This window comes from Gossypium hirsutum, chromosome A12 (genome assembly GCF_007990345.1).
Source record: "Gossypium hirsutum isolate 1008001.06 chromosome A12, Gossypium_hirsutum_v2.1, whole genome shotgun sequence".
Classification (NCBI taxonomy): domain Eukaryota; kingdom Viridiplantae; phylum Streptophyta; class Magnoliopsida; order Malvales; family Malvaceae; genus Gossypium; species Gossypium hirsutum.
Window position 1 is genome coordinate 14,150,033 of NC_053435.1, and position 72,089 is coordinate 14,222,121.

Here is a 72,089-nt window from a genome sequence, read left to right on the forward strand (position 1 = left end):
TTCCTAGGGGTATTGTTGAAGACGTACTCGTCAAAATTGATAAATTTATTTTCTCAGTTGATTTTGTTATTCTAGACATGGATAAGGATAGTAACGTACCACTGATTTTAGTACGACCCTTTTTAGCAACTACTAGAACTATCATAGATGTTGGTACAGGTGAGTTAATACTTCATGTCGGTGATGACACGATTAAACTCCAAGCTCGTGATTCTGTTAGGATATCTAGTGACTGAGATGATATTACGAGCTCTGTTAATGTTAATAACCTTGTGGCTCAACATTTTTTGCAGGAAACAACTCGGAAAAACGTGACAGAGCCGCGGTCCAGTTTACATAACAAAAACAGAATAAATCATGAAGAAAGAATATTACAAATCGATGAACTAGATGAATGACGGACACACGTCAAGGAGAAACCTAGAATACACGATGAACCAAAGTGACTCCATCACGAGCTTAAGGATGAGGCGAACCAATTTAAGATTCGCAATCAGATATTGTTGGATAAAATGGACCCTTAAATCGCCACTTCAGAGCATAATGCAAACGGAGCAACTCTTTTTACGGTACTAAATATTTTCCCATACAGTACAGTCGAGGTAAATCATTCTAAATTTGGTACTTTTAAGGTAAATATTACTCGGCTAAAACCTTATGTTGATAATAGAATTGACAGTGAGAAAAAGGAGTTTCGACTCCGTGAACCACCGTAACCGTGCGAATACGAGGTAAGTCGAGCTTAGACTTTAAATAAGTACTTCTTGAGAGACAACCCGAGTGTTAACACTGCTAATTTTCTTAACATTATTTCATGATTTTTTTAAAATTAATTAATTTTCAAAATCGAAAAAAAAAGGTGTTTTTGACCCACATGGCCTGGCCAAACGGGTGTGTGGACACGGCCTGGCCAAACGGGCGTGTGGGATTTCACATGGACGTGGGAGAAGTGAAGGAAAACACACACAGCCTGGCGACATGGCCATGTGACAAGCACGGCCTGGACACACGGGCATGTCCTAGGACGTGTGAAACTTGGAGCTAATTTTTTTTCAAAGTCAGAGAGTTACACAGTCTGGCCACACCGGTGTGTGGAACACACGGCCTGGCCACACGGGCATGTGGGATATCATATAGGCGTGGGAAAAGCGAAGGAAAGCACACACAGCCTGGCGACATGGCCATGTAACCCACACGGCCTGAACACACGGGCATGTTTATGGCCATGTGAAAACTGGGTTAATCACCCTAATTTTATTTTGTTTTATTTATTTTTAATTGTTATATTATTTATTTTATTTTACTAATTAATTGATTTATTATTCTTATACTTATATTTTTTATATTTTAATTTTTTATATACTTTTGTTATTTTTATTTTTATTTTGCTATTTTTATTTTTTTCTTCTTTTTTTTTCTTTCGTATTTTATTATTATTATTATCATTACAATTACCTTTTAAGTTTATTGATATCATTGAGTTTATTATTGTTTTTTATTTTTATTTTTATTTTTTTATCTTTCTTTTTAATTTTGTTTTAGTTGTTTTATTTTTTTTCTCTTCAACTTATTTTCATTATTATCTTTTGAAAGATTTATGGTTGTTTCTAATCGAGTTATAACCCCTTAATTTTCCTTATTATTTGTGTTTATTTTCTTGTTAGTTTGCTTAGAATCATGAGTTACATTTAGTTTTCTCTACAATTCCAGTAGTCACTAATTTAAGGACTTCATCCAAAATTCAGGGCAGTTTCACTTCTCTCCCTCTCTTATGATATTTTACTTATACTGTCATTATATATATTCATACATTGAAGACAATGTATATCTTAAATGTGGGGAGGTTTTTTATATGATTATTAGAAAATCCCTAAATTATGTCTTGTATTTAAGTGATTTTCTCATATTACTGTTAGAATGAATTTTTTTTCGATTTATGATTCTTACTGATATGTTCTAGATTAAATTCATAGGTAATTCTACATTGATTATTTAAACTTTAAGACATTAGAGAATCAAGCATGATAAGTCTATTTTTAGAATTAAAATTTTCTAGGTTGTTTTCCTAAATTGAGGTATTACCTTGAAGTTTGAAATTTGTAAGATTGACATCAAAACCATAATTTTTGTAAGACTTTGAGCCTTTAGAGCATACACTTTTCTTGCTCACTTTGTTATTGGTTATGAGTGTGCCAATATTGATTTGTTATTCTAGAACTTGCTTTGATTATAGATGTCAGGACCACACATTTGATTTGATATACTGAGATGATAAAGGCAACTAGGTTTTAACCCACTTATCTCATAAAAGCCTGCCTTCATAATTAAAGTGAACTCCTTTGAGCCTAACAAACCGTTTCTTGATTCACCCATCAATATTAACCCGTGACTCATTTTTTTTGATTTGTTGTTCCCTTTTTATTGAGTCCCTTTTTGTCAAGATTTGATTTGGTTAGTTGCCTAACTATGTTCTGTTATTTCAGTTGTTTAATTTTATCTTATTACTCATTCAAAAAAATACATATATGTTGATTATTATTGTTTCTTTGTTCTGAGCTTAAGTAGTTAATTTCATATTCTGTGAAGAAGCTGTGTTATTCTTTAATAATTTCGATTGATGTAATTATTCAACATTAGCTTATTTTTCTAGTTAGGTAATTGATCAATTCGATCTCGATTCTAACCTTTTTTTCAGCCTTTATCCACACCTTTAAACCAAGCCCCATTATAACCCTGTAAAAACCTTTTGATTTGTGTATCATCTCATTTTATAGTGGTGGAGATTTGATTTTCATGCAAGCCTATGGTAATAACTTTTCATGTTTTACTTTTGAGTGCTTAATTTTTAAACCTTAAACACTTTGAGTGATTTGAGTGAATCTTTAGTGAGAATGTCAATTGTTGTCAGTTTTGAATTAAAGGTAATTACTTAGATAAGGGGAAAAACCTATGTTTTCATGCTTTAAAAAAAGTTTGACTTGGATTGTTTGAATCTTTAGTAATTTTTTAGTTGAATTATCAATGTGTAATTATTTTTAAATTATGATCAAATATTATTGATGAGAATTATGAATTGAGAAAGTTTAATTTTAATTTTGAGTTGAGAATTTTGCTTGAGGACAAGCAAATGGGGATATTTGATAAACCATAAATGTAACATATTTTAATTCCATGCTTGGCATATTTTTGGATGATTTATGATGATAATTAGTGAATTTGATGCTCCTAATCCCTTAAATTCATGTTTCTACACTTAGGAGAGTATTTAGGAGCAAAATGAGTGAAAAATGGGCCAAAATCGGAGTTTTCAGGATCCAAACGGGTTGGGCACACGCCCATGTGATCAACACGGGCAGGCTACATGCCCATGTGCAAGCCCGTATCGATATCTCTTCTTGTTTCCCAAACATGTGGAAAAATTTAATTTTTAGGGTTTCTAAGCATTCTAAAGTCTATATAAACACACTAGAAGAAGACCTAAAGGGGACACGCAGAGTAGAACATAGGAATTACTCGAAGAATGCCAACGGATAAAGCTCGGAAGCAGGACCTCCTTCAAGACTGAAGATCTCGCTCCAATTTCTCTCGAAGTTTTTGGGTTTCTTTATGTTTTGTTGTTTTCCTATTTTTAAGATGTTTTCCTATTACATTATGAACTAAACTCCCTAAATACCTAGGGAGAATGAAACCTACAATGGATCTTATTATTTAATTATCTGAATTACACGATAAATACTTATTCTTGTTCTTAATTATGTGTTCTTAATTCTTGCCCTAATATTCTCAAGATATTAATCCAAGTTTGGTGTGTTTATTCAATGGAGCAAAAGTCCTTGTTTAAGAGTAGATCTAGTATAATTAAGCAGAGTTACATGCAATCCTAGAGATAGGAAAACATAAATCTATCAGATTAGAGTCAAATCTAATAGGGAAATCCATAAATTGAGTTAATGCGACAATAGGGGTTTTAATTAGAAAGAGATTTCAATTAATCAACTTAGAGTCAGTTGTTTTTAGTCTCGAAAGAGATATTAACATAATTTAGGGATTTCTACGGATCAAGACAAGTGAATAAATGTTTGATTCAGAGTCAGAATAATAAGTGAAGTCTAGTTGGATTCTTTCTTGGGTATTATCGTTATCATTGGTTTATTCGAATATTTTCTTCACTCTCTGTCACGTTCATTAGTTAATTAGTTTAGTTGAATTTAAATTAAAACAAATCCCTTTTATTTTAGGCTAAATAATAGAAAGATAGTTAATACTAGTACTTTTAGTCCTTGTGGATACGATATTCTGTACTCACAATAGCTATACTACCATTCGATAGGTACACTTGCCTTAGTCGTGATCGTAGTCTAGTTTAGTGATTCATAAAACGATCATCAATAAACATGAATTTTTATCTTGTATCTTTAGAGATGCTATGTCAAACACTTTATTCTATTGTACTCTCATATATTATGTTTACTACTTTCTTTTCTATTATATTAATGACTTTCTCCTTCATTATTTTCTATTATTTATAATTTCATACAACTTGAATCATTGTTTATAAGTATAGCTTGAATGCTCCTTTTATTTTATACCATTGGATTGTACCTATGCCTTAGGATATTGGAAACTCAATGGAAAAACCCAACTTAAAGCATCATGAAATGATTTTATAAATTTCACTTCTTCACTTTGAACAACTTTTGTTTGAATCGGGTAATGTGGAATTGGAATTAAGATCGAATGTGCTATTAGGATTGAGAAATTTTAGGTCTATACAAAAATGTTATCTATTTATGAGGAATTTCTACAAAGTTTATTTTAAATCTTAGTTATTAATGAAATGCCAGGATTATGATTAAAATAATAAATACCAAGGTTGAAACTTTAAGGGATGAAGTGCTATAACCAATTAAAAGTCAATAATTGCAACAGTGTATGATTTATTAATTTGTCCATGTTATCTAGACTCCCCCAACTTTTATGTCTAATATAATATATTTGAACATGGCACCATATGAAACATGTTTTCTGGTGTATTTTCCCACACCCAAACAGGCATATCAAACATATAATATGGTTGAATAACTATAAATTTCAGGTCATCTATATATTTATATAATACTATATACCCTCAAAAATGGTATATATTTGAATATTATATTAAAACATAAAAAAACACTTTTAAAATTATATAATTATCTTAGTCATTAACCAATTAAATTGGTGTTTGGTTGACTCGTAATATTTAAAATGTATTATCTATACTTCTATTCAATATATTAAGCTTTTAATTCGGTATCATGAGTCAATTAAGCACCAATTTAGTTGGGAAAAGATTAATATATTATTCTTTACTTGGTAAAATATTAATCATTGATTATAATTTTCTTCCTAAATCTCTGGTTTATCACTCGAAAACCCTTATCCCATTTCCTTCATCAAAAAAGAAATTAAACCAATAGGCTATTTGACTCCACATTGTTTTTAAACAACACAATAAGTTCAAAATAAACCTAGAAAAAGTACAAAAAATTAGAAGAAAAAAAAATTGATGGGGTGTTTAAGTTCAAACTTGGGTATTAAACTAGAGAAGTCAGCAAAGATAAACACAAGAGAGAAGCTATAAGAAAAATGGATAATAATTCATTATTCTTAAATGTTATCATAATCAATCAAAGATAGTAGCAATTGAATTGAAAATGAAAAAAAGAGTTGCAAATTTTCAATGAAAGAAGAGACATATAACAACACCGTTTTAAGAAAATGGACAAAGACTAGTGATGTTTTGAATATATATATATATAATGAAAAAAAATAAATTAGAATGAATACAAAAAACAAAACCTATCAACCACCTCACAGAAAGCTACTTATTTGCAAATAGGAAAGGGGTTCTTTGTTAAAAATAGCAAAAACTTCATAATCAATTAAACAAAGAATGTAGAAAGATCATAAAATTAAGAACGAAAGCTCACCTAATTTAACAAAAAAATTAGAAAAAAAAAGGAAAAAATGAGAAGAGATAATTAGAGGCAGATGAATCGACTACAGATATAGGGAAAATTTTGGTAGATTAGAGATTCAGATGGAGAGGGAGATAACCCTTTTGGCAAAACACAGATTTGCTTTTTCCATTTTCAAGACTTTGAACCAGTCTTGTTCTTAGGGTAACTAAAAGAGGCAAAGAGGAAATTGAAAGGAATAACAAAAGGGATAAAGGTTTATATGAGGGAGGACTGCTAGTGGTCGGAGATGAAGGAAGCAAGGGAGGTCAGGACTGAAAGTGGCTATCAGGCTGAGTGAGAGCTTTTTTTAGGTGAGAAAATAGGTGGGTATTTAGTGAGGATGAAATGGAATAGGAATGCCCCCTATTCCATGCATAAACCCGTAATGGAATAGACCCATAATAGACATTCTACTGAACCAAACAATGGTTTGTGGTGGGCCTACAGAATTGAATTTTAATGGCTATGCCATTACATTCAACCAAACATCCCATTAGAGTCGAATTATTTTTTTCTTAAAATCATGTCAAGGCAGGTTAAGTTAAAAACACAGTCAGGGTCAGGTCAGAGTCAGTTTTACATAAACTCACCCCATCTCAAGATATTTACGAAAATACACCCTAAAACCTAAATAGCTAAGCCCATAAATTTTTAGCTGCCTCTTCTTCTTCTCCATCTCTTACACCCACAACCAAGTAATTTATTTCCTTCTCTCTTTACTTATCTTGCTCTTACTAACTTTATTTATTTCCCATAATTTGTGTTTACATCATTGTATCTCCTATTTGTAATTTGGATGTATTGTTCTCCCTTGTGTTTTCAGATTTTTAGACTCAATTGGTTGAAGCAATTTGTTATGTGAAAATTACTTAAGTATAAAACCAGAAAATTTGTAAGCTTTTACTCTAAAATTAAGTTTAAAATCTTTGTTCTTAAGAAGGAAATGAAAAAACAAATAAAATGAGATACAATTCGGGTCAAGGTCAGATTTTTAATTAAATTTCGTTGCTGGGTTCGGGACGAGTTTTTTAAAAGGGATGGGTGAGTCAGGGTTGGGGCACGATAACTAGGTTTTGTGTTGGGGTCGGTGCAGTAAAAAATTCGACCCGTCTCGTACCATTACCGTTCCTACCCAAATCATATTTCTCAAGTAGTTAGTAATAAGAAAGAGAAATGTTGTCCACATTCAGCAGTAATGAAACTGTTCCTTTCTTCAACTTCTTCAGTATCACTCTACTCTCGTTTTCTCCTGTAAATACTTTCCCAATACTTTGGATCTTTTTTTATCAGTGACAATCTATGTCCAATGGGTTTGGTTTCTTTATTCAGGTATGGGAGTTACGTACAGGATAGTGGAGAGCAATGGCGGAGTGGCCTCGAAAGGAGCGGTGAAGTCGGAGTTGGTTATGAAATTGATCATCCTTGTTTTACGACTAGTGTTTTTGGTATTTATGAGTTGATTATTGCGTTTATTATAAGCACTAGGATTAACCTAAAGGCCAAATCTTTCTACATTTTCCATGGTTCTATTTATCTTTCCTTTAGTCTCGCTTTGTGACCTTATTGGTCTCTCTACCAGTATGGCTATTGACATCATTTGTGATGCTAGTGTCAAGTGGCTATCGACATTGTTGGTGATTCTAGCATCAATTGTTCTTTTGTAGCATTTTCCTTTTAACACTTTTTAGAATTTAAACTTTTTTGCTAGATTTTGTTTAGATTTTTTAATTGATTTAGATTATTAGTGAAAGGAATTAATGATAAGGCATAGTGAAATTCGTAATTTTAGAAATGTAGTTTTTTGTTGGGAATAAACTCGAGTAAACAACAAATAAAGTGAAAAAGAAAATAAGAATCGAAAATATCGAACACGCAAATTTTACTTGGAAAAACTCTTCAATAGAGGATAAAAAACATCCGGCAAAAGGAGATTCACTATAATAAAAAGAAAGTACAAAAGATGGAGGGAATTAAAATAAAAACCTGAAGCCCCACAAGAAAAGCCTTCGAAACAAAGACACAATTCTTTCAATCTAAATACTTTTTGTTGTGTAAAACCTAGAGTAACTAAAGCCTATTTATAACCTGAAATTCGTAGCATATATGACTATAAAAACTCTAGGTTAATCAGAATTTAAGTGGGAAACTAAAAATAGAGTTTAACTAGGAGAAAAAAAGTCAAAATAAGAGGCATTCTCCCACAAATCTCCATCTTGACTCGTATTTGGACCAATTCCCTTGTCGAGCCCTATTACGGGCTTAATTGAATCTTATTCGAATACTTACCAAGTCCAAGCAATGCTCGAGCTTTGAAACTGGAAGGCTCTTTCTCAACATGTCGGTTGAATTGTGTTCTGTGCCAATTTTAAAAATCTGAACATCGCCTTAAATGATCACCTCTCGAACATAATGATAATTAATGTCTATGTGCTTCGTTCTCTCGTGATGCATTTGATCTTTAGTGAGATGTATGGAACTTTGACTATCACAATATACGACAGTTGCCCATTTCTCACTTACCAGTTTGCTAAACTAGCCCCTTAACCAAATTTTTTCTTTTACTGCTTCTGTAATTGCCATGTATTTTGCTTCAGTAGTCGACAAAGCCACTATATCTTGAAGTGTCACTTTCCAACTAATGGCACAATTCCCAAAAGTAAATAGGTGACCTTTGAGTGACCTTTTTTTTATCTAAGTCTCCTACATAATCAAAATCAACATATCTGACTAAACACTTTTGAGTTCTTCCAAATTCTAAACACATGTTAGAAGTAACCCGCAAATATCTAAAAATCCACTTAACTGCACTTACCAGGATTGGCCATGTATCGGCTGACAACACTAACAACATGTGAAATATCAAAATGAGTGCATACCATTGCATATATCAAACTTCCAACTCCGTTTGAATAAGGTACTTTTGACATGTACCTTTCACCTTCTTTATTCTGTGGGGAATCTAAAATTGAGAGTTTAAAGTGTGCAGCTAAAGGAGTACTTGTCAGTTTTGCATCTTGTATCTCAAATCACTCAAGGATTTTCTTAATGTACCTTTGTTATGATAAAAAATAATTTCTCAAAATGTATATTTCTTAAAATTTCCATCCCTAAAATTTTTTTTGCTGCACCTAAATCCTTTATCTCGAACTTAAAGTTAAGCATGATTTTAAGACGATCAATTTCAGATGGATTCTTACTCATAATTAACATATCATCAACATAAAGCAAAAATATATACAATAACCATCATCAAGACATTGTAGATAAACACAACTATCATACTTACTTTGAGAAAATCAATACTCAACATGAATGAGTCAAACTTTTTATACCACTGCTGAAGAGACTGCTTCAAACCGTACAAAGGCTTTTGTAAGAAACAAACATGATTTTCTTTCCCTTCAACTTTAAAGCCTTTCGGTTGTTGCATATAGATGTCCTCCTCAAGTTCACTGTGAAGGAAAGTAATATTTATATCTAACTGCTTTAACTCAAGATTATTTGATGCAATAATGGTCAAAGTGCCCAAATGGACGTATGTTTAACAACAGGAGAGAAAACATCACGAAAATCAACTCCCTCCACTTGAATGTAGTCCTTGGTAATCAGTCTCACCTTGTACCTAGTGTCGTTAAGACCCGAACCTTTATTTTTTTTAAACACCCATTTGTAACCAACGATTCTTTTATCGATGGGTGGTTTAACTAGCCTCCAAGTTTTGTTCTTTTGAAGCGATTTCATCTCTTCTTTCATTGCAACAAGCCATTTGCTTGAATTGGAGGCTTGAACTGCTTTAGAATAACACGAAGGATCGATTGAATCAATGCTCTTGACAACACTTAAAGCATAAGCCATTAGGTTTCCTTCACAATATTTCTATGGTGGTCGAATTTCTTGTCTTTTCTTGTCATGAGCCAACTTATAACTAGTTAACTGAAATGGTGAAGGTGCCTGAGGGTCCAATGGAGCCCCAAACAAATCTAAAACAGCTTCAATCTTGCAAGAATCAAATTTTTATTGTGCTGTCACGATGTCATGACTCTTCGCGGGGACGAGACCTTTGTTCGTCGCGTCGTTGAAACGTTGGGAATTTGCTTGTCGGGACATCACCCCTTGTTTCAGCTTTTGACTCCATCTTTCTCGAGACACTCTGATCTATTATGTCTTTAAAAGTAGAAGTCTCACTTTCTGATCGAAACATGGTAGATTCATCAAACATAACATTTCTGCTAATAATTATTTTGTCGGATTTCAAACACCACAACTTAAAACCTTTTGTACTAATAGAGTATCCCATAATGATACATGTAACAACCCTTGGTTTGAGTTTTCCCTAGCTAACTTTAGCATAAGCAGGAGTACTTGATCATATCTCCCCTAAAACTTAACAAACCATAAACCAAGATTTGTCATATCAAATCATCAAGAATAAATCTAAGTGTGGAAGCATACCTGAATCCATGGATTTCTTGAAATCTTCTAATCTTCTGATTTTTATCTTCCAAATTAGTCCACAAATAATTTTGAAAATGTGACTCTCTCTTTTCTAAAGATAGGATATTAGAAAAGTTACTTATGTGTAATTTGGGGGACCATAACCCTAATATATAACTTTTGCACATTAACCATAATTTCTAATCAATCCATCATCAATCAGAAATTAGTTACTATAGTATCTACACATATTTGACAGGTGCTTTATTTAATAACTAAAGCCTAATAAACCTTAATCAAATTAAATCACTTTTAATTTAGGCTAATATTTTATGATAGTAAATAAGAACATGTAATTATACTTATTATATATGTGGAGTCCATACTTTTTCAACATCTTACGCTTAATTCAGAATATACACAGATGGGAATCTTGCTTTAAAGTTAAAAGGGTTAGTTCAGTTTCTAGACCCTATACTTTAGGTTCATTTTAAATGTAGTATTTCTACTTTTAATTTCAAGAATTTAATCCTTCTACTATTATTTTCTAATATATCCCTCTACTATTTTGATTTAACAATTGAAGTCCAATTGATAAAACTTTAAAAAAAATCGGTTAAATTAGATTATATGATATTTTTAAAATAAAAAATTGCTCAAAAAGTTACTTTAAAATTAGACGGAATTCATGTAAACAAGAAAAAAGTATCAACTTTTACTCTTACTCTCCGAACCAATGTTGAAGAACTTACAATCTCAAATTTTGTTTAGACATTCCACAAATGTAATATTATGCATGTAAGCATTTTTCCATTTTTCAATTTCAAAAATCACATAATTCAATTAAACGAAAATCCTTTTTATCAGTTGTTAATAAAAAAACAAAAAATAAAATTTTAAATGTGCGAAAGGTATATATATATATAGACGGAGGGTAGAACTAGACCTATTAATAATCCGTCTACATTTTTTTTTAAAAAAATGAGGTAGAAAAAAACAAGGTAAATGTATAAATATTGAGACTGAATTCACTAATTTTTTTTAGAATTAAGGTCAAAAATGATAAAATATATCAAACATTGAAGGATGAATTTGTTATTATACCAAACCAATTTATGTACAATTGATGGAAGACTTTTAACGCGGTGATTAATTATTTTTAGTTACTCACTTTCGAAATTGACATGGTTTAAATTGCTTCAATTTTTTTGAAATGTACTAATTTGTTCAATTTCGAAATTTAAAAAAACCAATGAGATTTAAAAAAAAAACAATTATTTCTGATGTTAACCAGTCAGCGTATTCAAAAGGATTTCATTAAAAACATTTATATAGTGACTACATATAAAAAAATAAAAAAAGGTGACAATCATTCCCCATCTCCAGATTGTGATTTTCATTAAAAAAATAAAAAAGCACAACCATTGATAAAACCTTGAGCGAATTTGAGAAGATTTACAAACTCTAGCACTATATTAAAACCAGACTCAGAAAATTCAAAATTGAAGTCTGTAGACAGTAAAACAGATACATGTATATGTGTGTCTGTGTGTGTGCGCGTGTGAATGAAACAAATCGGTGGGGATAATCAAACAGGAGAAAATTTTGTATGAAAGCTAGCTTAAATAACACTTATAAGAAAGACAATACAATGCGTTTCAAGCTATGGTTTCTCTTGTTTGATTGTTGTCCTGATGTAAAGTTGAGCCCAAACATTTCCTTAAAAGTCTTCTCTGGGTCTACAAACCCAACCAGCTTTGCAACAATGGCCGCACTCTCAGCAATGTGATCCATGTCTTTACAGTCAGTCCAGAAGCAGTAAGCCAACTGCAACCTCCTATGTTTCGTGTTCAACCCGATGCCCCATTTAATGAACAAATTCTCTCTTTCTTCATTGGACAGTCTCTTGCTCATCTGCTGACTCAGCATATGCCTTTCACGACGTAGAGCCTTGGCGCTGTTTACAACATATTCATAGAGATAATTAAGTTGTTTTGGATTAAAAAGGGTGCTTATCACCAATGTTCCAAAATCTACTCTGAACTTGTTAGGTGAGAATGAATCAAGTATACCTTGAAGCAGGGTTTTCGACTTGTTCATTTGCCACCTCCATTTGATTACCATGGGAAAATAAACTCTTGAGAAATGACAGCCTCCTGTATTCCACCTCCATGTATATATAATCTTTTGGATCTCCTTTAAATAGTAGAAAAAAGTAGGTCCTGTGGACCAGTGACACATTGCAAGCATGCCAGAGTTCGATGATCTCTCTTTGAAGCCTCTTAAATTCTGAAGGCCATTCTGAAGAGCTTTCATGGTTATCTGGTATTGGGTCTAATCCGACGTCTTTAACATCCTTGCCATGTAAAACGGGCTCTGTGACCTGTACCTGTCATGCATGAACAATATCATATTTAGAATGCAATTCTGATGCATATAAAAGATGGCTACTATTTAGCATGGATCTCTTGTTTTAATTATGCAATTAATGACGGTTGATTAAAAAGATGAAACACTGACCGCATGATCCGAAAGTTGCTTCTCATACTTAGGATCACACATTTTTTCTGTTCCTCCCATTGAAGTAGAGAAAACAGTATTATTCTGATCCTCTGGAGTTGGGACAACCGGAGGCATATGCTCAATGCCAGAACTTTGAGATTTATTTTTTGCTATCGGGGCATCAAGCTTGTATTCAGTAGCACTAGTTGAAGAACTATGAGATCCATTTCTAGACAACCTCTCGTTCTGAAGATCATACTTCAATGCAGGAAGTTCTCCCCGCAAACTATCTGGTCTTCCAGAGAAATCTTTCTCATCCCCCATGGGAGGTGTGCTCTCATCCTGTCCTAGCCTTTCAATCCATTGGGAGGTCAAACTGGTCATTAGACTCGCTTTACAACTTATACTCCTAGTTAATTTCAAGCTTCTACAGCTAGATATTTCTTCTTTTAGCTGCCATAAACATGATTTTTCAGGAGATGGAAAAGCAATATCTGGGTGGTTGTTACTGCTTTTCAATTGGAGTGACACGGATTGTCGCTTTGATCTATTTTCATTGCCAACATCCATCAATCCGGAAATAGCTCTGTTTTCTCTTAGAGATGACCTATTATAGTTTTGGTAGTTCTTTGGGCTAGATTCTGACAAATTTGAGTCTGAATATCTATTCATACTTGACCTTCCCGAGTCAATGCATCGAACTTCCTTGCAAAGTGCCTCTGAATTTTCATCAACAAGTTCATCATTCTCCTCCTGGGGCATATTGCTTCCAACAAAATCAGGAATTTTAGGTGATAGCTGCGGAGAGGAACTGGGATGTGGTATATTCAATTTAAAGTCAGAAAGCTGGAGGAAGCTCTCTTCAGAACTGCAGCTTTGTCTATCTGAAGGGGTGAAGGATCTAGCACCAACGGCCATGACAGGTGTACCAATGGTTGAATGTTCAAAGTCCCACGAATTTTGCAGTCTCAGTTTAGGGTAATGAGGATCTGGACCTGCCTGATGGAGGAGGACATGTAGAACTAGAAGTTAAACTTTGTATGTAGAAGTGAACTTAAAAGAAGCATCAAATGCTGTAGTAATTCACACAAACCCATATTTTCACTGGTTTTTCATCTTCAGGACTTTCATTGGTTACCGCTTGTCGCAGATTCTCAACCTCAGACCTAGCAAGTTCTCTTTGCTGTTTCAGTGTGGCCACATCTTTCTTTAGCTGCATGAAGCATGCAGGTAAAGTGAATAATTCATTATTTTATCTATATTCTTGAAATAAGGATGAATTTGAAATTTTGCCAGCTAAAAACTATTTTGTAAGAAATATCCACCAGCCAGGCTTCTAAAACTATTCAATGAGTGATGCAAGAGACTGAAGAACAATGCAACTTGAACCTTTTCAATCTCGAGGTCTTTCTCTCTTAGCAATGCAGCAGAATCAGAGGAAATCGAAGTTGTTCTTGCACTTCTCAGCTCGTTCTCTAGTCTAGCCAATTCTCTTTGCAGTTGTTTCACTAATGCTTTATCCGACATGACCACATTGACTTGTGCATTGGTAGTCACTTCTTTAGCACAACTTGCAAATAAGAGGGTGTTTCTCGATTGTTCAACATGACTTCTTGCTGGACTCATGGTACAAATGATAGCAGTTCTAGCATTGCCTCCTAAGGAAGACTGAAGTATACGGGTCAGCTTTGAATCTCTGAACGGAATATGCCCATTTCTTCCCTTGCTGCAGTCAAATATAAGTTTATAAGACAATATGGTAATGATTACTTGGTTCAATATATAATATATACAAAATTTTAATAAGCTAACCTCAGCTTACGGATAACAGTTCCAAGCGTTAATAAACTGCGATTTATATGGCAACCTTCTTTCAGCCTAGCACCAGCTGATAATGTCTGAGATGCACGCTCACTTCCTGCAAGATCAACAAAATTCTAGACAATAAAAGAATGAGAACATAAGTTTCTTTCCCAATATCTGTTGTAACAACAAATCCTTGACTGAAAAGTATATATTGTTCATACCACAGTGGCTGCAAGGGTACTTGATTTTCCATTGCCTAAAAATTCTCGTGCAGAACTTTCTATCATCTGATGAGTGACATAACCACATGAATAAAGATTAATAACTAAAATAGAATATAATCATTGTCAAGTGAACAATATCTTGAAGTTTCGCAATGAAACAGACAACATTACCACTCTCAAAATTTGATGTGATCTAGAGCTTGTCTCGTTCAAAGAAGTCTCGCCTATCTGTCTTTGAGCTGCCGATGTGCACCAAGACATGCTTAAAAATACAGTCATGAGCGAGTTAAAGGGAGACTGGTTGAGACAATTTGTTACCTTCACACACAGATAGAAGCTGTTTAAAATGATTCCAGTCCTGCAGTGTTTCTTCGGTGAGTTTCTCAACAACGGTCCCTCTCTATCAAATTAGCTCTGTTAGTGAGATAGTCCATAAGATAACTAGTTCCTTACAAACAAATGACTGAACTCACTTCTGGATCATCTAGAAGCCTAAGGGGAGTGCTGTCTGCACTAAGGAGGTCTCTGACAGATTCATTATAAATCTCCATAGCTGAGAACTTCAGGATAAACTCTCTTTCCTTGTGCTACAGAAAAAGTACAGTTTGTTTTTAGTCAAAGGGAGACACACAATGGAAAAGAAAAACTAGGAGTGAGCAACAAAACTGTTGCATCTTCATTACCCTTTGTATGTAGTCATATATATCTGTCATGGCATACTCGGTAATTCCAATCATCGTATATGTCTTTCCGCTGCTTGTTTGTCCATAGGCAAAAACACTCGCTGAAAAATAGTTAAATGTTAAAGAATTGAGAGAGGAGATCAGGAAGGTATGGGGAGTCTAAAAAGAGATGCACTCACAGTTTATACCACTGACAACTGAAATAGCAACTGCCTTTGCTCCTGCTTCATACACTTGCTGGTTGGGGCAATCAGGGCTAAAAACTCGGTCTAAAATCGGCAGACGACCCATGAAATGAAAAGAGTATCACTATTAGAAAATGCTGGTCTCATCTCCATACATGATAAAAATGCCAATAAATGATAGACTGAGGAATGCAATCAAACATACAAGAACTGAAATCTGAACTCTTACCAAAAGTATAGGCAGTTGGGTACATTGATCTCTCGGAAACCGAAAGGCTGTTCCGGTATATAATTGTGTTATCATTGATGCATTCCCAGTCTGATACATCGTGCCTAGCTATTTCCTTGTAATTGAGAGGGCGTAAACGAACCGAAACGAAAATTCTTTCCTTGCAGCCTGCTGGCTCTTGCATTTGCTCTTCTCCACCATCCATCCCCATCTCTCAACTGCACTCACCAAAATTCAAATTGCTACAAATAATACCATCAAAACATCAGCAACGCTTGCTTCTTTACTTAAGCTCCCTATCACTAATTCAAACGGTTTGACAATGAAGCTTCTGTTGGTATAAGGACCACCCAACATCATTGTCCGAAATCAACAAACTAATCATGGGTTAGTGCTAAATTCACCCAACATTTGTTTTTCTTCAGTAACTTGTCTTAACCCAGAAACCACACCGCCCCTTGTCAATGTAAACACAAATTATTGGTGAAAAGAAATTGTGCCCTTTATCACCGGCTACAATAATTCTTTAAGTCAACAGCCATTCGGCCAGACTACTTAATTAGAGTTTTTAATTAATACAAGACTTTGGACTGTTCTAAGACACAAGACTTTGGATTGTTCCAAGATGGTCTCTAATTACAGACTGTCAAAGTCAGATTCTCACACTATTTAAAAACAGAATCTTTTGAATTTAATATAAAAGAAAAAGAAATTAAAATTAAAATAGTTTGAGAAATAAGAAGTTTTTACCTTGGGATTGAAGGGTGTTTCAAGGAATGTTTTGATATTTCCCTCAAATTCCAAATGCAGAGCTAAAGAAACAAAATTGAATATCCTTTCTGCACACACAGAATTACAGCACAAGTTCAACTCTTTTTCTTACTTCAAACTTCAAACAGCTTTCATACCAGGCTGCATTTGCATGCAAACAAAAGAAAAAAGGAAATTTCTATGACAGAAATTTTTTAAAAAATAAAGCAAACAGAGAGTGAAAGAGAAGGAAATTCATGATGTTTAATTCTCTTAAGAGGGAAGTTGGGGTTTTTAATGCAAAAAAGTTTGTGAGATATTGATGCGGTTATGGCGTCTGCTTCTTTGTTTGATTGTTAGTTGATTTTGGAGGCTGCTCTTAAGGTGAAAACATAATTAATCTTTGAATTAAAACCAAATGAAAAATGCTTTTTCATAACAGAAGAAGGTGATGAGTATGCAGTTTTGGCCATTAAAGCAAAAATAAAGCTGTACCTAATTTGCTTAGCAACCAAGCCTTGTTACTCATTGCATTAAATTATTGCTCAAGGGTTCCAGATAAAACTAGCTTTTCTAAACCAAAAAGAAAAAAGTTATTATAAAATGAATCTAAATTAGATTCCCATCTTTGAGTAAGTGCTAAAGTATATGATTCACGAAGGTTGATGGGTTCAAATATGGTACTTAACCTGCACATGGCAGGGTTTTATTTTTCCTTTTATGTTCTTTCTACAATAAACATTTTTCCATAAAAATGGCAGTAAAAACACAAAGCATCATGTTTTAGTCATCTCTACCAGTTTGAGATTTAAGTGTTGGAGAATTATAGATAAAAGCAGGAATTATATTTAATTTATATAGGAAAAGTCTTCACTTATTTGCTGACTTTTTAGTCTAATGTATTTATTGTCATTGGGATTTTCCTTCCATGCAAAACACAGAGGCAAACAAAAGCTGCTAAAGACAGATAGAATGCAGGGGGACCCCTTTGACCAAAACCCAAAGATTAATAATTGCAGCATCCCCAACCCATGTGGTGAGAAAAGCCATTGCTTAGCATATTCCACTCCTCCAAAGACGAATGGAGGCCCATGCATATGCTTGTGTTTCTGAAATAATTTGTTGGCAAAGAACCTTAAATTTGGTATACCAAATGTCATTATTATATAATTTGTAAGATTTGTGTTCTTAAAAAATTAGATTACATGCATGTGCTATTCCCATTTTTATTCCCTCAACACAATGCCTTATCTCTCTCTAAGAAAGAAAGTTGAAAATAATTTCTTTTCTGGGTACAATTACAAGAATAGAGCATTCATTTATTTCTTCTTTTTTGCTTTTGTAGCACATGGTTTCAATATTATTGAATTAGGTGTATGGATATATGTTTTCTTTTCATATTATCCTGTTCCTTGAAATGCAAATAAACCCAACCAACATTGTTTCAAACATATGGGTCCGAATGTTGTATAAAAGGCTTTGGTTCGTTCAAATGAAATAAAGTTGGAATTAAATAGATATTGGATTTGAAAAGAGATGAAATATGAATAGCTATAAATTATTTTGATAATATACTTCAATACATTCAAATTTATATTTTTTTTATGCATTTTTAGATAGCACTTTTGTACTTTAATATGACTTGGAAACCACCAGAAATGGTTAAAACTTGCTTGTAATTATGTAACCTAACCAATTAATGATAAACAGCCGTATGTTTGTGAAGATTAAATAAAGCAATGACTAGTTGTTAGATATTTAAATTAATCTGATTTAGCTTCCGAATAATATTTTCAGAAGTCCTTTCAAATAGTGAGGACAAGATGGTGATTGTTTGCTAGTTTATCAAAATCACATTCATATTTGATTAGTAGCATCCATCTTTTGCTTTGAAAACATTGTAACAACCATATAAGTTTGGCAACAATTCTTTCTTAGTAACTGGGTTACCATTGTCATTATTTTATCCCGAAAACCAAAGAATAAAGATGGCCATGAAGTATCGTTCAAGTCTTGCATTGCATCTAAATTTTGAAAATGGGGTCTTCAACCTCTATAATATTGTGATTCAATCCATTGTTTCGGATCTGTCTTGATTTGCTTTTGTTTTTTAGCTTCTTGTTGCTTGTATTTCCTTTTGTTTTTTGGCATATCAGTCAAAGAAAAATATCACAGTAAATAGAAGATGTAGAGGTACTCAATCATGTGGGGTTCATTGGCTACAAAGATTGGTACATATCAGTCTGTTTTGGTTTCAATATTTGGTGCATAACATATGAAGTGAGCCCCCAAGCCCTAGCCTGGCAAATGGTAATGGTGCCTGAATTTGGAGGGCATTTCAAATAAGGTTTTTGTGGTGCGCGTTAAACCCTTGACTACTTCACTACATCACATCTCTCCTTCATTTTATAGTTTCTTATGTGGTCTAGTATAACTTCGTTTATATTCACAAATTTTTTTTAAATATGCCAACTGAATTTTAGTTTGATTGGCGTTGATATCGTTATCAAAGAAGGAGAACATAGATTTAAACGCGTTAAGGTGTATTTATTCTTCTATTTAAAAAAAAATTATGAATAATTAAAAATCTTTCTAAACTTGTAGACTCAATAAATAAAACAACATATTTTTTTTATGGAATAAATTAATAGATATATGTGTAATATGATTATAGAATATTATAGAGGAGGATTTTGGATTTAATAAAGGAAAACATAAAATAAAGATGTGATGACAAGTGTCAATATTTCTATGAAAGAGAGTAGAATCCCTATTTCTTAAATGATTAATTCCAGCATGAAGGCCTGGGACAACGGTGATGTGAATTAGGTTGATGATCAATATTAGTAAATATATATATATAATTAAAGAAAAAGAGAGAGCTACATAACATGCAATTAGTGGAACAGGTAGCCCTTATAGTTTTCAACTTGGGTGAGACATAAAGGTGGGTTTAATTCGTTTGCACATGCTAATCCAACCAATAATTACATAGGTGACGTTTCTCCAAATTATTACTACAAACTTCACATCACTCACTTTCCAACTTCACTTTGTATTAAATTATAAAGTGAAAATTTAAATGTTAATATATAATATTATAATTTTTTATATTACACTTACATTTAAAATTTAGTCCTTTATTTTTATATTCAAGAATTTAGTATTTTAAATTTAAAAATTAAAATTTAATTGTTACCCGTGTTAAAATTATTCTGTTGAATTTATTGATATGATATTTTGAAATTTTAAAAAAAAATTCACTTGTTTGTAATGAACAATAAAAATAACATTGAAAATATTTATATAGATTTTTTTTAAAAAAAGACAAATAAGAACTCATCATAATAAAATATTTTTTTGTGGGAATAGTATTTTTATGGAAAATTGGCGTCAATATTTTAATTGAAATAGTTAACAATATTAACTATTTAGGTATTACAAAAATAGATGGATCAATTTATATTAAGAATTAAAATATATAGATTAAATATCAAGTTTTAAAATAATATAGGGGTCAAAATTAAAATTTGACAATTGTCTTATAATATAAAAGAAAAAAAAGAAGAATAAGGCAAACCCGAAAGACATAAAAGGTCATGTGTCACCCACCAATTCTCTTAGTATTCAAATTATATATAATAACATAACCTTTTAATAAAAAAATTAATAAAAACAACTATTTAAACTAATTAAAAATTAAATCTTCAATTTAAATATAATAAAAAAATCAAAATTAAAATTTAACTCTTTTGTATAACGTTAGGAAGGAAAGAACACCATACCCAGGTCCCACGTGTCAACACAAGGAAGGCCTTTACATTTTCCTTTAACACATACAAGTATTGTTTCTCTCTTCTCCCGGAAATGTTTCATTAAAAATCAAATTTATTAAACAATTTCGTAACTATAAAAATATTAATAAAATTACTAATAATTACATTTGTATACTTTTTCTTATTTTCTAAATTATAAATATAATTCTAATTGTATTAAATTAACTTTTAAATCATTACCGATTTTAAATTATACAATAAATTTCAATCATTCGCTATTTATTGTTATCATAAAATATATAATTCTTACTCTCTCTATTTTATGTATAGATAAAAAATAAAAATAAATGTTACATTTAGTAATATTATCATAATATCTCCCCAATTTTCTACACTTGTACAATTAAAAATAGAATATTTCATTAATTAAATTCTTAAAAATGTTAGAATTTATCAATTTATTTTTGGAAAGAAGTTTAAGTTCAAATAATAATTTTAAATATATAAATTGGATATTCAATTTAAATATCAATTTTTTATGGGTAATTCAAATGTTAGTAATAAATTCAAATATCTAAAATATTTGAATTAAAATTAAAATGAATTTTGGTAATTTATATTCTTTAATTTATATTTGTATGCAGTATAAATCAATGCTAAACAATAAATCTATTATTCGAATATGAATTATATAATTCATTAATGCTCCATATAGGAATGGATTTGAGAATTTAAATTTTATTTACTGCGTAAATGGTAAATATGAAATGCATAATATATTATGAACAAATAAGTTTAAATTCAATATAATATATATTAAAAAGTTATGACAACATGAATTTGTAAAATACAAAATTATCTTAAGAATTTCAAATTAACATGAATGTTACATTTTTAAATAGTTTACTATTTAATTTATATTATTTTTGAAATCTAAATTCCAAAATTTTAATTCTGAAACGCTACATGAAGTAATAGATCGAATGATGTCAAATATTTAACCTTTTATTATATATTTAATGACTATATATATATAAATAAAATTATATATTGTCTCAGGATTATTGTATTAGTTATATTTTTCTTAACATTATAAAGTTAAGAGAAACAAATTATGATAAATTAACGTGTAGGGATTAAATCTCAAATTTATCTTAATAAAGGCATCAAAATTGAAAATAAATCATTACCTTACAATGACAAAAAATGGAAAAGAAAAAAGGACAGCTGTCCTACCTCCTCTCTTAACAAAATGAAGGCCCTTAGTTATAATAGTTATCCATAGGTTACGTTGGGCCGGGTTGGATTGGGTTTGAGTTTGACCCTTTTAAAATTCTAGGTTTTATTAATAAGTCCAAATTCAATTTGTCCTCAAAAATGGGTTTAAATTTTTGTTTAAGCCCGAATTGGGTAAAAATATTAAAACCCAGACCTAACCCAGGCCACTCATAATAATTTATTTTTTTATTTTTATATATAAAAATAAAAATATATATAATACATTAAAAATACTAAAAATATTAAAATAAATGTTTCCCAACAAATTAAAAATAAAATTTAAAAAAATATTTATACTTAAATAACACTAAGATAGATGTAACTTAATAAGCAAATGCCTCTAAAATAGTAACAAAATTAACAATAAAACAAAAGTTATACAATATCCAAACAATAACAACAAAATAGTAGTAACATAATAGTGAAATGACAGGAAAACAGTAGAAAAACAACAACAAAACTGCAAGTTTTTTTTTTGCAAATTCAGACCAAGCCTGACCCCAAAAAAACCTTATTTGAGGTCTGATCCATTTTCTAAACCGGCCTTAATTTTTTTGCTCAAGCCCATTTTTCGAGCCTATAGTTTTGTCCAAACCCTCCCAAGTTTCAAGCGGGCCTTTAGGTAGACAAGACTATTAGCTAGTACCTTCATTTTATATATACTAGTATGATTTGTAGTCCACACTTCGTATTAGGTTGATTATTTATTTGTAGTCCCTATATACTTCATACATTTGGAATTTGGTCCTACTACTTTTATTTTCAAGAATTTAGTCCACTGCTTTTCAGATTTAGAAATTCAGGTCCAGTTGTTACTGTAACTAAAATTCTTCTATTAAATTCTCTTGTATGACATTTTGAATTTTTTAAAAAAAATATTCACTTGACAGTCATTTAACAATAAAATTATGTTGGAAATATTGATTAGGTTTTAAAAAAAAACACTCATTCAAAAACATCATGATAATTTTTTTATTGGAATAGTGTTCTTAAAAAAATTGACATCAGCATTTTGATTGAAATGGTTAATAATATTAACTATTTAAACTAATTAACTACATTATATGAGTAAAGAGACCAAATTATGTCAAAAATTAAAGTATATTAATTAAATTTAAAGTTTTAGTATAGTTTAGGGGCTAAAATTGAAATTAGACCATTATCATATAATGTAAAAATACAATGTCAATTTAGAAGATATTTGAAAATGGGATGCTATGTCTCAATCCCTAAAACTCTTAGGGCATTCAAATTATATATAACTATGTGATATTTTAATCAAAATGTCAATAATATTAACCATTTAGACTAATTTATAACATTTTAAAAATATAAAAACAAAATTATTTTAGAAATTAAATTATAGATATTAAATCTCAAATTTAGGCACAATAAAAGGTCTGAAACTAAAATGGAATCATTTTTCTAAAGTGTAAAAAAATAGAAGAAAGAAAAAAAGAAAGCGCCCATCATGGAGTGCCACGTATAAACAACAGAAAGTCTTTTGTACCTTCCTTTTAGATATATTAATATGGTTCTTGGCCCATGCTTTGCTTTAGGTTAATTACTTATTTATGTCAAATTATAGAGTAAACATTTAAAATTTAAAATAAGTTACAAGTCTTTATACACTTTGTACATTTGAGATTTAGTTCCCTACCATTTTTTTCAGGAATATAATTTTTTATTTTTTGGATTTAAAAAATTCAAGTTTAGTTGTTACCATCTGATTGCCTCCAAACGTGCGAACATTTAGAGTAAAAATTGTGCAAATAAATATATATAAATTAAGTGCGGTATCTGCAAGCGAACAGGTCAATTTGTAATAAAGTTTTGTGTTACAACGAAACACTTCAGAAAGCATTATGAGGATCGTACTCAAGGGGTTGTAGATTGGAGAAATTTATTATTAAATTAACTATAGTAAATAATCGATTTACAAGTTAGTAGTACGAATCCAAATTAGAATATTAATTAAACTAATTAAACTAATTACCTTAAATTAACCTAATGAAATTTTCTATTCCTAGTGTTGATGATGCAAACTCCCAACCTATGATCAATTAAATCCTTAATTATTAATTCAAAAATTAGTTACCCTCAACTGAATTGTTTACCACCCTTAGCTAAGAATACCTTATCGATTTCATCTTCACTAAGGATTATCACCTAAGTCACCCTCTCGGTTTCTTCTTAGACATATGGATACCGTCTCGGTCTCACAGCTTGGCACAAGTTATACTCAGCAGGCTACCCCCTTTCGGCCTCATTTGTCTCGATATTATATTAGGGGTGTCACTCCCTAATATACTAAGTACTCTTAAATAAACACTCAATTTTAGATAAGTAATTATTTATTTAACAAATCAGTTTCATAACCGAAACATGCAAAATATAAAGTACACACAAGATTTTATCCCAATATTCATACAAACATTAGTTGGCCAGGCTAACGAAATATAAATAAAGGAATAAACGAAAGGGACAAAGAAATTGCTCATTGATAAATCATTGACGCACGGTTCTGAAACAATCTTCACTCGCAAATGTCTTTACATCGAAATAGAAAAGTTTCAATTAAGCGAACATAAAGAATAAAACTAAATAAAAACAAAGTAAATAAAATTGTCTAAGTTGAAGTCTAACTAAGTCTAACCCTTTTTCAGGTGACCCTAAAGTGACTTATATAGGCTAAATTAGGGTTATTTGATGCCCACACATGTCTTGATACACTTAAAGTCTAATTAATACAAGAGATATAAAAATACTACCAAATCACGACTGCTTACATCAATATCTGTCAGCATAACATTATAACTTCGCATGTAAGAATTTTTGTTGTGTAGAAGCCGATATCACTACATTGGGTTTCGATGTTGCAACATCGAGCTAGTGTCATGACAACCAATTCCGATGTCGCAACACCGATGTTTGTTTCATTCTAGGATTTTGTTTTTCACTTCAAACTTCGGTGTTGCGACACTAGATTCCTATGTCATGACATGGTTGTCATCCTTTGTGTTTTGGGACCTAAAATGACACATTGTACACTCAAATAACCTATTAGTCATTATTAAGGCCCAAGTTGGGCTCACGGGTCATTAAAACACCAGAAAATGTGTAAAAACACTATTTTGCAATAAAATAAATCTAGGCTAATAAAAATGAAAATGTAATAAATAAACATAATGTGACTTGAAATCAAGCTCATTAATTTTGAAAATAGTCTAATTTGCCATAACGAATTGTGGCAGATCACCTTTTTTGAGCACCAATCCTATTTTTCCAAATTTGAAATTTAGGGGAGACTTTGAGGGAATTTCAGCTTTGGGACATTCTTTAAGACACTCAATACGTGTATGTTTCAGCCCAAAGTATCAATCCGGCATCCTTACCCCTTTCCGAGTTCTCAAATATCGTACCTCTTCTAAGTCCTCAAAATTCGAATCTCCATTCCACATCAGCTTTAAACGACACACCACTAAACCTCAACTTGGTGTAAATCATCAAGAACTTCGTATCTATTCTAGAATGAGATGACCTACTGAAAATCTAGAGAACGACACTCAAATCAGAGATTGTCAAGAACTTGAATCGAAGTCTCTTGCTTTAGAATTTCGTACTAGTATGGATTCTTCAACTTGTGAGCCTTTTGTTCCTTTTTTGATGATTTTGATTTGCCTATTACTTAAAGAAAGGGTGTTCGAACATGTACAAACTATCCTATTGAGAAATATGTGGCATATGGGAAATTGCTGCCATCACATAAAACATATATTTCAGTAATTGATAATATAAATATACCAAGTTCAATTCAAGAGGCATTGAAAAATCCAACATGGAAGAAGGCTATCAAGAAAGAAATCAAGGCTTTAGATAGCAATGGAACTTAAACTCTTACAGAGTTACCTCAAGGGAAAAAGCTAGTGGGTTGCAAGTGGATATTTGCAGTTAAACATAAAACAGATGGAAGTATCAAAAGGTTTAAATCCAAACAGATGGCAAAAGGTTTTACTCAGTCATATGGAATCGAATATCAGGAAACCTTTGCACCTATTGTCAAGTTAAACATAGTTCGAGTACTATTATCACTAGCAGTAAACAAAGACTGGCCCTTGTACCAATTAGACATCAAAAATGCCTTTTTGAACAGAGATCTTGAAGAAGATGTTTACATGGAAATACCTCCAGGTTTAGAAAACTATTCAAACAACCATCATGTGTGCAAGCTGAAGAGATCATTGTATGGGCACAGGTTTTCTAAAACAATAGTAAAAAACAGATACAATGAATGCTAAGCAAATCATTCTTTATTTATGAAATCCTCATCAAAGGGTAGAATTGCTATTCTTATTGTTTACGTCGACGACATCATTCTAACTGGAGATGACTCAGAGGAAATTATCAAACTCAAAAGATTAATTGCTGCTGAATTTGAAATTAAAGATCTTGGCACTCTCAGATATTTCCTAGGTATGGAGGTTGCTCGATCTAAGGCAGGGATTGTTATATCCCAAAGAAAGTACATCTTAGATTTTCTAAATGAGATAAGCATGCTTGGGTATAAACCTACAGAGACGCCTATGGATCCCAACCTAAAGTTAAAGAAAAATGTGGAAAGTGCACCAGTGGATAAAGGGCAATATCAAAGACTAGTGGGCAAATTAATCTATCTCTCACATACGAGGCCAGTCATTGCATTCTCAGTTAGTGTTGTTAGCCAACACATGAATGATCTGCATGAGGAACATTTAAAGGCTATGAATCGGATTCTCAGATACCTAAAGATGACACCAGACCACTTTTTACTCTTCAAAAAGAATGAAAGTCATGAGATAGAAGTTTACACTAACGCAAGTTGGGCTGAATAATTGACTGAAAGAATATCAACAAGTGGTTATTGCTCCTTTGTTTGGGGCAATCTTGTTACATGAAGAAGCAAAAAGCAGTCTGCGGTGTCAAGTAGTGCAGAATTAGAATATCGTGCTCTTGCTTCGGGCATTTGTGAAAGAATGTGGATTCAGAGATTATTAAGAGAATTAAAAGTTATTTTAAGGACCAAATAAAATTACATAGTGATAGTCAATCTACTATAAGCATTGCTAAAAATCCAGTTTATCATGATAGGACCAAGCATGTGGAAATTGACAGGCATTTCATTCCAGAGAAGGTCAACAATGGAATAGTCCAACTGAACTACATCCCTACTCAACTGCAACTTGCTAACATTCTCACCAAAGCTCTTCCTGTAATGTCCCCCTACCCGAGACCGTCGCCGGAGTCGAGCAGGAGACATTACAAAACTTATCTTAGCACTTAAATAGTTTTCGTAGTAAACTATCCATCTGCGTCATGGTCGCTAAAAAAATCATATCTCGAGTTACGAAACTCGAAATTTAATTCCGTAAATTTTCCATGAAACTAGACTCATATATCTACTTACTAATTTTTTTCTAGAATTTTTGGTCAGGCCAATTAGTACAGTTTATTAGAAAAAGTCTCCCCTGTTTCAGGGTTCGGCTACTCTGACCCTTGTGCACTACGAATCAAATTTCTTCCTGTACAGAAATCCAATGACTATGCCATTTGTTTCAATTAAAAATAAACTCAATAAGGAATCCATACAAATAAAGTTTGAGTCCTAATTCTTAATACACAATTTATGGTGAATTTCTGAAGTCAGAATAGGGAATCCAGAAATTGTTCTAACCCTGTTTCACCAAAACAGAAATATCTCATAAAATACAACTCTTTTACCTATTTTTTTCTTTCATAATAAAAATAGATTCATTAAGCTTCAATTACAAATTTTATTCATTATCTAATTCACTTTATACTATTTTTGGTATATTTTCAAAGTTGGACTACCGCTACTGTCCAAATCTGTTTTAGTATAAAATGTTGATAACTAAGTTTATAACATCTTCATTTCTTCTCTCTACAATATTTACCAACACTTCCTCTTATTAATCTTTACTAACATATCAAAACATACCATACTTAAAGTTTTGGTAACATTTACAAAACATACCAAAATATCACTTAACAACTTAGATACTTTCAAAATGACCAAAAGACATCCTAGGTACAATGCCATTTTCCAAAAAGATAGAAACTTCACCAATTTGAGTTTGGGGATCGGCTTGTATGCTGAGTCCTTATACTTTCATACCTAGCCTGCGCACGGAAATAAACCGTACGCTGAGAATACTCTCAGTGGTATTTCTATAAACAATAGTTTAATCAACTTTAAAACATGGTAATTCAAACACATTATTGCTATTATTCAATACCAATCAGTACTTTAATAACCTTTACTTTATTTACCCTTATTAACATAACTCGGACACTGACGGATACACGGATCCAACCCACACTCCGGGATAAACACATAGTGCTTCATCGGAATAAATCCGGAACTTTAACATTATAGTACACAAAGTACTTCATCGGAACAAATCCGAAACTTTAACAGTAGTCGACACATAGTGTCTCATCGACTCAATGTCGGAATATCCCAATACTTCCAATTCCTATGACATGTCAATTATATCCGACTAGCCCGACACTGTTAATAGGGTATTCAAAATCACATTCATTTCAATATGGTAAAAATACTTACCTCATTCACATTTTCATACAATATAAATATCAAATATAGCAATAACGATTAAGCTCGGTTTATAAAAATACAAACCACTATTTATCGAATTTAATCGATATCTTCGTTCACTTTCTCTTTTCCCTTCTTTGATGACGTATCCGGTGCTACGTTTGCTACTAACAATCATACAATTAAAAATCATCAATATATTAATTCATAAAACACATTTTCACTTTCTACCAAACTTTTACAAAAATTCCAATTTCATCCTTTTTCCATTGCTAATCTTTTTTTCTTTAACTTAAGCTTCATATTCTCTTTTAATCAACTCATTAACAATTTCTAACTCATAAAATTCATTATAAAACATAAATTTTGAGCTCTATTCAACTTAGTCCCTATTTAAACATAACTTAGAAATTCCTTTAACTAATCACTTCTAACTTCAATTTCTATCAATTTAACCCATAAAACCTCAATTTATTCAACTAAATCAATATCTAAAAATTCTCTATTTTTCTTCATTTTAACCTCATACATGTAGAACTTTGAATTAGGCATCCATAAAGATAAAAATCATAAGAAAATGAGCTAAAACAACTTACCAATCAAACTTTAGGGCCTTAATCCTCAAATTTCACTTTTTTATTTATTTATTTCTTTCTTTCTTCTTTCTTTCACGTTTGCTCTCTGTTAGTCTTTCTATCTTCTTTTTCTATTTTATCAATTTTACTTATTATACTATTATTAACCTATAATAAATATAAAACTAACATGTGTAATAGCTATAACATAAAATATCTTATAGCTATTACACATATATACCAACTATTACACACGTTATTCATTATTAACACACACATGGCACTTAGGGTCTAATTACTAGATTAGTCCCTTTTACTTCTTTAATCTATAATTAAACTTTTATTCCTTATGCAATTTAGCCCTTTAAACTAAATGCAAGCTACTTCACTTAATTAAACACTAAATAACCATTCAACTATAATTCATAAATATTTCTAATAAATATTCATGAATAAATTTCATGGAAACAGTACTCAAGACTCAATTTCCGATACCGTAACTTTCGGTTCATTACACTTCAGCTTGAGGGGGAATGTAGAAAAAAGCCAAATTAGCTTGTATATATTAGGATTTTACTGATACGTTGTAATTTGGTAGATTAGGATTTATTATTTAGTTTCCTAAGACAAATAGGATCAGTCATTATTGATTTCTAATTAGTTGCTTTCCTAGTTTATTACGATTCCTAACTTTTTGGGATTGTCTCATTATCTTTCCTAGAATAATGGACTGAAATGTCAGTCATCCTAATATATAAGTTAGGTTGTATTTCCTTTATAAGAAGAAGAATTTTCCTGCACTAAATTTCTCAAATAATGTTAAAAATACTAATTAAAGTAGAATGATTATATTTTAAGTTTAAGCATAATAAAGAGACCAAAATTAAAATTTAACTATTTTTCCATAATATAAAGAAAAAAGAAAAGCAACATGATGCATCACGTGTCAATAAAGAAAGGCCTTTTGGACATTCCTTTTATATAGAGTGATTATTTGTTTGTGTGAAATTATGAGTAATAATTTGAAGGTTAAAATATGCTATAAGTCTCTATATATTTCTTATATTTCAAATTTAGTCCTCCTACTTTCATTTTTAGGAATTTAGCCCCTCTACTTTTTAGATTTAAAAATTCAAGTCCAGTTGTCACCATTATTAAAAAATTTCTATTAAATTATTTGATATGACATTGGAAATTTAAAAAAAAAATTTGTAATAATGTAACAATAAAAATTACGTTGAAAATTTTGATTAGATTTTTTATAACACCCCTAACCCTTATCCGTCGCCGGAACAGGGTTATGGAGCATTACTAGACTTTACGGATTAAATACGGACATTTCGCAACCTTTATTATACATATCAAGAATCAATCATATAACACTCATTTTTCCCTTAGATGAGCCCTCGAGGCCCAATATACACCTTAGAAGTGAATCGGGATTAAACCGGATACTCAGGGAATTTTGCCAAAATCTAAAAAAAATTCTTAGGAGCAAGGACACACGCCTGTATGGCCGGCTCACACGACCAAGAGACACGCCCATGTCTTCGGCCGTGTGAGCATTCGATATGAGGCATACGGCCGTGTCCCGGCCCGTGTCCATACCCGTGTAACTCTCTGACTTAGGTTACACGGCCAACCATAAGCCCTTGTGCTAAGCTGTGTGAAAGGTGAAAGGGTCACATGGCCAAGCCACATGCCCGTTTGCTAGGCCGTGTGCAAAAACTAGGGCATTCTGTTTTGAAATTTTAAGGTGCAGGAAACTTATGGCCAGACCACACGCCCATGTGCCAGGCCGTGTGTCACATACGGTTAAGACACACACCCGTGTAGACGAAAATAGGTCATTTTATGGCCTCTTTTCTCACCCATTCTTGATTTCAACCTACACACCTCAAATTTCATACATATAGTCCTTAATAAGAACTCTAAAGCGACCAATTCTTAACTTTAATATGGTCATATTATCACATATATAAGACAATTCACACATGCAACTACTTTTATTAACATGATTTATCAATTTATTCACTACTATGCTTAGGAATTATTTATTCATTAACCACACTAACACTTATACCAAACTTAACAAAACCATGCATATATAAGTTTACTTGAAATATAAACAAAATATAATTCTTGACATTTACACAACCATTTCAACTCCTATACATGCCATATAAACCATAATATGTATAACAAAATCTACCGGAGCAAACTAGATAGTGTTGCCTAATGTGTTGATCTAATCCTCCGATTTCACGTTAATCTACAAAGACATTAAACAAACAAGAAAGCTTAATAAAGCTTAGTAAGTTCGTTGGCTTTAAACATAAATCTTACCGAACATACTATAACAATTCATTTAAATAAATCATTTCATATACATTTCCTGCCAATCACATCTTCAATTGATGAATTCACTTATTTCAGATCAATAACAATAATAACTTTAAGTTTTCAAACATTAATTCCATATATCATTTACCAACCCTTGTCAAATCGAAGAATATCTTACGGAAATGAGTACATCGCATTTGAAAGCCCGAAGGCTGTATAGAAGCACATAAGTGCTAAAAGGAAACCCATGAGGGTTGAACAGAAGCTCATAGGAGTTAAAAAGAAACCCAAAAGGGTTAGATTGAAGCTTAGAGAGCTGAACGTAAACCCATTAGGGTTAAACTGAAACTCATATAGGTTAACTGAAGCTCATGAAAGCTAAACGGAAAGTAAACATGGAAGTTCGCAACAAGTGTTGAACCTCGGTTTACTTGGGTAAATTGCCATCAATTCTTCCTTTGCCACATAATGATTGTACTCAACCCCGCGTTCCACTTTAGTCGAATAATTATTTCAATTCACAATTTAATAATATTTCATTTTTCAACAATATACTAAATACATAATATCATTCATCAATTCAATATAATTAATAAACTTTAACCATACAAACTTACCAGGGTTAAATTGTAGAATTTGTAGTAGTTTAGGGACTATTCTGCTAATTTTTCTTTTTTCACGATTATCTACAAGCTCTTGATCTAAAATGTAAAATTATTCATGCATTAGCATATATTTCAGTTTCAATTCACTTTACAACCAATACCCTTCAAATTTTAGAATTACATAATTACCCTAACTTTTATAGTTTTTTGTAATTTAGTCCCTTACTAATTAGTCTACCAAATGAACTAATTTTTCTCAATTGAAAATTTATCTAAGTATTCTAGGCTATCTTAAAGCCTTTGATACATAAAAATTTAATAGCAAACCTTAATTCTTAAATTCTTCATAATTTAGTCCTAAATCAATATCTATCAAATTCATTTTATAAAATCATCATATGACAAAATTAAAGCCCTAAATCCATATTAATTCATCACAAACATCCAACACTCATCAATGGTAACTTTTAAAATTACTCATAAAATCCAAAACTAATGAAATAGATAATTGGACCTAGTTGTAAAAGTCCCAATAACACAAAAATTTCAAGAAAAGAGTAAGAATTGAACTCACTTGATGTAAAAATATGAAAGACCAGCTTTTGGAGACTCTTCTATGGTGTTTTTGGCTGAAGATTGATGAAATGTCTAAATTTTCAATTTAGTCATTGTTTTAACTTTTACCTTAATTCCCAAATGACTATTTTGCCCCTAATTCATCCAATTTCAAGATTTTTCTCTGCAAATGCCGTTTCAGCCTTCTAATAAGTGTTTAATTGCGTTTTTGCTCCTCCTTAATTTACTATTTAAGCTATTTAATCACTATTTCTTTTTAACTAATAAATTTTACATATTTTTCAATTTAGTCCTTTTTTTAATTAACTATCAAAACGTTAAAATTTTCTAACGAAAATTTAATATAAACTCAATGAAACTCCGTAAATATTTATAAAAATATTTACGGCTTGGTTTATGAAATCGAGGTCTCGATACCTCATTTTTGAAACTACTTAACTTAATACTTTCTTCTAAAACACAAATCACTATTTCAAAAGTCTTCCTAAAATCACATTTAACTCATAAATACTAAATAATAAAATTTTTGAACTCATTCATCGGATTTAATGGTCTCGAACTACTGTTTCTGACACCACTGAAAATTAGGCTGTTACATTTTTTCTTATCAAACATTCATTCGAACTCGTCATGATAAACTATTTTTTCTTACTGAAATAGTGTTCTCAAGGAAATTTGACCTCAACATTTTGATTGAAATATTTATCAATATTAACTATTTAGGCTTACCAATGACATTATAAAAGTAGAGGAATCAATTTATGTAAAAAAAATGAAGTATATAGATTAATTCTTAAGTTTCAGCATACTCTAGAGGTAAAAACTGAAATTTGATTAATGAGAAGTCATGTATCAATTTTTAAGACTCTCAAGACATTCAAATTATATATAACTATGTAATATGTTAATAAAAAAGTTAATTAATTAATTGTTTGGACTAATTAATGATATTATAAAAATATAAAAAAATTATGTTAGAAATTAAAATTTTGATGTTTTCAAAAAATGTAAAAAGGAAAAAAACCATGAGGATAGACCCACTTGTGACCAAAGGAAGGGCTTTTTTGATATATAGGCATATAGATACTCCAACTCTTCAAATTTGCAATTATAAGAAGCAAAAACAGCATTAGGGTTTTAATCCACTCCAGCCTTGTTAAGATAAGAGCATATATAGTTTGGTTACTTTAATAAGCTTGTTGTCGAATTTTAATACCATTTTTTAAGTTTAAATATGAAAACCCTACTTTATAACATGAAATCATTGTAGAATTTATTTTGATTTTTTGTATTTTAATTTGATATTGTAATCTAGATCAGGCATCTATTTGGGAGGAATTTTTTTTTTAATTTCTCAAGGTATTTTTACAGAAGCGAGCCCAGTAACTAATTCTCTCCATTCTATGATGCTAGTCACAAATTTTAAAACTGCTCCATAACTTATTTAAGAGGATTTAACTCTTTTTTTTTAAAATACATTGATTTCGTTTTGAAGGATAAAATTCTCTATGATGGATCCAACAATATAGGTTATATTTGGGTTCATACTGACGTTACTTTCCAGGGTAAATATTTTTCTAGACAACTTGATTTTCAATTAGGGGTGAGTAAAATTTGATTCGATTCGAAAAAAAAATTCGAGTTATTCAAATTATTCAAGTTTTGAGTTCAAATCAAGTCGAATTTTACAATTCAAATAACTCGAATAATTTGAATAACAGATTGGTTTAAATACCCTTTTGGTCCTTGTCAATTTTCAAAATGAGCAACTTGGTCTCTCTCTTAACAAAAATTACAAAAAAAATCAAAATAATTTTCAAAATTCAAAATATTTATAAAATATCCAAAATTTATACTTTTTAAAAATTATAATAATTTAAAAAAAAGTTAAAAGTTTAAAATTTGAGATCTAAATAAGTTGATTAATTATTCAAGTTTATCATGCTAAAGTATCTTCTTCTTCTTCTTGTTTTTGCTTTGAAAAAGCTTTCAAATATATATGGTTTCAAATATATGTGTTACAAAATGGGATTAGTTATGCTGTAAGAGGATTTTAATTTGACATGTTTAATTTTTTAATTTAACTCGAATAATTTCACTCGATTCAAATCGAATTTCATTTTACTCGGCTTAATTCGAAAAAAAATTTAAATTAAGATAAGATAATAAAATAGAACCCGTCAACTCGATTAACTAAAAAAATTTCACTCTATTTAATTGAATGTTCACTCTTACTTTCAATCAAACATTCATACTGTTATCAATATGTATCTTATTAGGGATTGGAATCATTTTACTTCTTTATTCTAACAAAAAAAAATGTGTAAAGTATTAGGAAAGCCCTTATACTTAGGAGTGGATTGCATTTCGACCCCACTACTAAAAAATGGGTAAATTAGTCCTTATACATTTCAAAACGTGCAAATTAGTCCCTCCGTTAAATTTTATCTGTTAAATGACAACATTGAATGTTAATTTAAATAGTTAATTACTAATTTGGTCTCCGAGCTATAGTTAAAATATCATTTAGATTTTTTTTAAAAATTTTCTTAACAATAATTTTAGAAAATTAAAAAATCTTAAAAATAAATATAAATTATTAAAAAATATATTAAATATATTAAAAATTATGTTGAAACAAAATCAAACTCAGATTTATTAAAGCCAAAACTTACATTCAAAGAAACTCTTCTCTGTCGAATCATGGTTTTTTTTTTGTTTTTTTTTTGAAAAATGGAGCTCTCTTTCTATAAGAGGGAAAATTTTTCCATTTTCAATAAAATTCTCGATTTGGTAAGAAGTAGAGGTGTCCATGGGCCGAGCCGGGTCGAGGTCAGGTCCAAAACAAATTCAAGCCTAGACCTATTTTTAGTCGGCTTGCCCAAAAAACTCATTTCACTATTAAAAAATTATATTTATAATTAGATTTAAATTAAAAAATATTTTTATTATTTAAATTGAATTTGGGTCGGGTCAATCTAAGGTGTGAAAATCCTTGTCCAAGCAAAACCCTAATCAGGCCAAGCCTATCGAGTCGGCCAAGCTACCTGGCCCTTGGATAGGTCTAATAAGAACTATCTAATGCAATGAAACACTAACCTTATCTGTTGAAAATGCTCTCTAGTGTAGTTCTAAAAGCACCCATTCAATAAAATCATGATTTTATTACTATTGAAATACAATCAAACGAAAGAACTAACATACACTAAGATTTTGCTTCTCTTTTTTGCGATGAAGAAGAAAATAAAGACAATGAGCTTCTTTTGTTGTTTCTCCATCTCTGGAGCCGTGTTGATGGCTTTGGGATTTTATTTTAAATTAAAATTTCACTTTTTATCTTTTATTTCTTTTCATAAATTTAAAATATTATTTTCTAAAATTTCAAAATCAATGAATTCCTTGATTAGAACCCATAAATTTAGATTAAAAATTCAAAACCTAGAAATTATTAAATCCAATAACTTAAAATTAAAGCTTGTTAGAGTATTAAACAATATAATATATTGAAATAGGAAAGTTTATAATAGCTAAGGAGATACAAAAATGAATAATCGAAATTATAAAATGGTGATTACACACAATTGAGAGATACGAAAGTATAGGAGATGCGAAAATGGGTATTCGTTAAAGTAGAATAAAGTAAACATTAAATAAATTTTTATTCATATTTTTAATTTTTAAAAATATTTTAACGCGAATTTTAATATTTTTAATAATTCATATTTATTTTTAATATATTTTAATTTTTTAAAATTATTGTTGAGAAATTTTTTGATAAAATTAAAATGATATTTTAGCTATAGTTTAAAGACCAAATTAGTAATTAACTATTTAAATTAACATTTCACACCATCATTTAACTGTTAAAATTTAACAAAGGGATTGAAATGTATAAAGATTAATTTGTCTATTTATTCAGTAGAGGAGTCAAAATACAATCTATCCTAAGTAAGGGCTTCCCTTGTACATTTATCAAAAGAATCTAATAGTAATGAAGATAACATTCATGGGCTGGACAACTTAAGGCCTAAATAAACGCTACTAAATTATATTTCTTGAGTTTGGACTTCTTTGTGATGTGGTCATGGAAGATGTTTAATCCAAAACTACATGAGCTATCTTGTCTATAACCCAAAACAGTTGACTTGGACACAGCACAAAGCTCTATCTGCTTGTATTTACGATTCTTATGGATATTCTATTTCTTTTCTTACCACTTTTGCGCCCCTTTTCCCCCTTTTTTGCACTTTCCTAAACCTTGATTTATGGATGTTGTCGTTGTGATGGCCGTCGTCGTCATAATCTAACTCACCCGTTTGTAGCTGTATTCACAGCTGGGGTATCAATAAGTTCCGCTGCCATAGTTGTATATATAGATAACAATTTCATGTTAGTATTTCTGATAAAATATTCGATACGTTTGTTGGAAATGAAGAAAATGTTAACCCTGAGGTAGTGACTGTGACAGCCTTATTTTGACCTTAGTCGGGAAGTGGTTTCGGGACCACAAAATTGAGACACAGAAAAATAATTAAATGTCATATTCCATGTTTATTGTGTGTGCACATGCATATATGAAGGTTTTATGCTTTAATTTTGACAATTGAATATGAAATTGTAAATAGGACTTATGTGTGAAAAATGTGAAAGATGATGGGTAATTTTTAAAAGTGGTTTATAATAAAGGTACTAAAAGGAATGGTTTTGCATGTCAAATTGCCCATTTTATTGTTGGTGGCCGGCCATGTTGCTAGTTAATAAATAATATATATATTTTCTATTATCAATATGTTAATTAAATGGCTTTTATTTATTGAATAATAATAAAAGAATAAAGAGAACATGGGTGATAAAAACAAAGTGTTCATCTTTGTTTCTTGAAGAACCGAATGTGAAAGAAGTTTAGGGGAGGAACATCATTCGATCATCCTAGTCTTAATTAAGGTAAGAAGTTTTCGTTAATTCTTGAAATTTTAGTTAAATTCTAATAAATTACTAAGTTCCTTATTAGACCCATGTTAAATTTTTGATATTTGGTGAATGAATATGGTTTTCGGTCATGGTAAATAATAAAGAATGTGGTTGTTGTTCTTGTTAACTTGGATGAATTTTGGTGGATAGGTGTTTGAATCAAACAAATGATCATGTGTGTACACTAGATGCTAAGTGAGAAGAATCGGTCATTATATTAGAGGCCATTGCCGAATATGAACTTAGTTATTGTGAGTGATGAGTGTGTTTTGAGTTGATGAAAAAAATGCTTAAAAATGTGTTATAAGCAAATTATATGCTAAGCTAAGGTTGTTAAATTATCAATTTTTCTTCCTTGCCGAATATGTGTTTATAAAGATGAGTGGTGTTGAACGTTTTAAATAATTTAGATGATTATTAATCTAGGTATAAGCTAGGTAATATTAATTGATTGTGACTTAATTGTTTTATAGCAAGTGCCGATTATGGAAATTTCAAAATTCGGTCTTAGATCTTAATGTATATTTTTTTTATTCTATTAAGTTGAATTGGAAAGTTGTTACATGCAAAGAAGATGATTAGGACTTATATAGACAATCGGCATTAGCTAAGGAGTGAGAATGTTGATTGGTAATGTATATGTAAATGAGTAGTGTTATACACATATGATCTGTTTGGTAATAATCGCATTGGCTACACTAGTGTATAAGAAAACGAAGTAAACTATGTGAGTTTTGCTTATGTATGCGAAACTAGTATAAGATGAATGATCGGTTATAAAATCATTTTGAGTTGAGTTATAAGTGACTATCGTGGCTTGATGAGTTCTTACCATTTTCAGTTACAAATAAGTATGAAGTTTGAACCATGGCATAATTATAAATATTAATACATATTGAAATTGTTATGTGATTGCCGAATGTGAATTATGAGTAAACAATATGGGTTAAGATATTAAACAAATCTATTTGTATTTATTAAGCTAAAGAGCAAGGAGGATCGAAGTCGGATAGGGGAAAAGAGAAGGCAATAGAGTAGCCAATCTACTACCGTTTCAATATACCGAGGTAAGTTTTTAAGTAGGCTCTTCTAGTATACATAATTAAAGATGCCTATACGAATATGGTAAATGAATCGAAATTTTTGGTTGGCACTTGAATAAAATTGTTCATTAATTAATGTGGGTATGCGATTCATAGTGAGGATCATTTGGAGTTAAGCTGTAATGGTGTTATGAACATGTGAATTTGAGTATAACTTTGGAGTTGAAATGTGAATGATGATATCTATATTGATAGAATCTATCCGGACTAAAGGTCCGCAGGCTATGAGCTGGAAAAAAATATAACCGGGTTAAGTCCCGAAGGTATTTGTGCGGGTTATTATAACCGGGTTAAGTCCCGAAGGCATTTGTGCTGGTTGTTACATCCGAGCCAAATTCCGAAGGTATTTATGTTTGGAAAGGTGCGACTCTGTCGTAATAATTCCGATTAATGTTCTCATAATCCCTAATATGACCATGTATGGATCGTATATACATTGGAAAAAAAAAATTTGGTACAGTGTCAGTTGTGATTACGAAATCGAATAATACTCTTCCGGCCATTTCTTAGGATTATATGAAGTCTATAGCTCACTCGAGCTACATGAAATTGAATCAAATGAAATTTAGTTAAGTTTGACTTCGAATGTATAAACCTATTGATAAAAGTGTAAATTAAAACGAATACGTGATCTTGTGCATAGGCATTTATTTATCCTTATGAATGCTATTTCTTTTGTGTTTTTGTTTCAAATGAGTTCCTTACTTATAAACTTACTAAGCATCGAAACGCTTACTCTGTTGCTTAAATTCTCTGTATTATAGATTTTATTCGTCAGCTATCGGACTCGGAGGTGTCAAAGTCGAAGTCATCCACACTATCTAAGCCACTTTTTGGTACTCTTCAGTTGAACTTGATAATGGCATGTATAGGGCTGACCCTTGTTGTTAATTAAGTATCCTTTGGTAATGTATATTCGTATAGCCATGCGAAAATGGCTTGTATATTTTGAGTATAACATTATGATCATTTTGTATATATGGTCTTATGATATGGTTATTAAGTGGTGTGGAAATGCTTGGTAATGATTAGCCATTGGAATGGCCAATCATGGTCCTATTGGTGCTACGTATGTCATGGCTAATCGTGATTATACTTGGAAATAATGTATGTCAAATTACTAGTTGATTCATGGAAAACTATGAAATAGGTAAAATTTACCTTAAAATAGATGCTGACAGCAGCAGTGATGTGAATTTGAAAAATCACTAAAAATAGTAGAAATGGAATTAAATAATGAATAAATTATGTAATCGAATCTTGATGAGTCTATTTTCATATGAAAAAAACGAAACGACCATATGAGCCGTATTTTATGAGATGTTTAAGTTTTCGTGAAAAAGGGCCAGAGCAATTTCTGGATCCCTGTTTTGACTTTGGAAATTCACCATAAATTAACCAGAGATAATTAGAAGTCATGCTTTATATGTACAGATTCCTTTTTGAGTCTAGTTTCATTAGAAACAAACGGCATAAGTATTGAAGCCTTGTACAGGGAGATATCTAAGTTGTAATGCATGAAGGTCAGAGTAGTCGAACCCTGAAACAGGGGAGACTTTAACTAATAAACTGTACTAATTGGCCTGACCAAAAATTCTACAAAAAAATTAGTAAATATATGTATGAGTCTAATTTCAGGAAAAATTTACGGAATTGAATTTCGAGTTTTGGAACTCGAGATATGATTTTTAGAGTGACTTTGATGCAGTTAGCCAGCTCGTCTGGAAATTTTAAAAATGAATTGTATGAGCTGTTTAAGTAAGGAGTCAAGTCCGTTAGCACTTCGTGTTCGACTCCGGCAACGGTCTCGGGTACGGGGTGTTACAGTGACTCTTACTGATTAAACATTACATGTCATAATGTTGACCAAAAACATCCAGACTTGTTCCCAACTGTTGACCTGTGACGTGATCACCATGCATGAGGCTAGGCTAGGGTGTCAATTGCAACGCGATTTTACTGTCAAGTCAAATTTCATGGAACGGGAAACAGCAAAGAAGTTTCTCACCCTTTTGGAACTTTGTACTCCCTGTCTTTAGGATACCTCGAAAAGGCAAAAACAGCACTGCCTCTTCCTTTATGCTTGTTTGGTTATAGCCCTTCAAAATCACCATTTTTTGGCACAAATGAATAATATTAGAATAGATTTTGTTATTCGCTTATTTTAGCGGCATCTTCAACACGAGCTTAGGCAACAAGCTAAACCAGACAGCCTTTTTTTTTTCTTGCAAATTGATTTTGTGCAGATCCTGATGGGAGGGAAAAAAAATCTTTGTCACTTTCACATATATGGTTATACCGATGAATGATCAGTGCAAAAAACGCGTGATAAAGCAGTAACTAGCTAATTTTAATCCACATATAGAAAATCTACATACCAAATAGTATACGACATAATAATCTCAACTTGGAAACTATATACGTTATCTTTTACAACTGTTAATCGAATCCGATTATTCCTGAAAAATGTGAACTCTCCATCAATAAATCATAACTTGAGGTTCAAAACTATGTACCAGAATGGGAAATTCAATGATAAAAGGGTTAAAGACCCTCTACTTAATGTCTAACTGCCTCTTGTCTGTATAAATAAAAACCATAAAACCAATGAAACAGATAGTTTTTTTTTTTAATTAATGGAATATGAATACCAGCTTGGGAGCATTAATTTAATTACAACGTTTCAGGTACAGAAGCTAAATGGCTGTTTTGATATTTGAACTTGTACATTTTTTTCCTATTTCTTCAAAAAAAAAAAAAAGGGTCTATGTATCTGATTGGGAAGTAAGAGTATTTGCCAGGAAAGTTCCTCATAATTACTTGAGTTTGAATTCATGAAATGAGATGTTTCACTGTTTGCTTTTTGCTTTATAAAAGACCACAAGGCAGTGTCCTAGTCATCATGCAAAGTGAGATAGTAGAGATAGGCAGAAGCAAAGTGTAAGAGTGAAACCATGTTGGACTCTGTGGAAGCAAACAACTTTGAGGCATTGCCACTTCTGTCATTGAATCATGTCTCATTGTTGTGTAGATCAGTCTGGGATTCAGTGCGGTTCTATGAAGATGTTTTGGGCTTTGTTTCCATCAAACGCCCTTCTTCTTTCAAGTTCAATGGAGCTTGGTAACCTTACTGCTCTACCCTTGTTTAGTAAAATCCAGTGTTGAATGAAACAGGATACTAACTGAACAACTGATGCAGGTTGTATAATTATGGCATTGGGATACACTTAATTGAGAATCCATCAATCGATGATTTCGACACTATCGTTGAACCTCGACCGATTAATCCAAAGGATAATCACATATCCTTCCAGGTATAGCAAAATGAAACCAAGTTGAATCTTTCAGAAACCAAGCAGCACTAACAAGTTTCTGCTTGAAATAACAGTGTACTGATGTTGGCCTTGTCATGAGGAGGCTGCAAGACATGGGAATGAAGTATGTTACGGCGGTGGTCGAAGACCAAGGGAACAGGGTTGATCAGGTATTCTTTCATGATCCAGATGGTTACATGGTTGAGCTCTGCAACTGTGAGAACATTCCTATCATTCCTCTTTCTTCATGCTCATTCAAGCAAAGGCTAAGCAGTTTCTACAAGTCTGCACCGGCTAAATGCGGATTCATGGAAAACGCCATGATGGAGAGCTTAAGCATGGAAATGTTGAACATTTCATTTTGAATCAGCACAAGGAAAAGAAAAACTGTGAGCAACTTTCATTTTTCTTTTTCTGCTATTATATTCTGCAATTGTTTTCACAAGTCTTACAATGGTGTGCTGTCTTGTTTTTCCTGAACAACTTGTGTATTTCGTAATGGTTATAGCAGTTAATAAGTATGTGAGATTGAGTTGCAATCCTTGTGTAATATATCTATACCCTATCAGCCTAAATGAGGCTTCTGATGTATAAATGAAAGAAATATGGTTTGCAAAATCTCAGTGTTTTGCCATTTTGTGCCTTTCCCTTCAGCAATGTTACTCATATTCTTATTTATTTTCTTCAATTAAATCTCGTAATAGATACTTATATTCTTCATAAATTTTAAATTTAATCCTTATATTTTATTTCCAATCATTTAATCTCTCTATTTTTAGAATTCAAAAATTTTGAAATAAAAGATTTTACATTGATGTATTTTAATTTTCGATAATAAATACAAAAAAATAAATAAAATAATGTACACAAAAAATTATTTATGGCGGTGAAAATTGTGGAGCGAGAAGCAGAATGAAAAGGATGGAGGCAGGTGGAAGAAATGACATAAAGACACAACATGAAGCGATATCTGTCAACAAAAGCTGTGTAAACTTATGATTTCATGAGTATAGAAAAATGAGTAAAGAAGGTGTTTTGATGGAAGATGTAACTCATTGAGCTTCCGCCAGTTGTGCTGAGATTGCTTCCTCACTCAGTTTTTTTCTTTTCAAGGTTTGGATTTATATGGTTGGTTTCTCAAGAATAATATGCAATCCCCACTTTTAATAAAGCTAAAGTAGATAGATAATCAGCTAATTATTAAAATTGAGAATATTTTTTCTTAAATTTTTTTTAGACATATATTATTTTAAAAAAAATATTTATGCATTTTTAAATATTTCTTTAAATTTTTTAAAATTAAGATTAAATTGAGAATATTTGTAAATTTTAAAAATTAATTTTTAAAAAATTATGACTAAATCAATATAATATGTAAAAATTAAGGGTTAAATTTATTATTATATCGATTTTTTTAATTGTCACATCAGCTTATGGTTTATAATTTTAACAAGAGTGATCAAAATGATCGAACTATGTAATATAGGTACTTAAATTACAAACTTTTCATTTTGGGTGCATAAAATAAAAACTTTTGATAATTTGGTTTCATTCTTTAATAAAATACAGTTAAAGGATTTGAACATTTTTTTTTGTCTTGATTTACTTTAATTCATTTGGTTTGAGTTTTACAATTTTAAGGGTAAATTATACAAATAGTCATTTAATTATGCTCACATTTCTCTTTTGGTCTCTCAAGTTTAAAAAATTTCAATTTAGGCATTAATACTTGAATTAGTTCCTGCTTTGGTCACCCACAATTAAATTAATAATAGAAAGTCTTTTTCTAACTGATATAATAACATATTTAGTCTTCAATTCTTTATTCTACCATTTTAATCCTAATTTTGAATAATTTAATAAATTTAACCCTCCATATTTACAAATTCTATCAATTTGATTATCAAACTTCCTTACAAAAGCTTTTAGCTTTTAAAACACATGCATTCCATATCTATAAATTTGTAAAAGCCCAAAAAGAATAACGGACTTCTCTCAACTAACAAGCCTTTTTTTGAGCTGATTTCTAATACCAATGAGTTTATCTTGAAACTTTATTTTCTTATCTTTTTTTCATTAGTTTTATTCTAAATATAATGTTTTATAACACTTTGATTGATAAAATTTTGGTTAAAGAAGATGAAAAATCTTTAAGAAAGACACTTTAAATTTACTCTTATTGTTAGTAGTATGATATTTCCTTCAATGGACACAAAAATAGTCCCTGAAGTTAGTCTTTGAAATTGAAAATTAAATATAGAGTTAAAAAATATAGTTTTAAAAAATTTAATTGTTTAATCAATAATTATATAATTAAAAAAATACGAAATTTTGATTTTTCATAAGAAAAAAATGTGAAAGAATTAATTGAATTTCCTTTTGTTACATTGATAATTATTTTTTAAAGATTAAGAGATTATTATTATTATTATTATTATTATTATGTTTTCTATTTATTTTTAATTTATAAATCCACAATAAGGAATATGTATCACTAATAATCTAATTTAGTGTCAAATAATTTACCAAATTAATTAAAAACTAAAATTATCCTAGTTAGTGTGACAGACTGATTTAAGGCCTAGTTGGAACAGTGGTCTCAGGACCAAATCTGAAGTTAAAAAGATTATTTTATTATTATTTTGATGTTCTGGCATGAACATATTAGTGCATGAAAAAAATTTGGTAAGTTAATTTTGACGTTTGTGAGCCCAATTACGAAAAAGGACTAAATCGCATAAAGTGTAAAAGTCCTAAATTGATGGCTAAAGGTGTTATTTTGTTAGAGAATCAAAATTTGGGGATTTTAAAGGGAAATTAGACCCTGTTAGAAGAGCTTGGCCGGCCATGAGACAAGAATGGGTAATTGGTCAAAGGGTTAGGTTGGTTGATGTCATAATATGTATTTTAATAATACCCTAATGCCTAGTATTCACCTTCTTCATCCATTTTTCTCCTCTTTGACCGAAAATCAGCCATTGTTGGGGTTTGAAAGCTTCAAAAATTTTAGCAACTTTAAGCCCTCTCAAGTAAGTGATTTTGATAGTTTCTTTTAATGATTTTTACATTTTTGGTCTCCTTGAAGCATAAGCTTTCAAATGAGAGGATTATTGTGCATAATAAACAAGAGTTTAGGGTTTTTCCATGAATTCATTTGTGATAGTTTCTGAGTTTTTATGGAAGAATATGAGTCCTAGTTGTGTCATAAACAACTTTTGTGAAAGGTGTTAGCATGAAAACACCTAAAGGGACTATTTTACATAAGTTCAAAATAGGTGATAAGTGTCTGAAATAGTGATAATTTTGGGTTTCTATAATAGTAAAAAGAGTTCAGTTAGACTTGAAATACGAATAAATTCGATAAAAATCGATTTTCGAGCATAGGGGCAAAATGGTCATTTTGTCAAGGTCTAGGGGCAAAATGGTCATTTTACCTAAGGCGTAAATTTTGGATTGCCTAATTTTATTTAGTGGCTAAATGAGTGTATTTTGCTAATATAGATCAAGAATTGCCAAATTCAAACCTAGATCGTGGGAAAGCCAATCAAATCGACTAAACTGACTAGTCGTGTGTATTTTGTAATCTGAGGTAAGTTGTATGTAAATAATACAACCACATTAATAATGCATGTGTTGAATTGTATTTGAATTAGTATAGCATGAATTTCTTGATTGTGGAATTGAGAAAGTATAATAATAATAGAGATAGTAGGGTTCCCATTGAACATACGAAATAAACCGGATATTCATGCTGTAACAGTAGGGTCACTTGTGTGAGCTAGTGTAAGACATGTCTGGGACATGCATCGGCCATATTATGTGAGCTAGTGTAAGACCATGTCTGGGACATGGCATCGACATTGAGACGAGAGCTAGTGTAAGAGCTAGTGTAAGACATGTCTGGGACATGCATTAGCTTCGAGATGTAAGCCAGTGTAAGACATGTCTGGGACATGCATCGGCTGTGAGATGTGTCAGTGTAAAACCATGTCTGGGACATGGCATCGGCACCCTACCCCATGTTTGAGGCTTGTGTAATATATGATAGTGTTCCGAAAGGTTCAACGGTGAAAGTTATGATTATGAGTTAATAAGGGAAGTATAACCGTGTTGTGAGTGATACAGGTACCTAATTGGTACGTATGAGGAATGGGCTCAATATAGAATATGTGATTTGTATGGAGGGTAATGAGTAAGTTATGCTTGTGCCCTTTTTTTTGCTATGCGCATGATGATCATTGATGAATTTGTTGTCGTATATTTATTTACATGCAACTTACTACGCTTTTATGCTTACTCCCTTTTTCTTTCCATTTCCTTACAATGCCACCTAATTAACTCAAGGATCACCGAAAGTCAGAGATATCGATCACACTATTAGCCGAAGCATTCGGTATAATAGGATTTATATTTTTGAAAATGACTTGTATAGGGCTAGACCTTATTATTTTGTGTCTTTGAGAATTGGCCAAAAGTGTTGGCTTGGGATAGATTCCACACTTGGTATTAAGCCTTGAATGATGGCTAACATTCATTTTGAGTTTATAAAAGATGCTTCTTCATAGTTGAATGAATGTCTATTGTGGCTGATTTGATTTTGGAAATTATGTTTGTTTTGGTAGTGATATGAAAATAGGTATGCAAGGGTGGCAATGAGGCTTGGTAAATAGTCTTATAATGTCCACACGGGTAGACACACGGTCAGCCCCATGGGCATGTGGTTCGGCCGTGTGTCCCCTGCACGTATAAATTTCAAGTCAGTATGCATGGTATTAAACACACGGGCAGAGACATGGCCGTGTGTCTCAACCGTGTAGAGGACACAACCTGATACACGGGGGTGTGCCATGATCGTGTAACATTTTGGGGATGCTGACGTTAAAAACAGAATGTCCAGGTTTTTGCACACGGGCTAGGACACGGGCATGTCGTAGCCGTGTGAGGGACATGGGCCGTAGACATGGGCGTGTGTCTGGCCGTGTGGAAACCCTGTAGGTGTGAATTAGAAATTAATTCCACACGGACGCGGGACACGGGTGTGTCCCTGAGTGCTCAGGCCGTAAGAGCCATACAGGCCGTCAGTACGGCCATGTTGAAATAACCACACGGGCGTGTTACCCTTCCACATGGGGGTGTGCCCTGTTTCAAAAGTAAACTTCTTAAGGTTAGGTTGAGGACCTGGAATGGTTTTGAATAGTTTTCAATGATCAATTTGGGGCTCGTAGGCCCATAACAAGTAGTTTAAAGTAGAAATTTAAAAAGTTTTAATTTGGACCGAGTCTCGGTGACTTGAGATTGGTTGTATATGTGAAACCGAGTTAAGTAATGCCTTGTACTCTGCCCCGGCGTGGGTTACGGGTATAGGGTGTTACAGTTAGAGTGAAAAATTATTTTTGTCAAATATTAAATTGTTTATATAATTTTATATTTTTAAAATTTGTAATTTCTATTTTCTTTAATGGTGTTTAGTTAATTTCTAACATTAACTTCTTAAAAATATAAACAAAAAGGGTTATGTACCAAATTGAACAATTTCAACCATAAATAAAATAATTAATAAATGTGGAATAGCTTTGTTCTAAAGGTTGAAAGCTTTGGTTAGGAAGTTTGAGGATCAAATTGATAGAATTTGTAAATGTGAAGGGTTAAATTTATTTAATTATTTAGAATTAAGATCAAATTGATAGAATATGTAAGTATTGAATACTAAATGTGTTATTATACCAGTTAGAAGAAGACTTTCCATTATTAATTTAACAACAAATGTCCAAAATAGGAACGAATTCAAACGTTAGTTCTTAAATTGAAAAAAATTTAAACTTGAGTGACTAAAACAAAAATACGAGCATAATTAGATGACCATTTATATAATCTACCCCAAATTTAATAATAATTATATCAAACATGGAAGAAAAATTACTAATAAATTTGTATTAACATCACATTTATATTACATTACTATTGTCATTTCCGAAACCCAAGGATTTGAGACCTAACAACATTGCATTGGGGAAGAATTTCATAACACAATCAAAATCAAAAATACCAAATGTCTCCAAAATTTCAAATTTACAAAACTTTAAGTCTCCAGAAATTCTGTTTACAACTTGATCGAAATTATAACAATATTTTGTCTAACTAATACATGACTAAATTTGCAATCATCTCATTTGAAAGATCATAAGGATATGTGTAGACAAAAAATCAATTATAAAATGTTACATGTTAAGTTGAAATTATTATGGATAAAAATGATGACATCATATATTACACTATCATTATTTTTCTCTAATTAATTTAAATTAATTAAGAGATGAATAATAAAAAATTATATTATCACTATTTAAATTAAATTAATTAAGTGATAATATTATATGATTATTTTATTTCTGATTAATTAAATTAATAGGAGATAAATAATAAATAAAATAATTTAACTTTGCGGATCACTCTAAATAAAAGAGTTTATATTCCATTAAAACTCTCTTTTACTCAAGTCATTGACATTGTTAAACGGGTTATCTCTAAGTCATTCTACACAAGTTTAGAAGTCTAGAAGTTCATAAATCAAAGGCTAAGGAGACGATTTTGAAGACGAAAAATTCTCTTCAAAATCAAAGAAATTTTTAAGAACACCACATCAGTTTTGAAGAAAACTGATCTTCAATCTTGCTCAACTGATAGAAATAAGGTAAACTTGGTTTTTCAAGATCACATGTAGAAGACTTTTGAAGTGAAATCGTCTATTCAAGATCAAGTCTAGACGACCCTTTCACCAAAGCATTATTCTATCCGATTGCACCAACATAAATGAGATAAAACTCATTTTCAAGATCAAGTCCCAATAACCCTTAAAATGAACATCATTCATTCAAGATCAAGTCTCAAAGACCCTTAAATCCTATCAAATCAAATTCTTAAGCAAGCATGTCGTCAAATCCAATTTCAAAATTAAGTCTCGACGACTATTGAAATGACTCACATCCATCTAAGTTATGTCTAGACAAACCTTGGATCGAAACTCTATTAGAGAGAAGAGAGAATTTCTTTGTATTTGAGAAATATCCAAAGATTGTAACTCACAATCTCATAAATACAAGTTCTTTGATTTGCTCCAATTTCTAGGTTTTATTTTCGACTCCAAATTTGTGTATTGTTTACTAGGTGCTAAGCTCGAAACCATAAGCTCTTGTGAAACTAAAATTCATAACATATAGGTCAAATTTTGCCATTAGACCTTGTACTTTATGTAAATTTTGGATTTAGTACTTATACTTTAATTTGATCAATTTTAGTCTCTATACTTTTCAAAATTTCAAATTATAGTCCTAACCTAATGGTAATAGTTAAATATGTTTGGTTAAATTATGTAATTAGTCCTGTATTGTAACACCCCTTACTCGGCCCGGTCGCCTAACTCGAGCTACAAGATGTTACTATAGTAATCGAAACTGAAAACACATATAAATAATCATGCAATAGTCATTCATATCTCAATCGTAATCATATGATGTTATTTAAATAGAAATCAAGACTAAATCGAGCTTATGAAAGCTCTATAGGTGACCCCAGCATGAATTAGGACTAAATTATAAAGCTTTAAAATTTTAGACTTTTTGTGATGATGTCAGATAGTGAGTCACGTCACGACGTCGAACCACTTGATGTTGGGACGTCACAAACTGTCGTTCGATTTTGTGATGAGGGAAATTTCATGTCAAGATAAGAGCTCTATTTTTGGTAAAATTAAACCATTTAGTACCTATTTTGTGCCAAGGTATACCATTAGCTCAAATAGTGCATATTTGCACGACAAAACTTGCACAAAATCAACTTAAACACATAGCAAAACATCCGTATAACCGACCATAAAATCAACCAAACCATTTCACATGAATTTGACACTTTGCTTGTAACACCCCTAACCCGTCTCCATAGTCGAATTAGGGTTACGGAGCATTACCATGCAAATTCGAACACTTTAATATCAAATCATATGAATAATGTTATTTAACAAAAACCACTTAAAACTAATCAAAACCCTAGCATACATGTATATTTAGGCCTTAAAGCGTGCCTTCGAGGCCTTAAAATCAGTTAGGGAACGATCTGGGACTAAATTGAAATAAATCAAAATATTTGGGAAAAAATAGTAAAATTTGAAAATAGGGGTCACACAGCCGTGTGACATAGCCCAGACCGTGTAACAATCGGACAAAGGGACATACGGCCGTGTCCTAGCCCGTGTCTTAAACCATGCAACTCATTGAGTTGGATCACACGGCCGTGTGCCAGACCGTATAACTCTTTGACTTTACAGCCGTGTAACACACTGACTTGTTACAGACGGCCATGTCTTAGGCCATGTGAAATTTACATAAAAATAACAAGTGACACATGACAGTGTAGTTGGGCCGTGTGACAGCCCGTGTCCCAGGTCGTCTGCTCTATAATTTGACCTTAAAAACAAGCTATTTCAAGGCCAAAACACACTTAATCAACCATCCCATTTGTGCATACATTCAAAAGTCATAAACACCTTTCAAAAACTTATAAATATACCATTTCAAATTTCCTATTTCATCTAACCAATATGCCATTCAAAGGCACCACACTTATACCAAAACATCATTAACCAAAGCAAACCAACATAACCACATTTCAAGCACAAAACCTAGTTCCTTTAACTACCAAATAACATCAATTTCACCATTCACATTTCACTTCAAACATACCAAAAAGAACCATATATTCCAAGTATCTAAAAATGGCCAAAAGACTTAAACTTGTTAAGCATTAAAAGTTCATCAAACAAGACTTAAATTCCATAAGCATATTTGTACCAAAATGATCATTAACACATTCATAAACTACCATTACACAAATTCCTATACATGTCTGATACGTGATATTAGTGACAGGTTTTAAAAGTTTATAATTAATCGTTCTTGAAACTAAATACTGTCACGATGAAGGCAAGTGTACCTATCGAATAGTAGTATAGCTTTAGCAAGACCGGATTGTCGAACCCAAAGGAACTAAGAGTACTAGTAATTACTTTCTTTTTATTATCTAGCCTAAAAATTAAGGGATTTGTTTATCTAAACTAATTAAATAAACTAAGGGTGCACAGAGAGAAAATTGGGGAAAGCTTTTGGGAAAACTTAATTGATTAAGACAATACCCAAGGAAAAATTCACCTAGACTTCACTTGTTATTTAACTTTGAATCAGACGATTTATTCATTTGACTTGATCCGTGAAAATCCCTAAGTTATATTATTATCTCTCTCGAGACTAATAACTTCTAACCCTAGGTTGATTAATTGAAATCTTTTTCTAATTAACACCCTAGTGTTTCATTAACTCGATCTATGGACTCTATTATTAGGTTTCACTCTAATCTGGAAAAATCTTGTCACCCTATCTCTAGGCGTGCAATCAACTCCGCTTAATTACGACAAATTTACTCTTAGACAGGGACTTTTGCTCCACTGAATAAGCGCATTAACTTGAATCAATATCCTGGAATATTAAAATAAGAATTAAGAACACATAATTAAGAACAAGTCAAATATTTATCATACAATTCAGATAATAATAACAAGATTCGTCTTAGGTTTCATTCCACTTTATGAAAGAAAACATCTCAAAAGAATAAAGATAACAAAACATAAAGAAAGCCCAAAAACTCCTGAAGGAAATTGAAGGGAGATCTTCAGTCTTGACGATGAATCCGACTTCTGAGATGGATCAACCGGCTTCCCTTGAGTAATTCCTTGCCTCCTACTCTGTGCTCCCTTTCTATGTGCCTCTTCAAGTGTTTAAATAGGCTTTAGAATGCCTAAGAGCCTTCAAAAGTGGCCTTTTCGAAGAGGACTATACTTGGGCTTGACAGGGACACGTCCGCGTGACACGCCTGTGTGCGATTGCTTCAGACCGTGGTCAAGGCTGTTAAATAGGCACAGGCGTGTGGTTTACCCGTGTGAGTCGTGCTTCAATTCTGCCAAATGGACACGGCCGTGTGGCCTACCCGTGTGAGGAAGTCCAGGCCGTGTTGATTTCCCATGTTGCCCCATTTTCTCTATTTTTGGCCCATTTCTCGCTCTTTTTACTCTCCTATGCTCACCTAAGTATAAAACATGAAATTAAAGGATTAGGAGCATCGAATTCACCAAATCTAAGGATAAATCATCCATAAATGTGCTAAGCATAGGATAAAAATATGTATAAATTATGATTTATCAATGTCATTTATAACCTTGGCCAAAATAACTCAAAAACTACCGAAATGGTTGTTGGATAGTGTGATAGATCTATAACAAGCTTTCAATCGGTTGAGCTTCCGATAATCTATGAAATAAAAGAAAGTAATTACGTAAGCAACTAGTGCTTAGTAAGCTCGTATAAACTCAAACATAACTTGCCATTCTTAAGCACAAATTGTAAAATAAGTAAAACATCATTACCAAGACCATAGGCTTAGTAAAATCTTATACAAGCACCATCGAACTCATAAGTTAGTAAGTTCATACATGATACATATATGTTCAACCATATCATAAGTAGATTTTCATGTACACATCATTTATCACATTAACCTTTTTATAAGATCATGAACCAATATCCCATTGTGTACTTACCATGCCATTTCCTTTACTTACCCGTTGAACCATCTAGAATTGTTTTAGATACTTGGAATGCTCACACATAGTGGGCATTTTCGTATAACTATAACCTTTCCTTTTAAATAGTGCTCACACGAGTTGTGAAATGTGGCTGCTCACATGATTTACAAGTCAGAATGTTAGCTACACGATGCTGCTCACACGAGCTGGGGAGAATCCCCAAAAAATGCAGGACCTCAGCCATCGGTAGGACATTTAAGACTAGCATCCAAAACATGAAATCCCAAATTATATGTCGTTTGTATCCTAAGAATTCTTAAGGTTCAAACTGGACTATTTAATCGTCAATTCCTTAAAACGTTGATAAATGTATGATCAAGTCCGTTTATTAGTACAATATAGTAGATAATCAGTTTAGCTATCATTAATACGATTATAATTCATATGAACTTACCTCTATAACTATGGTTGCAATAGCCGAATTGAAGTCTAGTCCAAAGCCTTAGCTTTTCCCCGATTTAAGTCCGGTTGTTGTTTATCTTGATCTAAATAGATAATTTCATTCAATTAAGTACTTCAATTCAATCAATAATTCATATTTTTTTGTTTCATGTGAGTTCAATTCTTACCCATTTCTTAAAATTTTTATGTTTTTGAGATTGTTGCAACTAGGTCCAATTAACTCGTACCTTCATTTTTTTTATTCTGTTAAAAACTTTGGAAGTTACCATTGATAAATATTAGATATTTTTTTTATGAATAACATGGATTTGGGGCTTTGATTGTGTTGTATGATGATTTTGTAAAGTGATTTTGTTAAATATTAATTTTAGGATTAAATTGTGAAAATGTCAAAATATTAGGTTTTGATAGTAAATTTTAGATTTATTAGGGGTTTTATGAGGGCATAGAATATTTGGATAGATTATTGATTGAGAAAATTAGTTAATTTGATAGATTAACTAATTAAGGGATTAAATTGCAAAAATTGTAAAAATTTAGGGTAATTACGTAAATATGAAAAATAAAAGGGTATTAATTGTAAAATGAATTGGAAATGAAATATATGCTAATAAATGAGTAATTTTATATTCTAGATCAAGATCTCGTAGATACTCATGAAAAAGAAAAAATAGCAGAATAGTCCTTGAACTTCTGCAATTACTTCAATTCAGTCCAGGTAAGTTCGTACGGTTAAAAATTTAACATTCGTATAAATTGACCATTGGTATTATATATATTCTATTGTTGGAAATAATTTATTGTTTGAACTATAATATTGAATTGGATATTTGGTTTGAGTTGAACGCAGGATTTGAGTACATTCGTGATTTGGTGTGTAACGGGGGTATGAAGTGGAGATGGTGTTGGAAGGATATATTAACATTTTACCTAAGTAAACCGGGGTTTAGCATTTGTTTTGAATTCTCGTGTTTTACTTTCTGTTTGGCATGATTGGGTGGATCAGAACTTACAAGCTTCTATTTAGCTTTTGAGCTTCTGTTGGCGTGTTTGAGAGGACCAGCTCTTATGAGCTTCTGCTGACAATGTACTCTTACCCGTAAGTTGTTCTTCGAATGGAAAAATCTCAGTAAGGTGATTTGTTTAATGAATTTGAAAGAAATGTTATTTATTTCTTTATTTTGTATTAATTTGAATACGAAAGTATTTATTGATTGAAGTTGTAAATGACAGGGAGTTGTCATGAATGATTTTTATTACTTAATTTATTATATTTAGTCCGACAAGATTTTTGTTTAAATCTTAATTTATTATAGTTAGTTCGATAAGATTTTTGTTTAAATCGTCGAACTTACTAAGCTTCATTAATCTTATTTGTATTGTTTAATGTCACTGTAGATTTTCGGAAGGTTAGACGATCAGATCAACACTCAAGTCACACTATTTAGCTTATCTCGGTAGTTTTTGAAACATTAAATATGGTTTATATGGCATGTATAGGCTTTTGTATGGTCTTGGCCAAAGTTTGGCTTATGTAAATGTTATGAATAATATATTGTTTATATAACCAACTTACATATTGGTATGAGAATAATGTATAATTGTGATGTTAGTATGAGTGATATATGTATGTATGTATGTATTTGAATTGTAGTGAACTTTGGTAACTTTGTTAGGTAAACTAATTAGGTAAGTTTGGATACTTTGTTGACATGTTTTTAAGTTGTCATTTGAGGTGCCTAAGGACATATTGGTTGTATGTGGTGATAATAAATGTTTAAGACTTGATTTTAGCTTCTTTTGAATGCCTTGTTATGGCTTGTTGATGTGCAATTTGTTGAGTCTAGGTTGGTATCCATTTGGGTAAGAAATGTAGCTTGGAAAATGACCTATTTTTGTTCACACAGGCAGAGACACGGGAGTGTGTCTTAACATATGTGACGCACAACCAAGTGGCACGGTTGTGCGCCCGCTGTATATTCTTAACAATGCAAGTCAGTATGCTCACACGACCTAGCACACGGGCGTATGACTTGGCCGTGTGACCCAAGTCAGAGAGTTACACGGGCACTGACATGGGCTGAGACATGGCCGTGTGTCCTTATTTCGAATGTCCTCACGGCATGAGATACAGACATGTCTCTTGACCGTGCAAGTCACACAGTCGTGTGACCCCTGCAGCTTTGAAAATTTTCTACTTTTTCAGAAAAATTCTCTGAGTTTCTGATTTAGTCCTGACTTGTTTCTAATGCGTATTTCGGGTCTTGAGGGCTCGTATAAGGGACAGTAAATATGATTTTGATTGGTTTTATTATGAATATTGATATGTAATAAAACATTTGAATTTTTTGTCTGATTAATCCATAATTCTCGGTAATGCTCTGTAACCCTGTTCTAGCGTCAAATACGGGTTAGAGGTGTTACATTTAGTGGATTAGAGCCACGGTTTAGTTGATTCTCAAACTTAACGTAGCGTGTGAAATGTCTAGAATTATATGCGATATAAATCTGTGATTGTGTGATGTGTATGGTCCGATCTAACCTTCGTTTTCTTATAGATTGTAAAGATGTCTGATGGATCTGATCGTGTTGATAATGATGAGGTTAGCAGTAAAGTATCGACTTCTGAACATGGGACTAGTAGTAATGTCCTGATTCCTCTGGCTTAGGAACATGAACTTAAAAATATGTTCTTTGGTATATGAACTAGTGGTTTAGCGAGTTTATGCAAGAAAAAAAATTCGGCTCAACAACCTTCACCCCCTATTATTCCACCTGTTGTACTTTCAGTTGCTACTCCACCTACTTCAATAATTAAACCTAATAGACGCACTCCGATTGAGAAACTTATAAAGTGTGGTGCTGAAAAATTTTGAGGCAAATCAGAGATGATCCGGTTAAAGCTGAATACGAGCTTGAAAATTTATTACGGGTTTTCGAAGAAATAGATTGCTCTCCTGATGAATTTATTAGATGTGTTGTTTCGTTATTAAAAGAGGAAGCGTATAGTTGGTGTTCGACGATAATAGTTGTGGTACCAAAGGAGAAAATTTCCTGGGAATTTTTCTAGATCGAGTTTAAAAAGAAATATGTTGGGAAAAGGTATTTGGACAAGAAAAAGAGAATTTCTTGAGTTAAATCAGGAAAATAGATCGGTAGTTGAATTTGAGAGAGATTTTGTATATAATTTCTTGAGTTACATCAGGGAAATAGATTGTAACGCCCCCGTACCCGAGACCGTCACTGGAGTTGAGTACGAGGTGTTACTAAACTTAATTTATTAATTAAACAGCTTAAACAATTTATTTTAGAATTTCCAGACAAGCTGGCTAACTGCGTCACAGTTGCTTAAAAATTCATATCTCGAGTTATGAAACTAGAAATTAAGATCCGTAAATTTTTCCTGAAACTAGACTCATATATCTATCTAGTAATTGTTTTTCTAGAATTTTTGGTTGAGCTAATTAGTATAGTTTATTGATTAAAGTCTCCCCTATTTCAGGGTTTGACTACTCTGACCCCTGTGTATTACGAATCAGATATCTCCCTATACAGATTTTCAATGATTATCCTGTTTATTTCTCATAAAACTAGACTAAATAAGGAATCTATACATATAAAACATGACTTCTAATTATTTTTGTACAATTTATGGTGAATTTTTAAATTCAAAATAGGGGATTCAGAGACCACTCTAACCCTATTCCACCAATACTTAAATACCTCATAAAATATAACTCATTTACCTGTTTTGTTCCATCCATATGAAAATAGGCTCATCAAGATTCGATTTCATAACTTATTCATCCTTTAATTCTATTTATAATATTTTTAGTGATTTTTCAAATTCATGTCACTGCTGCTGTCTGATTCTGTTTTGTGGCCAATTTTACCTTTCCAAGGATTTTCATGGTTTAGTTAAGACATAAAGCATACATGTTATCATATATAAACTTGATTAGCCATTCCAATAGGTAATCATTTACAAACCCTTTTCTTACCAAACCATAACCATATCATATGATCATTTACACAAAGTGAGTATATTGCTATACATGCCACACTCAAAATATACAAGCCATTTTACCAATTTAGGTATTCGGATAGTGTGAACGAGCCTTCGACCTATCCCGATTCTCAAGCCGGCTTGTCAAAACTACAATGAATGAAAAGGAGGGAGTAAGCATAAATGCTTAGTAAGTTCACATGCAAATAACAAGTAACATGATCATGCAATCCAACATAAACATCATTAAGACACTCATATCATAAGAATACTTACTATCTTACCACAATTTTGTCTTACCAAGTTCTCAACCAAGGATTAAACTCATACCTGTCCATTTTCACTTTTTCAACACATTCAACATCGAATCACTTTCGTTTTAAGTATTCTCCATATTCTCTTAGGATTCTCCCGTTGAACACATCAGAATATAATTTCGGATATGCGGATAGTGTGCACGTAAGTGCTATACTCATAACTGAACAAGCTCAATAGCTTTTGAAATCAATGTAGCCAAGCTACCATGAAACCCGCCCATAAACGAACTCAGACTCAACTCAACGAGCTCGGGCGTTCGCATCCATAAGTGAACTCGGACTCAACTCAACGAACTCGGATGCCTAGTTACATCTCACGAACTCGGACTCAACTCAACGAGTTCGGAACTCAACCATCCTAGTGACATGTTACTTGTACCCTAATCTATTCCCAAGGTTCAAACGGGATTCTTTTCATTTACACATTTTAATTGCCTTCTTTGAAATGTAGAAACCGATACTTGCTAACATCTCATACTTATCAAGCTATTCACATAATTTGCATATCACCAAATAATAATTCACAAAACATCATATTTCATGATAATAAGTATCATGTCATAAAAATAACATTAAATCACTTAAAATAAAAGTTATGTTACCTTATTTACACATGAACTTACCTCGATACAAAATATTAGCAATCGAGCCTATTCCTCGTAAACTTTGTTTTTCCCTCGATTGCAACTTGAATCTCGTTTCTCTTGATCTATAATGCCAAATTAATTTATTTAATACATTCATTCATCAAAACAGCCCCTAATACGAACTTTGGGAAAATTACTATTTTGCCCCTAAACTTTTACATATTTGCACTTTTACCCCAAGGCTCGTAAATTAAACATCCCTTATTCTTATATTTTATGACATGCTGATCATTTTTCCCTTCTATAGCAACATCAAATTCACACTCTAACATGTACTTATGAATATTAGGTATTTTTACTGATTAAGCCCTTTTACTCGTTTTCACTTAAAATCGAGTAGCACAAGTTGTCTAGCATAATTTAAAACCTCATATTATATCATAAAACACCAAAATACACAAATTTCACCTATGGTTATTTTTCCAAATATGAACCCTAGGTTGAATTATTGCTAGCATAAGCTAAATTGAGCTACCGGGATTTCAAAAACATAAAAATCATTAAAAACGCGCATAGAATTCACTTACAATCAAGGCTTAAAAGTGTTGAAACCCTAGCTATGGTGGAGAGAAAAATTTGGCAGCAACTTATGGAGAAGATGATCATTTTTGTGTTATTTTTCCCATTTTATTTCATTTAATATCCAAATGACCAAAATGCCGTTCCTTACTAAACTTTCAAAAATTCCATCCATGTCCAATTTTTGTCCATAAACTTAGAAATTGGTCAAATTTCTATTTAAGACCTCCTCATTAATATTCCAAAGCAATTTCATACTAAAAACTTCTAGAATGCAAGTTTTGCAAATTATTCGATTTAGTCCCTAATTTCAACTTAAGCACTTTATGCATAGAATTTCGTCACGAAATTTTCACACAATCATGCAATCATATCATAAACCTCAAAATAATTATAAAATAATTATTTCTATCTTAGATTTGTGGTCACGAAGCCACTATTCTGATTAGGCCCTAATTCGAGATATTACATAGATCGGTAGTTGAATTTGAGAGAGACTTTGTATATCTTAGTAAATATGCTTAAGAAATTGTGCCTACTGGAGAAGAAATTTGTATCCAGTTTGAATATGGTTTGAATAATGAAATTGGAATGATGATTGGAGGTAATGAAATACGATAATTTGTTGTCTTGTCCGATGATGCACAGAAAATGGAAAAAGTGTACAACCTTAAGATACAATGGGATATACAAATTCGAGAATTTCATAGGAGAGGTTCTTCTACGTCATTTTTGGCATCACCGGCGAAAAAGACTAAAGATGATTTTAGCTGAGCTATCTCAGTGTCTGAACATTTGAATAAAAACAAGACAATTCAACATGATTTCAGAGTATTTACTAGACCAGCTAATAGTGTGGGTAGTGTACAAAATACTCTGAAGCTTAAATATAGATATTGCAGAAAATATCACCTTGACGAGTGTAAAAGTAAAACGTGATCCTATTATAGATGTGGATCAACTGATTATTTTATTCGTAATTGTCCTAATTTCCAAAAGAGGATGAAGATCAGAAAGAAAAGAAAATGTCTACCTCTAAAAAAAGTAGACGTTCGGGTTAGAAGAGTGTTACCGGGACTACTTGTTCGGGAATGAAAGACATTGTCGTTTGGTCAGAGGCTAAAGCACCTACTCGCACCTATACAATTCGAGCTAGAGAGGAAGCTACTACTCTAGATGTGATTGTTGGTATATTCTATCTCTTTGATGTTACTGTGTATGTATTGATTGACCCTAGGTCAACACATTCTTATATTTGCACTACATTAGTAACAGAAAAGATGTTACCTATTGAATCTACTAATTATGATATCCAAGTTACTAATCCACTAGGTTAGAGTGTGATAGTTAATTTAGTTTTTCGTGATTATCCACTAAAGTTTAAGGGCTATGAATTCCCTGCTGATTTGATGTTGTTACCCTTTCGGGAATTTGATGTTATTCTGGGTATGGATTAGTTATCTTTGCAAGATGCCGTGGTAAACTATAGATAGAAATGGATCGATTTGAAAAGTTAGACAGGAGAGATGATTTCAGTTGACTTTGAGAATCTGAAATATGTTGTTAGAATTATTTCGACTTTTTCTGCTCAGAGACTAATACGAAAAGGTAGTGAAACATTTCTAGCATATATCCTTGATACCTGAGATTCAGAATCAAAGCTAGATCAGTTACCAGTTGTTAATGATTTCGTTGATGTATTTCTTGAAGAGTTGTCGGGTTTAACTCCTAATTGTGAAGTTGAGTTTGTGGTTGATTTGATTCTTGGAACTACACCAATATCAATATCACTTTACCATATGGCACCAGTTGAATAAAAGAATTGAAAGCATAATTGCAAGAATTATTAGATCGAGGGTTTATTTGACCAAGCATGTCTCCCTGAGGTGCACCTGTTTTGTTTGTGAAAAAGAAAGACAGTTCTTTGAGATTGTGCATAGACTACAGACAGTTGAATAGAGTCACAATAAAAAATAGATACCCTTTACCAGGTGTTGATGATTTGTTTAATCAATTGAAAGGTGCCACAGTGTTCTTGAAGATAGATCTCAGATCTGGGTATTATCAACTGAAGGTTAAATATTGTGATGTGTCAAAGACTACTTTCAGAACTCATAATGGTCATTACGATTTTTTGGTAATGCTATTTGGTTTAACTAATGCCCCTGCTACTTTTATGGATTTAATGAATCGAATTTTTCAACCTCATTTGGATAGATTCGTTGTTGTGTTTATTGATGATATATTAATCTATTCCAAGACAGAATCTGAGCATGCACAACTTTTAAGGATCGTACTACAAACTTTGAGAGAAAAGCAGTTGTACAAAAATTTAGTAAATGTGAATTTTGGCTTCGTAAGGTTGGATTTTTGGGTCATATAGTATTAACTGATGGGATTTGAGTTCATCCGAGTAAAGTTTATGTTGTGATAAATTGGAAAACCCCGAAATTTTTTTCAAAAGTGCGAAGTTTTCTGGGTTTAGCAGGTTACTATCAAAGTTTTGTAAAAACTTTTCGATTATTGCTTCACTGATGACTAAATTATTATAGAAAAATGTTGAGATTGTTTGGTCCGATAAGTGCCAACAGAGTGTTGATCAGCTGAAGAAAATGTTGAAGGAAGCTCTAGTCTTAACTCAGCCTGAATCTGGAGTAGCGTTTGTTGTTTATAGTGTTGTGTCTCTCAATAATTTGGATTGTGTACTAATGCAGTTAGGAAAGGTAGTAGCCTATACTTCTCGACAATTAAAGTCGCATGAGAAGAATTATCCTATACATGATCTCGAGTTGGCCGCGATTGTATTCTCTTTGAAGATTTAGAGACATTATTTGTACGACGAGAAATGTCACGTGTTTACAGATCACAAAAATTTAAAGTATTTGATGACTCATAAAGAATTGAATTTGAGACAGAGGCGGTGGTTAGAATTACTGAAAGACTACAATCTGGTTATTGATTACCATTCAGAAAAGGCTAATGTAGTTGCGGATGCACTTATTCGAAAGTCATCATTGTTTGTACTTCGAGTGTTGAATGCTAATTTAGCTCTTAATGAAGATGGTTCTGTATTAGTGGAGTCGAGAACGAAACCTCTGTTTCTACAACAAATTCGGGAATTGCAAGATGATGACCCGAAGTTGGTGTTCAAATGACAAATGGTTTAGAATAATTTGAGTTCATAGTATAGTGTTGATGATAGTGGTACATTGCATTATAGTGATAGAATTTGTGTTCCGAGTGATTTAGATTTGAAAAATGATATTCTTTCTAAATCTCACAGTAGTACGTACCCTATTCATTCGAGTAGCACGAAGATGTATTGTGATTTGAAATAGATGTATTGGTGGCCGGGTGTGAAACGAAAAATTTGTGAATTTGTAGCTAAATGTTTGATTTGTTAGTAGGTGAAAATAGAACATCAGGTACTAACGAGTTTACTACAACCTATTATGATTCTTGAATGGAAGTGGGAATGAATCACAATAGATTTCGTATCTGGCTTACCTGTAACTCTGAGAACGAAAGATTTAATCTGGGTGATTGTTGACAGATTGACTAAATCGGCACATTTTATTTCGATCAGAGTAGACTTTACACTTAAGAGATTAGCGAAACTATATGTATCTGAGATTGCGAGATTACACAGAGTTCCGACATCCATTATTTCAGATCGAGATCTGAGATTTACATCGAGATTTTGGAGCTAACTTCATGAGGCTCTAGGCACTAAGATTAGTTTCAGCACAACATTTCATCCTCAAACTGATGGGAAATCAGAATGAGTGATTCAGATTCTGGAAGATATGTTGAGATGTTGTATACTCAAATTTGAAGGTCGCTTGGAGAAGTATCTACCGTTAGCTGAATTCTCATATAATAATAGTTATGAATCCAATATAAAAATGACACCGTTTGAAGCTCTTTACGGGAGAAAATGTGAAACACCGTTGTATTGGCCTGAGCTGAGTGAATCCAAAGTGGTAGGAGTTGATTTGATTAGAGAAACTGAGGATAAAGTTTGGATTATTCGGGATAGTTTGAAAGCTGCATCTAATCGTCAGAAATCATATGCAGATCTGAAAAGAAAAGATATAAAATTTGCTGTTGGTGAACGAGTATTCTTAAAAGTCTCTCCGTGGAAGAAAGTGTTACGGTTTGGCAGGAACGAAAAGCTGAGTCCGAGATTTATCGGACCGTATGAAATTGTTGAAAGAATCGGCCCTGTAGCTTATAGAAGAAAATTCACAATGTGTTCCACGTATCGATGCTGAGACGGTATAGATCTGATCCTTCACATGTGATTTCTCATAGTGAGATTGAGCTACAGTCAGATTTGATATATTTAGAAGAACCAGTGAGAATTTTAGCTCGGGAAGTCAAAGAATTGTGGAATAAACAAGTTCCGTTAATAAAAATATTGTGGCATCGTCATGGTTCTGAAGAAGCTACCTGGGAAACCAGAGAATCAATGAGGTTATAATATCCGAATCTATTTTTAGGTAACAATTTCGAGAACGAAAATTTCCTAAAGGGGGAGAGTTATAGCAGCTCGATTTTTTTAGTGGTGTCGAAAATAGTGGTTTCGAGGCCACCAAATCTGGCAAGTAAGTTCGTAAATATTATTATTAAATATTTACAAGTCAAATTTGATTTTAAAAAGGTTTTTTAATTGGTAATTTATGTTTTATAATGATTTATTAAGTTCGAGTGGTAAGACTCTAGGTCAAGTGGTTTTAGAAAGTGAGGTATCGAGACCTTGTTTCTATAAACTGAGCCATAAATATTTTTATAAATATTTACGAAGTGTCATTAAGGTTGTATTAAAGTTTCATTCAAAAATTTTAACGTTTCTATAGTTAATTAATTAAAAAGGACTACATTGAAAAAAGTGCTGATAATTAAGTAATTAAATGGCTTGATTAATAAATAAGGAAGAACTTACGTAATAAATATACCTAAATTAAAGTGGTGGGACGGCATGTTAAGGTAAAATAATAAATTAAAGCAATTGAATCGAAAAATGGTAATTTTGATGAAATTAAAATAAACAAATTGAAATTCTAAAAGCTAGCTATGCATTTTCTTCTTCAATTTTGGCCAAAACCACCATAAGAGAGGGGGCTTTAAGTTGGTTCTTCATTTTTTTGTTTCATGTGAGTTCAATTCTTACCCATTTCCTATAATTTTTATGTTTTTGACATTATTGCAATTAGGTCCAACTAACTCGTACCTTTGTTTTTGATTCTGTTAAAAATTTTGGAAGCTACCGTTGATAAATATTAGATATTTTTTATGAATAACATGGATTTGGGGCTTTGATTGTGTTGTATGATGATTTTGTAAAGTGATTTTGTTAAATATTGATTTTAGGATTAAATTGTGAAAATGTCAAAATATTAGGGTGTGACCTGGCCGTCTGACCCAAGTCAGAAAGGTACACGGGCATGAACACGGGTTGAGACACTGCCGTGTGCCTCTATTTCGAATGCCCACACGGCCTAAGACACGGGCATGTCTCCTGATACGGCCGTATGACCCCTGTAGTTTTGAAACTTTTCTACTTTTTTAGAAAAATTCTTTGAGTTTTTGATTTAGTCCCGACTTGTTTCTAATGCGTATTTTAGGCCTTGAGGGCTCGTATAAGGGACAGTAAATATAATTTTGATTGGTTTTATTATGAATATTGATATGTAATGGAACATTTGAAATTTCTGTCTAATTGATCCGTAAATGCCAGTAATGCTCTATAACCCTGTTTTGTTGACGGATATAGGTTAGGGGTGTTATATTTCACATTAAAACCCATGGATATTTACACTTTCAACAATTAATCCCTAATCTCAAATTCATCAAAAACCACTTAACAAAACAAGTTTGTTTAACAACTAAGACTGTAACATCCTCAAAACCCCCTTGGTCGTAAATAATATGAGATAAAATCTTAGCGAAATAATGTATAATATCAAAGAAAATGAAAGTTGCAATATATCAAAAGAGATTTAAATCAAGAAGCATGACATGATGTATTAAGGAAGAGACTAAATTGTAAATATGCAAAATATTCTATGGCACAAGTATATATGTAACATCCTTAAAATTGATATATAATAAAAGTAGTAATAAATTGATTGATGTATAATTAATTTTTCGGTAAAATGAGAAACTGATATAAAGATGATAAAAGAGAATATTGAGGAGTATAATAATAATAATAATAATAATTAAGAAGTAGGTTTTAGTATGTTGATTTAAAGTAAAGGCTAAACCGTAAATATGTGAAATTTTTTTGGGTCAAGTGTAAATATTCAAAATTTAAGGGATTAAAGTGTAAAAATGAGAATGTTTAAGGACCAAAAATGAAAATAATCAAATTTACAAAGATATGGAATTGGCATGCAATGACCAAATTGAATAGGTGAAGAATTGTAAGGGATTAAATCGTAATTTTACCGAATTAAGTGATGATTCAAGGATGAAATTTTGAAAGATCGTAAAGGGCAAAATGATCAATTAGCAAGAGGGAACATTTTAGAACGTAATGATGATGTTGATGATATTTTGGTGATTTTTAATTAATTAATTAGTTAAATATTATTTTATTAATACTTTACTTCGATATTTATTATTATTTTATTTAGAAAATGGTAGTATAAAAAGAAAAGAAGGATGAAAGAAATTTATCATCCTTCCAACGTGAGTGAAAGGGTGAGAAAGGAGGTTTTTTTTTTCTTTAAAATTTAGTCCTTTGTCATGAAAACCTACCTTTTTACCTAAAATTTTTAAAAATTTCCTTAGATATTAAAGAGAAAAGATGAAGTAGAGATTCTAGAGAATATGTTCATCAATTTAGAAGCAAGAAAATAGAAAATGAAAGTTGAGAAAATGAGAAGAAAAAAGAAGGAAAGTGGTGAAGATGAGACATGTATGGAAATGAAGAAATTCTTAACAAAGGAGGTAAGTTTCATACTAAACCTACTTGTATTTCAATAGGTTGAATTAAAGATGTTTTGAATGAGATGTATGAAACATGTATTTAATCTAAATACTAGAAATAGAAAGTATTTGATAAAGAATAGAGGCTTAAAACACTAAATTGGTAAAAGAGAATGTGATTTGTATGGTGAAAATTTCTAATATTGAGAAATGAATATGTAATCTACACATAAACATAAGTGGATAAATTGTATAGTAATTGAAAGTATGGAAATTATGTGTGATTGAATGAAAGATAGTGCAAAGAACTTTGGAAAAGAAAATATTTTCATTAAAACAGTTTGGACAGCAGTAGTGACTTAAATTTGAGAATTCACCAAAAATTATAAAAATTTATTTAGAGATTGAATTAAATATTTAATTAAATCTTATTGAGTCTAGTTTCATATGGAAGAAACGGTGAAAGAAATGGAATTTCATAGTTTGAGATATATTAATTTTCGTGAAATAAGGTTGGAGTGGATTCGGGTTCCCCTGTTCTAACTTTGGAAAATCATAAAAAATTGTAAAAAAATTATTAAGGGTTGAAATTTATATATTTAAATTCTAATGAGTCTATTTTTAAGAGAAACAAACAGAAACATCATCCAAACCCCTTACTAATAGATAATTAATTTTAAGTAAAGAAAGGATGAAGTTGTCAAGCAGTAGAATATGGACAAATTTGAAGAATTTACTATACTTATTGGCTGAATTATTTAACACCCCTTACCCTTACCAGAGACCGAGATTAGGTACGAGGTGTTACCGCTTGCAAAAAAGATCATTCCGGAAAAAACAAGTTATAAAATTTTGTTTCCAATTTAAAACCAATTAAACAAAATCATATTGTCTCTATTATGGACCTCTGGGGCCCAAAACATACATTATTAGCGGTCCGAGACTAAACTGGGGACTATAGAAAATTTTAATAAAATACCTAGGGTTATGCCTCTCACGCCCATGTGAAGGCAAAGCACATGCCCATGTGCTTGGGGACACACCCATGCACCTCACTCGTGTTGAATTATTGGATTTATTTTCCATTTTGAACCTACAGGGGTTTTCACAAGGCCAAGCACATGCCCATGTCCCTCACACGGCCTAGACACGCCCGTGTCATCGCCCATGTCCAAAAACTCAAACATTCTGTTTATGATGTCATCATTCATTTTGAGGCACACGCCTGTGTGCTAGGCTGTGTCCTCCACATGGTTGAGACACACGACCGTGTCTCTACCTGTGTGTTTACTTCCATGCAAGCTGACCTAAAATTTTAGGTGCAAGGGACACACGGCCAGGCAACACACCCATGGGGGCTGACTGTGTGTCATACACGGTCTAGACACATGCCCGTGTGTCTATCCGTGTGGACCTTTTTAGGGCTATTTTCCAAGCCTTTGGTCACCCTCTAACAGCTATACACACTTATAGACTTCAATGGTATTACACTTAAACAACCTTGGCACAACTCATTACGTGTTAACCTCATCTCATCGGTTTAGTACATGCTAAATTATCCTTTTTGAATTAGGGATTAACATAGCACATTTTACACTTTACACTTAGGCCATATTATAACCATATACCATTATATGCTATATCCACTCTCAAGTTATTAGGTCTCATTTCATGTATCCATCCATGATAAACCTCATTATCATATCTCATGAAACATTTAAACATAAATATGCATCATTAGTATATTTACAACCTACACCAGTATGAGTCATATCTGATGGCCATATACAAAAGAATAAGTATACCATTTAAGCCCTTATATTGGCTAGCCAAATGACACATATGACAAAATAACCAAAAACCCTATACATGCCATTAAACAAAATAAAAGTATATATACACCAAAGCAGAACAAGTCGATAATATGTTGATTCTCCAACCGTCTTCCAATCTTCACGAGTCCACAAGCTCTGTAAAATAGGGAAAAAGAGAAGGGGGTAAGCATTTATATACTTAATAAGTTCGGATAACTGGAAAGTAAACTTACTGGTTAATTAGCTTACAACCATATTAGGAAATGATCCCAACAAGCATGAAATAGTTTCCCTATCACATGCACTGAATCATCAAGTTAGTCTCATAACAATACATCATATCATTAGTCTTAGATGAGCTCATCAATTCAATATTGCCATCTCTATTTCTCATGTTAATCCCGTTGAATTTCTCAAAAATCTCGATGGATAGCCCAATTACCTTCAAGTCATATAAGTGGTTATCTCAAGTAAGCACTCCCGCAAACCTTACTTCTTACGACGGGATTACCAGTCTAGGCTAAATCCCCCGTAGTAATACTCATAGAGCAATTTCGAGATTACCAGTCCAGGCTAAATCCCCTACAATGACATATACTCCTATGAGCTCGGATCTAAATTTCCAGTTCAGGCTAAATTCTGTCCTCAATCGGATTACCCGTCCGGGCTAAATCCTTAATGCACCTATATTCTTTGGGAGGCTTGATCACTCAAGGAACACCCGTCCAGGCTAGATCCTTTCTATTTTGAGATCATCAGATTACCCGTCCGGGCTAAATCCTTTTCTGCAACACATACAGGATCTCATGTCATGTAAGCCATAATTTATCCATCGGATTTCCCTTTTTATTTCAACTGGGACATTTATCGTCTTTTTATTTACACTAGCACAATTCATGGATTATCATGCAATGAATATTTAAATTTTCATACATTCAAGAACATGCATTATAAGTATATTAAGAGTTTACTTCAGGTTATACGAACTTACCTGGTAGTCATTTCGGATTCGTGTCTCGGTTATTCTGAAACCTTTTGTTTTCCACGGTCAACCTCCGGAATTGGTTTCTCGGGGTCTATATAAATAAAATTAGATTATTAATACATCACATTATTCGTTTTAGACCTAAAACTCACCTCTTGACAAAATGACCATTTTGCCCCTAACCTTTAACAATATTTACAATTTAGTCCTAAGTCTCGTATAATGAAATGCATGTAATTCCTTGGCTACCCAAGTCTAGCCGAATATTATTCACACTTATAGCAGCCCATGTTTTTCCTTCATTCCATATTTTTCTACCCACTTTCACAACTTTTACAATTTAGTCATTTAAACCATTTCCCACTTAGTAAAAGTTGTTTACCATCATTTAAACTCTCATATTCCTTCGATAAATCATCAAAACACAAACATCTCACGCATGAGTAATTTTCTAAACATGAACCCTAGCATGAGATATGGGTAAAAATAGAAAGAGCATGTTACGAGGATCTCAAAAATACGAAGAGCATTAAAAACGGGGCTAGGGAGCACTTACTGTAGAGCTTGAAATGTTGAAAACCCTAGGTATGGAGAGCATGCAAATTTTGGCAGCATGAAGAAGATGAATGACATGATTTTGTCTTATTTTTCCCTTTTTATTCTTTAATTAACCAAATGACCAAAATGCCCTTCTTTACTAAACTTTTAAAATTTTCCATGCATGCCTATTTTTGTCCAAAAACTTAAAAATTTGGTAAATTACTCTTTAAGGACCTCTAATTAATATTCCAAAGCAATTTCATACAAATTTCTTCTAGAACCCAAGTTTTGCAATCTATTCAAATTGGTCCCTAATTTCCAATTGGACACCTTGCACATAGAATTTCTTCATGAAACTTTAACACATGTTTATTCTCATATCCTAGACCTCAAAATGATCATAAAATAATTATTTTAACGTCGTATTTGTGATCCCAAAACCACTATTCTAACTAGGCCCTAATTCGGGATGTTACAATTATAAATTCTGAAATTTTTATGGTAAAAATATATTTGAGTCTAGTTTCAAAAACATCAAACGGATCTTAATTTCAAATTCTGTAGCTCAAGATATAAATAATTTAGAAACTATAACTCAAGTGGATAGATTTGATATGAACACATAAGTAAATAGTGGAATTATAGATAATGTTACATATAATCATGTTATATACTAAAAGCTAAAGATTCTAAAAAATATATACATAAATGATATGGAATGGAGAAGAGGAGGATGAAAAATATATGAATATATATATGTAGTAGATGAATATGAAATGTTTCGAAATGGTTGTAAGTGATGGAATGATTAATACATGTGAGTATGCTTAAGCAAATTGATAAAATAATATGTGAATAATTGTTAATTGATGTGATATTGAATTCTTTGTTAAATATGAAGAATTAAATTTATTGGCACAATGTAGAAATAAATATAAAATATACATAAAGTGGATGAACTACTTTTGAAAGTGCAAGTCCTCCAATGGTCTTATTTGTAAAACTTTAATATCTGTGTTAATTTTATAAACTTTGTTATCTTTGATTGAATATCATGTTTTTATGAGGACTTGAGATTAGAAATAGGTGTAAGTGGATGATATGTAAAATGAAGTGGTGGTTATGACATCTGAATACAATTCAGGTAATGATATAAAATAAATAAATAAAAATAAAGTGTGCAACTTGTAGGAAAATGGAGACGACGTCACGATGACAAGTTTGTCATGTCATGACATGGAAACCCCAATGTCGTGACGACAGTTCAAAATTTTTTATGAACTTTACAATTTGGGTTTTAATCGAGTGTTACAAAGATTAATAATCAATCAACTAACATCAAAACACATTCAAACTGTAACACCCCCATACCCGACTCGATCGTCGAGTCAAGGCATCAGGATATCACATTCATTGCTGAAGCAACTATTGAAAATTTCAGATCAATTTATCATATTATTTAACTAATGTAAATCATTAACTAATTTTAGTAATAATTGAATTTACAATAAAACTAATTATGAGTTAAAGGAGCTCATTAAGACATTTACAATTGATCAAAGGCCAAATTGTAAAGTTCATAAAAATTTTTGAACTGTTGTCGCGACATTGGGGTTTCAACGTCGTGACATGGCGAACTTGTCATTGTGACGTCATCTCCATTTTCATACAAGTCTCACGCTTTATTTTTATTTATTTATTTATTTTATATCATTACCTGAACCGTATTCAAATGTCATAACCGCTACTTCATTTTACATATCATCCACTTACATCTATTTCTAATCTCAAGTCCTCATAAAAACATGATATTCAATCAAAGATAACAAAGTTTATAAAATTAACACAAATATTAAAGTTTTACAAATAAAACCATTGGAGGACTTGCACTTTCAAAGTAGTTTATCCACTTTATGTATATTTCATATTTATTTCTAAATTGTGCCAATAAATTTAATTCTTCATAAAATTTTAACAAGAATTCAATATCACATCAATTAACAATTACTCACTTATTATTTTATCAATTCGTTTAAAAATATTTACATGTATTAATCATTCCATCACTTACAAAAATTTTGAAACATTTCAAATTCATCTACTAATTTATATATATATTAATATATATTTTTCCTCCTCCTCCTCTCCATTCCACATTTAGTAAATAACATGCTTATATGTAACATTATCTATAATTTTACTATTTACTTATATGTTCATATCAAAGTTGTCCACTTGAGTCACAGTCACTAAATTATTTATATCTTGAGCTAAAAAATTCGAAACTAAGATCCTCTTGATGTTTTTGAAACTAGGCTCAAATATATTTTTACCATAATAATTTCAGAATTTATAATTTAGCCAATTAGTACAGTAAATTCTTCAAATTTGTCCCTGTTTTGTTTCTTGACAATTTCAACCTTTCTTTACTAAAAATTAATTATCTCTTAGTACGGGATTTGGATGATGTTTTCGTTTGTTTCTATTGAAAATATACTCATTAATAATTTAAACATATAAATTTAAACCTATAATTATTTTTTTACAATTTTTTATGATTTTCCCAAGACAGAACAGGGGAACCCGAATTCACTCCGACCTTGTTTCACGAAAATTAATATATCTCAAGATATAAAATCATGTTTCTTTCATCATTTCTTCCATATGAAACTAGACTCAATAAGCTTTAATTCCATGTTTAATTAAATCTCTAACTAAATTTTTATAATTTTAGGTGAATTTTCAAAGTTAAGTCACTGCTTTTGTCCAAACTGTTTTAATGAAAATATTTTATTTTCTAAGGTTCTTTGCACTATCTTTCATTCAATCACACCTAATTGCCATACTTTTGATTATTATACAATTTAGCCACTTACGTTTATGTGTAGATTACATATTGATTTCTTAATCTTAGCACTTTTCACCATACAATTCACATTCTCTCATAACAATTTAGTGTTTTAAGTCTCTATTCTTCATAAAATACTTTATGTTTCTAGTATTTAGATTAAATACATGTTTCATACATCTCACTCAAAACATCTTTAACTCAATCTATTGAAATACAAGTAGGTTTAGTATGAAACTTACCTCCTTTGTCAAGAATTTCTTCATTTCTTCTTCATTTCCATGCATTTCTCATCTTCATCACTTTCCTTCCTTTTTTTTTCTCATTTTCTCAACTTTCATCAACTATTCTCTTACTTCTAAATTGATGAACATATTCTCTAGAATTTTTACTTCATCTTCTCTCTTTAATATATAAGG

The 72,089-nt window shown here is 31.7% G+C and overlaps 2 protein-coding genes and 2 long non-coding RNA genes across 6 annotated transcripts; 3 read left to right on the plus strand and 1 right to left on the minus strand.

Moving 5' to 3' along the window:
- Positions 1 to 11,880: 11,880 nt before the first annotated feature.
- On the minus strand, positions 11,881 to 17,294 carry LOC107926927 (kinesin-like protein KIN-7H). 3 transcript variants are annotated; one of them, XM_041083993.1, is made up of 14 exons: positions 16,816 to 17,294; positions 16,066 to 16,307; positions 15,831 to 15,920; positions 15,652 to 15,752; positions 15,442 to 15,555; positions 15,287 to 15,368; positions 15,140 to 15,207; positions 14,966 to 15,031; positions 14,751 to 14,875; positions 14,328 to 14,664; positions 14,032 to 14,151; positions 12,957 to 13,937; positions 12,509 to 12,825; positions 11,881 to 12,393 (listed from the first exon to the last, which is right to left on the minus strand). In XM_041083993.1, exons 2-14 carry the CDS (start codon positions 16,274 to 16,276, stop codon positions 12,069 to 12,071), a joined length of 2,937 nt encoding a protein of 978 aa, XP_040939927.1. In that variant the 5' UTR covers positions 16,277 to 16,307; positions 16,816 to 17,294; the 3' UTR covers positions 11,881 to 12,068. The 3 variants fall into 3 exon arrangements, with proteins under 3 accessions (XP_040939927.1, XP_040939928.1, XP_016713365.1); XM_041083994.1 differs by having other exon boundaries at positions 16,066 to 16,283; positions 16,816 to 17,250; XM_016857876.2 differs by having other exon boundaries at positions 16,066 to 17,249.
- Positions 17,295 to 37,425: 20,131 nt separating this feature from the next.
- On the plus strand, positions 37,426 to 39,468 carry LOC121211317 (uncharacterized). Its single transcript, XR_005906622.1, has 3 exons — positions 37,426 to 37,525; positions 38,535 to 38,619; positions 39,420 to 39,468. It is a non-coding gene; the product is annotated as an uncharacterized lncRNA (long non-coding RNA).
- A 1,923-nt stretch (positions 39,469 to 41,391) lies between these two features.
- On the plus strand, positions 41,392 to 42,587 carry LOC107926937 (metallothiol transferase FosB). The gene is made up of 3 exons (XM_016857885.2): positions 41,392 to 41,776; positions 41,855 to 41,969; positions 42,044 to 42,587. The coding sequence occupies exons 1-3, from the start codon at positions 41,610 to 41,612 to the stop codon at positions 42,332 to 42,334; spliced, it is 573 nt and encodes a 190-aa protein (XP_016713374.2). The 5' UTR covers positions 41,392 to 41,609; the 3' UTR covers positions 42,335 to 42,587.
- Positions 42,588 to 44,924: 2,337 nt separating this feature from the next.
- On the plus strand, positions 44,925 to 54,352 carry LOC121211318 (uncharacterized). The gene is made up of 3 exons (XR_005906623.1): positions 44,925 to 44,998; positions 45,471 to 45,558; positions 53,909 to 54,352. It is a non-coding gene; the product is annotated as an uncharacterized lncRNA (long non-coding RNA).
- The last annotated feature ends 17,737 nt before the right edge of the window (positions 54,353 to 72,089 follow it).

Excerpts from the sequence above, each read along its gene's own strand:
- LOC107926937 (XM_016857885.2), top strand. The coding sequence starts at position 41,610 with ATGTTGGACTCTGTGGAAGCAAACAACTTTGAGGCATTGCCACTTCTG. Across the intron at positions 41,777-41,854 it reads TTCAAGTTCAATGGAGCTTG|GTTGTATAATTATGGCATTG; the intron begins GTAACCTTACTG and ends CAACTGATGCAG. Across the intron at positions 41,970-42,043 it reads ATAATCACATATCCTTCCAG|TGTACTGATGTTGGCCTTGT; the intron begins GTATAGCAAAAT and ends TTGAAATAACAG.
- LOC107926927 (XM_041083993.1), bottom strand. The coding sequence starts at position 16,276 with ATGGGGATGGATGGTGGAGAAGAGCAAATGCAAGAGCCAGCAGGCTGC. Across the intron at positions 15,556-15,651 it reads TATATGACTACATACAAAGG|CACAAGGAAAGAGAGTTTAT; the intron begins GTAATGAAGATG and ends CTTTTTCTGTAG. Across the intron at positions 12,826-12,956 it reads AGCAACTTTCGGATCATGCG|GTACAGGTCACAGAGCCCGT; the intron begins GTCAGTGTTTCA and ends CATGCATGACAG.